Raw genomic sequence first — 72,089 nt, forward strand, 5'->3', positions numbered from 1 at the left:
GGAGGAGAGAGTAGCAGAGATGAGGAATTCTGGGATACGCTGAATTTCAGGTATTTGTGAGATGTTGAGATGGATGTGTTCAGTTAATAGTTGGATAGACAGTTCATTTAGTTGCTCATTCATTCATTCAACAAATGTTTATTCAGTAACTACTGTGTGTAAGACAATGCTTTGGTTTTGGAGAGCTTGCATTCCAGTTGGGGACAAGGACCTGTAGCTCAGAATAGACATAACAGACATCTGGTCTGGAGGCAGACTTTTAGAAGTCAACAACCTGGATATGGTAGAGGTGGAGAAAGACACAAGAAGTGGATGAGATAGATGACCCAGTGCGAGAGTGTCAAATGAGAAGCGTGGCTTATTTTGGACCAAGTTCAGTCAGGATATTTATTTTCTATGGCTTAGAGGATTGAACTGCTTTGGAAAATGTCTGCATACCACTTAAATATGATTACTTTCTGACTGTACCTAATTTCCAGTCTAGCTACCACTTCTGTGAGTGGTGCACAAGTCACTGAATCTTAGATTTGATGGTCTTATCTCTAAACTAGAAATAATATAGCTTTAACCTGCATCAGTATAACTTTCTTGCTTCAGGACCTCTGCAGTCTCTGTTCCTTCTGTCCAGAATGTTCTTCCCCATGAACTTTCCCTGCTGGGCTCCTGCTTCTCATCAGATCTCTGACCCACTAACACTTCTGCAGAGATGTGCCTGACCCTCCAGGATAAAGCAGTATAAATCCTGGCCCTTGCCTGCTATTTCTTTCACTGTGCTTCACTTACTGTTGATTCTCACTCCCTAACAAGAATGTGTTAGGAGAGTGTGAATAAAGTTTGCTTTGTTCTTTGCCATAGTCCTATCTCCTAGAACACACTCTGGCACATAGCAAGCAAGCAGTACTTTTTGAATTTTTTTTTTTTCCCAGTAAAAATGGGTTTATACGGGATCAGCCAAGAATTGCACTCCAGAGTAGCAACCATGGTGAGACTCAGGCAAGTCCCCCTGAATTATTTTGAATTTGAATTATTTGAATAATTTAATTTAGAAAAAATAAAGGATTTTTCAGCTTTATCAGTAAATTAAAAAAAACAACTATTGAACATTTCTATGTGCAAAGACTTTGTTAAAGTCCTGGGGATACATAACTAAACCTTCAGTTCAGTTCACTTCAGTTCAGTCGCTCAGTCACGTCCAACTTTGTGACCTCATGAATCGCAGCATGCCAGGCCTCCCTGTCCATCACCAACTCCCGGAGTTCACCCAGACTCACATCCATTGAGTCAGTGATGCCATCCAGCCATCTCATCCTCTGCGTCCCCTTTTCCTCCTGCCCCCAATCCCTCCCAGCATTAGGATCTTTTCCAATGAGTCAACTCTTCGCATGAGGTGGCCAAAGTATTGGAGTTTCAGCCTCAGCATCAGTCCTTCCTATGAACACCCAGAACTGGTCTCCTTTAGGATGGACTGGTTGGATCTCCTTGCAGTCCAAGGGCCTCTCAAGAGTCTTCTCCAACACCACAGTTCAAAAGCATCAATTCTTCAGCGCTCAGCTTTCTTCACAGTCCAACTGTCACATCCATACATGACCACTGGAAAAACCATAGCCTTGACTAGACAGACCTTTTTGGCAAAGTAATGTCTCTGCTTTTGAATATGCTGTCTAGGTTGGTCATAATTTTCCTTCCAAGAGGTAAGCGTCTTTTAATTTCATGGCTGCAATCACCATCTGTAGTGATTTTGGAGCCCAGAAAAATAAAGTCAGCCACTGTTTTCCCTATCTATCTGCCATGAAGTGATGGGACTGGATGCCATGATCTTTGTTTTCTGAATGTTGAGCTTTAAGCCAACTTTTTCACTCTCCTCTTTCACTTTCATCAAGAGGCTTTTTAGTTCCTCTTCACTTTCTGCCATAAGGGTGGTGTCATCTGCATATCTGAGGTTATTGATATTTCTCCTGGCAATCTTGATTCTAGCTTGTGCTTCATCCAGCCCAGCGTTTCTCATGATGTACTCTGCATATGTTAAATAAGTAGGGTGACAATATACAGCCTTGATGTACTCCTTTTCCTATTTGGAACCAGTCTGTTGTTCCATGTCGAGTTTTAACTGTTGCTTCCTGACCCTGCATATAGGTTTCTCAAGAGGCAGGTACTTGCTTCTTATTTGCAAACAGGTTTATAATCTCATCAGAGATACAGATGCTTACACAGCTATTATAAGGGAGTGAATAAAGATGGGGGCAGAAGTTTGGGTTGGTGTGAGGAAGGGTCTGGAGATGTGCTGTATGTGTGGAGGATGAAACTAGGTGGTCTCAGGGCTCCAAACTGGCATACTGGCATCATGATGCCATCTTGATATTCTGACCCAAAAGCTTGATTGATGGATTAAAAGATGGGACAGGAGACTGAATCCACTTTCATCTACACTAGACTATGAAAGTGAAAATATTAGTCACCTAGTCATTATATCTGTTTGACTCACATGAACAATACATCCAGATGTATATACACATAGTAGGTGCTCAATAAATATTTTTGAATAAACAGAAGTCTCATTTCAATGTGGAATATAATTCACAGTTGGTGAATATGGAATGGAAAATGGAATCTCATTCAGCCTAGCAAGGAAGGAAAGTCCAACACATGCTGCAACATGGATGAATATTGAGGACATTTTGCTAAATGAAATAAGCCAGTCACAAAAAGACAAATATTGAATAACTTCACATATATGAGGTACCTGGAATATTTAAAGAAATAAAAGTAGGAAGTAGAATAGTGGCTGCCAGGGACTACAGGGAGCAGGGAATGAATAGTTGTTTAATGGGTATAGAATTTCAGTTTTGCAAGATGAAAAAGTTCTGGCAATTGGTTACACAAGAATGTGACTATACTTAATGCTAATGAACTGTACACTGGTAGAACTGGTTAGTTAAGATGGTAAATTTTATGTTTTCTGTATTTTACTGCATTAAAAAATAAAAAAAATAGAACAGATAAAAATCAGAGTGTGACTAGTGATTCAGTCACATATGAATCTGTGTTATTCTCCTAAGTTAAAGAATTCATCGAATTCTTTAGGAATGTCGAATGCGTTCCTAGAGAGAGTTCCTCCTGCTTTCAGAATCTGTGGACATGCATGAAAGGCGCAATGGGAAACGGAAGCTCAGAAAGAGCTTATTTATCATTTGTCCCAGGTCACACTGTCAGCAGCGCTGGTCCTGTCATTAGAACCTAAGTCATTGACTCGAGTGCAGTGTTCTCTCCATTCTACTTGTCAGGGTCAGGGGCAGTCTCTGCAGCCACCTCTCACATCCTGATCCTTCCTGGGGCACCCCCATTCTTTCCCAGGACATATGTACCTTGGCATTTCTGCATGAAAGTCTAATAGGCACCATGCAAATAGCTATGTGGAGCTCTGATTTAGTAGTTATCAGATAGTATATTTTTAAAAATATTTTAAAATAGCATTTATTTTTTTGCTGTGCTGGGTCTTCATTGCTGTATGAGGGCTTTTCTCGAGGTACAGTGAGTGGGGGCTACTCACTAGTTGCAGTGCTCGGGCTTCTCATGGCAGTGGCCTCTCTTCTGGTGGAGCACCAGCTCTTGGGCACAGACTTCAGTAGCTGCAGTTCCTGGTGTCTAGAGGATAGGCTCAGTAGTGTGGCTCATGGGCTTAGTTGTTCTGCAGCATGTGGGATCTTCCTGAACCAGGGATCAAGCCTGCATTTTCTGCATTGGCAGGCAGATTCTCCACCACTGAGCCACCGGGGAAGCCCCCTTAAAAATAACTTTTGATGACAGTTCACTATGTGATTTTTGGCATATAACTTAGAAGGAGTTCAAAGAATGAAGTCACATTTCTATAAACAAAACTCTTTTCCAGTGAACTGATTTTTGACACTAATTGCTCTCAGTGCTAACATCTGTAAATAAGAAAAACAGGACTAGAATTGATGCTTAATCCTCTGTCACTGCAGCAATAAATATTATATACCAGTGGATGTTGCATGTTGTTTAGTCGCTAAGTCGTGTCTGACTTTTTTTCAACTCCATGAACTGCAGTCTGCCAGGCTCCTCTGTACGTGGGATTTCCCAGGCAAGAATATTGGAATGAGTTGCCATTTCCTTCTCTAGGGAATCTTTCCAACCCAGAGATCAAACTCATGTCTTTTTACCACTGAGCCACCAGGGAAGCCCATATCAATGGATACATAAACTAATTAAAGAAAAATTTCAGATATCTCATTATGAGATAATTTCCTATAACACTTTATATGTTTAGGAATTATTTCTAAAAAACCATATTTGCTATTTGATCAATTGTGTACTATTAATCATTATAATAACTCAATGCAGATGGAATTTTTAAATGTTTACAACCATATGGTTAGAGGAAAGAAAACATTTTACATTTCTATTTATATACATTTTGTTAGAGATATATGACATGATCAATTAGAGACTCTCAATCTTACAATCTGTGTTAGGTTAAGATTTTAGAGGAGAGGTAAATAGAATGAAAACATGAGTTGAAGAAATAAAAAAAACTAAAATTTCTGATTGTTAAAAGGAGCTCTTTCATATACTAATACTTTTTAAGTAAATGTAAACATCAGAATGCTATGATATTCACATTCAACTATATCTTTTAAAAGAGTGACTTAGTATCTTCATTTCAAATTTTCAGTATTTACAAATTGTCATAAATTACCTCTTTACAATGATTAAACTTACAATGAACATTAAGAAGAGGTGGCAAGAATACACAGAAGAACTGTACAAAAAAGATCTTCATGACCAAGATAATCACAATGGTGTGATCACTCACCTAGAGCCAGACATCCTGGAATGTGAAGTCAAGTGGGCCTTAGGAAGCATCACTACGAAAAAAGCTAGTGGAGGTGATGGAATTCCAGTTAAGCTATTTCAAATCCTGGAAGATGATGCTGTGAAAATGCTGCACTCAATATGCCAGCACATTTGGAAAACTCAGCAGTGGCAACAGGACTGGAAAATGTCAGTTTTCATTCCAATCCCAAAGAAAGGCAATGCCAAAGAATGCTCAAACTACTGCACAATTGCACTCATCTCACACGCTAATAAAGTAATGCTCAAAATTCTCCAAGCCAGGCTTCAGCAATACGTGAACCGTGAACTTCCTGATGTTTAAGCTGGTTTTAGAAAAGGCAGAGGAACCAGAGATCAAATTGCCAACATCCGCTGGATCATGGAAAAAGCAAGAGAGTTCCAGAAAAGCATCTATTTCTGCTTTATTGACTATGCCAAAGCCTTTGACTGTGTGGATCACAATAAACTGTGGGAAATTCTGAAAGAGATGGGAATACCAGACCACCTGACCTGCCTCTTGAGAAACCTATATGCAGATCAGGAAGCAACAGTTAGAACTGGACATGGAACAACAGACTGGTTCCAAATAGGAAAAGGAGTACGTCAAGGCTGTATATTGTCACCCTGCTTATTTAACTTATATGCAGAATACATCATGAGAAACGCTGGGCTGGATGAAACACAAGCTGGAATCAAGATTGCTGGGAGAAATATCAATAACCTCAGATATGCAGATGACACCACCTTTATGGCAGAAAGTGAAGAGGAACTAAAAAGCCTCTTGATGAAAGTGAAAGAGGAGAGTGAAAAAGTTGGCTTAAAGCTCAACATTCAGAAAACGAAGATCATGGCATCCAGTCCCATCACTTCATGGCAGATAGATAGAGAAACAGTGGCTGACTTTAATTTTCTGGGCTCCAAAATCACTGCAGATGGTGATTGCAGCCATGAAATTAAAAGACGCTTACTCCTTGGAAGGAAAGTTTGACCAACCTAGATAGCATATTGAAAAGCAGAGACATTACTTTGCCAACAAAAGTGTCTCTAGTCAAGGCTATGGTTTTTCCAGTAGTCATGTATGGATGTGAGAGTTGGACTGTAAAGAAAGCTGAGTGCTGAAGAATTGATGCTTTTGAACTGTGGTGTTGGAGAAGACTCTTGAGAGTCCCCTGGACTGCAAGGAGATCCAACCAATCAATTCTAAAGGAGATTAGTCCTGGGTGTTCTTTGGAAGGAATGATGCTACAGCTGAAACTCCAGTACTTTGGCCACCTCAGGCAAAGAGCTGACTCATTGGAAAAGACTCTGATGCTGGGAGGGATTGGGGGCAGGAGGAAAAGGGGACGACAGAGGATGAGATGGCTGGATGGCATCACTGACTCGATGGATGTGAGTTTGAGTGAACTCTGGGAGTTGGTGATGGACAGAGAGTCCTGGGTGCTGAGATTCACGGGGTCGCAGAGTCGGACATGACTGAGCGACTGAACTGAACTGAACTGAACAATTTTAGATGTCAGTTTGAAATATGTGTTAGAGTACATATTTTCAAAATTCTTTTGTGGGTATGTAAACCAAACCAGTTTGAAAACCGCTGGCACAGACTGTCCTTGGTAAGCTGTACTGTAAAGGATACTCAGAAATGGGTAGGTAGCCAGAGGAAAAAATTGAACCTAAAGAGACGCTTGATTTCGGTTTGCTCTTGTTTCTAAAGATGAGAGAAAAATGCAGAATGTTTGTGCGAGGAGGAAAATGATTTCGACAGGAAGGAAAAGTGAGGGTGCCGGAAGGTGGTTTGGGGCAATGAAAGAAGTGGGCACGGAGTACCCAAAGAGGTGAGGCCCTTGAAAGAGCAAGGCAGAGGGACAAGGCAGCCTCGTCGCGGGGGCAGAGAGGAAGCGAAGGGCAAGCGTGGATATCCATATGGGCCGGCGGGGAGCGGGTGGTGGCTGGAGGAAGCTCTGCTGGGATGGAGTCTATTTCCTCAATAAAACCGAAGCAAGATTAGCAGCTGTGAGGAAGGGTGGGGGAGGAGGTGTTGGGGATGACAAGAGAGAGACGTCGAATGGTCGTTTAAAGAAGTGGGATGGAATCCACTCGGGAAGTGTATTAGGACTTCGGCTTGGTTTCTGGAATTTGTTGAGAGGAGTCAGCCAGGCGATGTGCGCCGGGTTGTCGCACGTGAAAATTGCATTCAACTGGCTTGGCAGGTGCTCACACTGATGCATGAGAGTGCAAGGGAGCTGAGGCCGAGTCATTAAAATGATGGAGTCTGGACTTGAAGTTGCGGAAGGAGAGAAGGGACGGCATAACGATGGGTGATATTAATTCCCTGTGGGGCGGGGCGGGGGGGGCGGTCAACTGCTGCGTTTGGAGTTAGGACTCTTGAAAATGTCAGCCGTCTTATTTTCTTTTTCCTAAGTGCAATGACTCTCCGATTCTCCTCTTCCTTCCTCAATACTTCTGCCGCCGTTTTCACAGGTGGAATATCTTCTAACATCTTGAAAGAAGTCAGTTGCGGTTTCTTGCAGCTTTACTTCTGCAGCCCGATTGGCCCGCTTTGTGCATTATCTCGGAACTCACTTTTTAGTCTGTTTTGATCCGGGGCTTTCTTCCCGCCGCAGCGCATCGGGGCGGTCCCTTCAGGGTCTGGGAAAGAAGGAAGCGCTGATTGGTTGCCCTGCGAACCGGGGCGGGGCTTGTCGTCGGGGCAGAGAGGGCTGCCTAGAGAAGAGTCAGCCCGGGTGCTTCTTGGGCCGCTGGTCTCTTGTGATCCCAGGGTCACTTGTCAGCGAGACAGACGCCCGGGACGGGACTGCACGGGCCGCCTGGGACCTGATTCCTTGTTTTCTGCCCAGCTGGACGTTTTGGCATGCAATGCAGACACTTTGGTAGCTGGGCATTCATCTGGGAGAGAGTTTGCGATACTCACAGTTAAAGGTTTTTGTTTGGCCGGCACCCTTCTCCGCCAGCTTCTTCGGGTGGGCAGGCACGGTCCCAGTGGGGGCAGCCCAGGGCTTCCTGCCAGTACTCCTTTTGAAGGACGCAGGGTCAGAAGGGCAGTTGAACATTAACTCTTTGTGGCGGCAGTTTATCTATCGGGAGGCCTGGTGGCTAGCCGGTTTGGACTTCCAAGCAGCTCTATACACAGAGTGCCATCCACTAACACTTTATTTCCTGCTTCCCTTGTGCCACACCCTGGGGATGTTTCCAAAGAGAAAGGCAACTTCCAGCTCGTTCCAGTGACTCTCTCTCGTTCTCAAGTCCCAGCTCTTGGTGGTCCCTGCACTGAATTCTGACAGCCTGTAATGTCGACATTAGTCTCCTATTTTTCAGATATGGCAGTTGGGTCTTAAGAGAGTTGAAGTGACTTACCAACATCATTAGATAGGTGGTTGGGACAGAATTTGGTTTGGCCCGGATCTGCCTTTAAAGCCCAAGTGCTATCTATTATTCTGCTGGAGCCATGTCCTCCAGGGCTACTGGGTTTGCTGAGTGGGAGAAAAAAAGAGAAGGAGTAAGTCGGAAGTGCTGAATCCAGGTGACTGTTAAAAGCAGGAAAAAGATGATTTTCATCTTCCCTTCAAACAACACTGGACAATACGACTTTCCCGATCCTTTCACACTAGAGAGTAATCTGGGATGTTGTCAGTATGACACAGTAGAAATAGTAATAGTAGGGGTTAAGAGGGTTTGGGACTAGACCTGCCTTTACCATAACTAAATGTGTTATGAAGGGCAAGATACTTATTGCTATATCTCAGTGCCACCGTGTACAGTGGGGTATGATGGGTTGTGGTACAGAATTAATGGAGATAATAATAAAGTCACTATATAAACATGAGAAAAAAATAAAAGCAGGGAAAGTACTGTGACTTACTTTGATTGTTTGCTTTTTTCTGTGCCTGTCATGGAAGTATGCTCAGAGGAAGTCTGTTTAACCTGGCCCTGCTTGATGAGCAGGGAGTTCCACAGGCGGACAATGGACATTTCAGACCTTGACGAGTTCAAAGGGGCAGAGATTCGGGTACCCACTGAATGTAATGAAGGAAAGCCCTTAGGGAGGCCCCATCCCTTCATTTTACCGGTGTAATAAATGGAGGACCAGAGAGGGTATTTAATTATTTAAGATCAGGAAACAGGAGTGCCCAAACTGGAGCTGAAACCCTGGGTCATTGTTGTTTAGTCGCTCAGTCGTGTCCGACTCTTTGTGACACTACAGACTGTAGCCCGCCAGGCTCCTCTATTCATGGCATTTCCCAGGCAAGAATAGTGGGGTGGGTTGCCATCTCCTCCAGGGAAATCTTCTCAACCCGGAGATCAAACCCATATGTCCTGCATTGGCAGGTGGATTCTTTACCACTGAACTAATCTATGGTTTGTTTTTATTAGTAACTTCCTGGAAAATCCCATGGATGGAGGAGCCTGGTAGGCTGCAGTCCATGGGGTCGCAAAGAGTCGGACACGACTGAGCGACTTCACTTTCACTTTTCACTTTCATGCATTGGAGAAGGAAATGTCAGTCCACTCCAGTGTTCTTGCCTGGAGAATCCCAGGGACAGGGAAGCCTGGTGGGCTGCCGTCTATGGGGTCACACAGAGTCGGACACGACTGAAGTGACTTAGCAGCAGCAGTAGTCAGACATACTGTAAGAGTTATTCACTCGTGTTTCAGTTCAGTTCAGTTCAGTCCCTCAGTCGTGTCCAACTCTTTGCGACCCCATGAATCGCAGCACACCAGACCTCCCTGTCCATCACCAACTCCCGGAGTTCACTCAAACTCGCATCCATCGAGTCAGTGATGCCATCCAGCCATCTCATCCTCTGTTATCCCCTTCTCCTCCTGCCCCCAATCCCTCCCAGCATCAGAGTCTTTCCCAATGAGTCAACTCTTCGCATGAGGTGGCCAAAGTATTGGAGTTTCAGCTGTAGCATCATTCCTTCCAAAGAAATCCCAGGGCTGATCTCCTTCAGAATGGACTGGTTGGATCTCCTTGCAATCCAAGGGACTCTCAAGAGTCTTCTCCAACACCACAGTTCAAAAGCATCAATTCTTCAGCACTCAGCTTTCTTCACAGTCCAATTCTCACATCCATACATGACCACAGGAAAAACCATAGCCTTGACTAGACGGACCTTCATTGGCAAAGTAATGTCTCTGCTTTTGAATATGCTACCTAGGTTGGTCATAACTTTCCTTCCAAGGAGTAAGCGTCTTTTAATTTTATGGCTGCAGTCACACTTGTTTAGCAGTTACTAAATGAGTATATTATATGCATTCCTTTCTTTTAGCCCTTGGGACAACTCTGTGAGGTAGACAGTATTTTACAAGAAAGAAAACTGAGACTGAGAGAAGTAACTTGCCCAGGGTCACACTGAAAGTCTAAGACAGGAGCCCAGGCTCTAGTAATGATAAGCAGATAAAGAAAGGAGGGTGTGACCCAAAAAACCCCTTTCAACGTATATATTTTTATCTTCCTTATTCAGATAAGGAAACCAAGTTTCAGTGACCTGCCCAAGGTCACAGAGCAATAAAGCGGTGGAGTAGGCAGCGGTCTGGATCACATTAAATCCAAAGTCCAAAGTGTAAGACCATTCCTGGGTTCTCTGCTCCTAGCGCAGCCCCCTTCTTGCATAGAGGAGCAGTCAAAGCCCCTTGTCTCTTGCTCACCTTTCAAATCTTCTAGACAGCTCTGCCTTGGGAATGTTGTCCTCGGCAGGCAAAGTGGCTTTAGTCAAATCTCACTTTCCAATGAGGAGTTATTAATATTATCCTAACAGGACGGTGACCCAGTTCTCCCAGCTGCCCATGTGGTGATTTTCTGCATTCCTCCTCACTTTTTCTTGCACAGCTTTGTTATCAGGGGGTCTGGATCACATTATAGCCAAAATACCAGCGTGTGAGATGCTTTTAGCTCCACAACCCTTTGCAGAAGCCACTTGGTCAAGCCCGTTTGGTTTCTGTTTGCAGGATAAGCATCAGGGGCAAAGCCTGGTCAGGACGGTGGTGCTGCAGGCACAGGGCCTACTTGAAGTTCACTAGCACCTCTTAAATCTGCGTGAAGAGTGACGGGTAGACAGAATTATGAATTGGGGGTGGAAAAATGAGTCTTCTCAAATATTTCTGTTCATGAGTAACCCTCACTGAGTGAACAAGCTGCATGCAAGGGTTCAAAATTAATTAGGCTCATCTGGCTTGTCTTCACTGCTAAATAAGGTATCTATCTCTGAGGGCTTGGCTTCCAGAAGTGGTGTTTGGAAGGAGGGTTTCTACTGTGGAAGGAAGCTCTAGACCAGACCCCAGGAGGTCTGGGGGGCTCAAGCCAGCTCTACTAATGGCTGACCATGTCCCCCTGGAAAAGGCAATCCACCTCTCTAGGCCTATCATTATTCATTCACATTTCTAGTAGTGCTCCTGTGGGCCTGGCACATTTGTAACAGTTGAGACAACTTCTAACAAGACAGCTGCTGCAGTGGAAGACCTCATGGCTTCTGTGGCGAAATGAGCAAGGCCAGAGACTGTGGATTCTATGCTGCTCTGGGGTATGGCCAAAGGAGCCCTGGAAGACCTGATATCAATAGGACTCTAGCCTTATGGAAGCTGTGTGATAATTTTAAAAGTTTCCCCTTTTACTGGGTAAATGCAGCCCCTAACCTGGTGGCACAGCTTGATAAGCAGAGCCCAGGCAGATCTTTGTGTCCCCAGTTGCCTCCTGGGCTGATCACTCTTTTATTTTTTAAATTTAATTTAATTTTAATTTTATCTTGGAATGTAGTCACTGTATAATATTGTGTTAGTTTCCAGATCACTCTTGCCTGATGAACAACTTGCTTATCTGAACACAGCAGCCCTGAATGTCGACTGAGATAGAAAGGTCCAGCAGAGGAAAAGTTGGCAGAGGCCATTTCAGGCTGAGGAAAGAGATGCATAAACCCTGCAGGCTGGAGAGAGAGCTGCCTCAGCTTGGGGACCTGCCTGTGGTTCACTGACTGGAAGGCTGAGTGGGTTGTGTCTTATTAGGGGGTGTTGAAGAGAGATGAAGTTGGGAAGATCGGCAGAGGCTGTTTCTTCACTTATGAAGCAAATAGTGGGCATCAGGTCAAGTGTAGTATTTAAACACTAGGGAAAGAGTGGACAAAAATCAACCTAATCCCCTTCCCTGGGGGAATTCACATTCTAGTGAGACCCTGATGGGCCCCCAGTGTCTCTGAAGGTATCAGGAAGCTGTACTGATTTCTGACCCACTTCACCTCTAGCACTGTAAGAACCGCCAACTGAGATAATGTACGTAAAAGGCCTTTGGGAAGTGGAAACTTCTGGATCATTCCAATGAATAATCACTTTTAATGTTGTTGTTGTGCTGCACACCGTATAGGATCTTAATTCTCTGATTCCCTGACCAGGAATTGAACCTAGGCCATAGCAGTGAAAGTGTCAAATCCTAACCACTGGACCACCAGGGAATTTCCAGTCACTTCTCCCCCCACCCCATGTTAAAAGTCTTTATTGAATTTGTTACAATATTGCTTCTATTTCATGTTTTGTGTGGGTTTTTTTTTTTTTTTTCCAAGATGCATTTGAGGTCTTAGCTCCCACCAGGGATTGAATCTGCACCCCTGGATCACCAGAGAAGTCCCCTCAATCACTTTTAATATTAATCTGATTGACCAATACTGGTGCTCAGGGATTTGGGGACCTGTTCCTGGCACCCACCTGATCCTCCCTTCTGGGAAGAAGACATCTTTTGTTGTGGTCATAATGCTACAGGAAATGTGATGCCTTCCTTTGCTCTGCTCTCAAGACCCATTCTGACTAGGAGAGATCCATCCCTCTCTGGGACAGCTGAGCGGGCTGGACAGGATGTGATATCCTGGGGCCAGTATAGGAATTCACTGGCTCGTTCTCAGGCTGTGAGCACCTGCTGTGGTCAAAGGTTCTTTCCCTTCTGGCTGAAGCACCCATGCGAATGAGAGAGTCACTTAAAAATCACAAACAAAAGGGAAACTCTGTCTCTGTGGTTAGAGAGGGATATCCCCGGGCTAGCAGTTGTGTCTATCCTGATCAATAAATAGGTCTGGTTCAGTGAAAGAGGCTGATTCCTAGGCCTGGGAACTTGTCCTCTCCCTCACTGTGTGACTGTAGGCAAGTCAATTCTCCTTTCTGGGTGCTAGTTCTTTCCTCTATTACCAGGAAGTTGGACTTACTCAGGCTTGAGCACAGAATCATTTGAACTTTTTTGGGGAACCTCAATATATAAAGCAGATAAGAGAGATGAAGGTGCAGTAGAGGCAGGTTCCTGGAGATCTGTTGACCTCACCTCATCCAGTCTCATCTTCCCTGGACAGACTTCTCCCACTATTACCCTGCAGTTATAGTGGAATTTGGTTTAAAAATAAATGGATTATATAATTTTCATTCTAACTGGGTCTTCTGGCCTCTAGGCTCAGGGCAGGGGATGAAGATAATTAAAAAAGTCTTGTGATAACTTCTACAATTTTGTGTATACATGGAAATGGTTATCCAACCCTCTTTCTATTCAATCTAAATATAATTTGGATTATCTGGGGGACCCTCTATTTCCATGCATAGACATGAAGTTTCATTGGCGCCATTTGACTTGGTATTTATGACTGTGGCAATACCATGAATGTGTCTAAAATGTTTCCCATTTCACTTTCCATGCAGTATGTTTCCCAAATTGGACAATCTGTGATTTTTTTTTTTTCATAAAAGGGATGTATTTACTAGAGGCCAGCAGCATAAATAAGATAGGAATTTATTTCCCTCTCACATATGAAGTTCAGGTAGATTATCGAGGGATAGAATGATGGCTTCTTTTTTCTCACTTTATTTATTTTTTAATTGAAGGATAATTGCTTTACAGAATTTTGTGGTATTCCATCTGTCATACAGAAACAAGAATCAGCCATAGGTACACCCATATCTCCTCCCTCTGAAACCTCCCTCCCATCTCCCACCCCATCCCACCCTTCTAGATTGTCACAGAGCCCCTGTTGGAGTTCCCTGAGACATACAGCAAATTCCCATTGGCTATCTATTTTGTATATAGTATTGTAAGTTTCCTTGTTACTCTCCCCATACACATACATCTCACCCTCTCCCTCCTCCCCTCCCCCATGACCATGTCCATAGGTCTGTTCTCTATGTTTCTTCACTGCTGCCCTGCAAATTAATTCATCAGTACCACCATTCTAGATTCCATATCGAATGATAGAAGAACCCAAGTTCTTCCCATTGTGCTGCCTTATGGTCCTCATCATGTGCCTTCCATCCTATGATCCAGGATGGCGGTTCCTGCCATCAAGTGTGCATTTCATCCAACAGGAAGAGGAAAAGAGGAATTGGGGAGAGCTTACCATTTCTTTTTCAGGGAAGAAGTTGCACATATCACTTTTTTTCATATTCCACTACCTATAATTTGATCATATGGCCACCCTTACCTTTAAGTAAGGCCAAGAAATCACTTTACCTGGGTAGTCTTGTGACTAGATAAAAATTCTGTCATTATGCAAAAGAAGAGAATAGACAAATGGGCCAAGTGGAAATCTCTACCAAGAGTCTAGCCATTTCTCGGGCATGAACTTTTACACTTTTTTTAGATGTGAAATTCTGTGATGTGAGTAGCATCTAAAAACTTCAACCTGGATGGGTACTCAAGATTTCAGCTAATCCAGTCTCTTTCATCAAATAATGGTGATGTTATGAACCCATTTTACAGATAAGGCAGCAGAGAGATTATGTGACATGCCCAGGGTTAACTTTGTCAGTAGCCTAAGGAGAAATTCATGTTGTAGAGATAATCACAGAAATGGTAGGATTCCCTGAGAACCTAAAAGGGCCCTTTTCTCTGTGCTTTTTATTCCTCTTCCCATGACATCCTGGCTCTTCAGACCATACCTTACCACTGATGCTGTAATTTGGGGATAATGTGGACTCTGATCGGGGGACTGGGATGTCCTGAGGGAGCAGTTACGCATAGCTGGCGTTCAATAGTAGTTCTGTGTTTTATGACCGTTTTGCCGTGGGCAAGGCATTTTCTCTTGACTTTAGTTTCCTCTTGTTTAAAAAGAAGAGAGTATCCATCTCCAAGTTTTCTTCCCACCCTTCCTTCTTCCTTCCACCCTTTCTCACTGCCCCTGTCCCCTTTCCTCCTTTCTTTTTTTCACTCATAAAATGAATATATAAAGGAATCTGGTTTGGGACTTGGTACTGACAAGTGAAAACCAGTGGTAGTTTCCTTCCTTTCTTCCTTCTTCTTTCCTCTTCTCCTTTCATTTTCTTTCTCTTGTTTCAGTTTCATGTAATTTTAGATATTTTTTCCCACCAGGCTAATTAGTCACAGGACCCAGAGGACTTAGATTCTCTGGTGCCCAGAAATAGTTGCCCCTATGGGTGAACTTCTAGTTCCCTTTACCAGTTTTTTTTTTTTTTTTCTTTCTGAATCAGACAAAGAGAACTTCAGTACCTCTTGGGTTTCCCCCTCTGATACCTTATCACTGTACCCTAACTTGGTAATTTCTTCTCTTCTTCTATGAGTAACATTTTTTGAATGCTTGAAAATATCTCATGCTTCTTGTGGGGTTTTCTCTCCCTTGTTTGTAGCTCTGGTTTTCTATAAGCTCCTTGAGGACAGGGAATGACATCTGTGTATTCCCACCTTTACGTGCTACAGAAGTGAAAACAGAAGCCTGATTGGAGATGAACTTCCTCTGAGCGAGGACCCTGTGTTCTACTTCTTCGCATTCATCATTTGTTATGTGAAGAACAAAGGAAGAAAAGAGGAGTGAAGGGAAAGGGAAAGAAGGAGGGCTGGGGGAGAAAGGGAGAAGATTGGAAAGTGAAAATGTTAGTTGCTCAGTTAGTGTCCTACTCTGTGACCCCATGGACTGTAGCCCACCAGGCTCCTCTGACCATGGAATTCTCCAAGCAAGAATACTGGGTTGGGTAGCTTCTTCCTTCTCCAGGGAATCTTCCTGATCTAAGGATTGAACTCAAGTCTCCTGCATTGTAGGCAGATTCTTTTCTGTCTGAACCACCAGGGAAGCCAGAAGGAGGAAGGGAGAAGGTGGGAAATCAGCATTTATTAAGCACAAAAAGTACCAGCTTTTAAAACATGCTGTCTTACTTAATCTTGACAGCACATGTGTGAGACAAATTACGAAGGATAAGATTGAGGCCCAGAAAGGTGCTGTCACTTGTCCAAGTTCCCATAGCACATAGGAAGCAAAATGAGAAGCGGAAACAAGGTTTGTGAAGCTGAGGTCAGGCTCATAAGAGCCTTGAACCTTGAACCAAGAGTCAGAGTTACTGACACAGTCAAGTGTGAGAATTAAATGGACTGTGTAGGAAGCCAGATCTGTCTCAGGGATTCCTTTTAACAATAGTAATAAAAAGTTCTGTGACCTTGATAAAGTCGCTGGCTGTCTTGGAACCTCAGTTTCCCCATCTGTCATGAAGGGGGCCCTCTGTAAGTGTGGGGGTCCCTCTCAGCTCTTGTGTGTGGGTTACAGCCTCTCTCTCTGAATTCCTAACCATCAGGGTGAGCCATTTAAACATGATAGATTCTTCCAGGAGGAACCATGCCTCTTTAGCTAGGTCAGGCCAACGAAACTTATTTGGGATTTTTGATGAGATTTCTCTTAATTGATTGGGGTGAGGAGTTCAGAGCTAAATTGGAAGACTAGCTTTTCAGCTCCAAGATGGAAGAGACTGGGGCCTGACATGACTTGAGATTGTCTGCCCTTTTTGAAGGCTGATGAGAGAGCATTCTGCACCCAGCCACACTCCCTCCTCCCTGGAGAGCACAAGGGGAGCTGATGAAGAATGAATAATAAATAAGCTGTCTTGGTCCTGGAAGAAACGATGTCAAATTTCTGGGGCTTTCCTTTTTGCCTCTCTCCATTGCCTGGACAGTTTTCAATGTTCTTTTGTTTTGTTTTGTCTATCTCTTTTTCTTTTCTTTTCTGCCCCCTCTCCTCCTTCTCTCCTTCCCTCTCTCAACTTTCCTTCTTCCTTCCGAATATTTTCTTATTCTAAGTTTCAAACCATTTAGGAGAATAAGAGATTTGGAATGATAATGCTCTCCAGCGTCTAGTTTACTGTGATTTTTATGTCTTCTGATGTTAGTATTTTCTGTCTCTTCCTTATTCATTAATAGTAGCAATAGTTACAACTGGCAGAACTTAACAATGGATACCAAGCACCATTCTTTCAGGTCCTACAAGGCACTACATTCTTTCACCCAACAAATATTTATGAAGCATCCAACCATTTCCAGGCACCATCATGGAAAAGATTCAGCCACGACCAAGGCAGAGTCTCTTTTCCTAATGGAGCCTACATTGTAGTTGGAAGCAGACAATGAGCAAGTAAGCAAATATTTAATGTATTTTCAGGTTATTTAATTACATCTTCAAAACAACCTCATGGCAGGTATTCTAAGTTCATCTTACACATGCATAAACACTGAGGTGTGGATAATGAAATTATCTGTCCAAAATCAGGTGAGAAGTTTGAATGCGCCCCAGCCCAGTGGTCTTTGTAGGACCCAATGAAGCTTTTTATTGTTGAGTCCAGAGGCAGTAAAACTGTGAGACTATGAAACTGAAGCTCCAGAGCTCTTCACTTGCATGGGCCCTTCCTCAAGTCACTCAGGACCCAAGTTTTAATCCCTTCCTTAGTGCAGGCCCATCACATTTTATAAGCCTTGGGCTTCACAAAACCTGGACCAGTCTTCACTGACATGAGGATTCACAGACTTCTAGTTTTCCTCAAGAACTCAGAAGCCAATGGAGGAGAAAGACATGAAAATAAAACATTGTAATACATAGAGATGAGCGCTATAATGGAGGTGTTATGGACTAAATTGTGCCCTTCAAATTCATATGTTGAGACTCTAACCCTCAATGTGTGATTGTATTTAGAGATAGGGCTTTTAGGGAGGCAATTAAAAGAGGTCATAAGGGTGGGGCTTTTTATAAGGAGAAGAGACAGCAGAGAGCTATCTCTCGGTGTGCACACACAGAGCAAAGCTCGTGTGAACACACAGAGAGAAGGCAGCTGTCTGTAAGCCAGAAAGAGAGCTCTTACCAGAAGCTGAGTTTGCTGACATCTTGGTCATGGATTCTAGCATCCAGAACTCTGAGAAAATACATTTTTGTTGTTTACACAAAAATGGAATTTTGCTGTGGTATCCCTAAGCAGACTTGTATAGGATGGATGTACAAGGGAGATGGATTTGAGAATGGGAAAGCATTCCAGGCAAAGAAAACAGCTGAGTAAAGATGTGGAGACCTGAGATAACACAGCATACCTGTGCCCAAGGCATGCATGTGTGCATGTGTATTCAGTCACTAAGTCATGTCTGACTCTTTGTGATCCCATGAACTGTAGCCCATCAGGCTCCTCTGTCCATGGGATTTCCCAGGCAAGAATATTGGCGTGGGTTGCCATTTCCTCCTCCAGGGGATCTTCCCAACCCAGAGATTGAACTGGCCTCTCCTGTGTCTCCTGTATTGGCAGGTGGAGTCTTTACCAACTGAGCCACCTGGGAAGCTCCAACTTACCTGTAGAATCATAAATAATAATTATGCATACTTATGGAGTACAGAGGCAGAGATAAACAATGACAGGTGGGTGGGGGAAGATCAAAAACATGTAAGATGCCAGGCTCAAGACTGGGTTTTACTGATGGATGTGGGAGTGCCCCTGGTTTGCCCTTGAGCAAGGCAGAGTCAAAACCATCATGGTGGCAGGAGGAGGGAGATGGATGGGAGGGAGGGACACCAGTCAGGTGACTTCTGTAATAGCTCTGGTAAGAAAGGGTATAGCTCTGAAGTAGGTCAGTGGTGTTGGAGACAAGGACATATTTTGGAACTTGGAAGAGGGAATGGGAGAGAGGAGGAGGAGGAGCAAGAATCACACTTGAGTTTCTCACTTGGATGTCTGGTGCTTTTGGCCACATTGAAAGTGACTTGTATATATACCTAGATTTAATTTAATTATGAGGAAAAGGGTTTGGAGTTTTTATATTTCAAAGAAATATCAGGTAGAGGTGTGCTATGGTCCTAGATTTGCAGATTTGGTCAGCTGGATGCTCTGCTGTTTGGAAGCCAGCAGAGTGGGAATAGGGTGTCCAGGAGGCATGTGAGGGGATCTGCAGGCAGCCTTCATTAGCAGCATTATGCTTCTCAGTAGGATGATGGTTCCTTTTTTTTTTTTTTTTTGAATAAACATGAAACAAGCCAAGGAGGTTGCAGTGTCATAGAATTAGTCAGTGTCAAACTTGGTAACTGCTTGGCTTAGGACAAAGAGTCTGATAGAGTTCTGATCTTGACTTAACTTACTATATGCCTTTGGGTGGATCGTATACTGTCTCTAGGTCTCAATCTCATCTTCTCAAAAATGAACCACTTGGGTTAAATGATCTTTAAATTCTGTTTTAGTGCTCACATTCTATATATCACTGTTTAACCAACATTATGTTAAAAAATGTACATAAATCAAGAGTTTGGGGGAAGATTAGGGTTTTATTTCTGAGAACAATACCTAATTCAGTCGCAAAACAACAAGCTTTAACTCCTTTGACATTTCATCTCAGGCTGGACTCATAGAGGACTCTGGGGAGAAGAGATTATCTGGATATCATCTAGTTCAGTTTCTTTGTTCCACACTTGAAAGGAATGAGGAACAGCGAGAGCATCATCCGAGGTCATACAGCTGGTGAATAGCAGAGACAGGAACTGAACCCAAGTCTCCCAAAAAGGGCCACGAGGGGCATATAACCACCAGGTTATGCACTGCATGACTTTGTAGACTCTTATGTGAGTTGTACCCCTGAAATTATGGAGGCAGAGATCCTGCTCTTGACCCCTACTTTGCACTCCTTTCACTCTATGTATCTAGTTGTTTAAAATGCCTCCTCACCGCTCTGGATACCCAGCACCTCTCTTCCCTTTTCCTTGCCAGTTGGAATCCTTTTCATCCTTTAAAACTCAGTACAAATATGACCTCTGTGTCCCCTTTCTTCCCTTTGTACATACCCCTATGGCCATATATGAGATTTCCAGGTGGTTCACTGGCAAAGAATCTGCCTGCTGATGCTGGAGATGCAAGAGACATGGGTTTGATTCCTGGGTCAGGAAGATCCCTTGGAGAAGGAAAAGGCAATCCACTCCAGTGTTCTTTCTTGGAAAATTCCATGGACAGAGGATCCTGGTAGGCTACAGTCCATAGGGTCACAAAGAGTTGGACAAAACTAAGTGACTGAGCACTCATGCATGCAATGGCCATATATACATAACACATTACATGGGAATGGTTTCTTATTTGTCTACAATTAACAACATTCAGAAAACTAAGATCACGGCATCTGGTCCCATCACTTCATGGGAAATAGATGGGGAAACAGTGGAAACAGTGTCAGACTTTATTTTTTGGGGCTCCAAAATCACTGCAGATGATGACTGCAGCCATGAAATTAATAGACGCTTCCTCCTTGGAAGGAAAGTTATGACCAACCTAGATAGCATATTCAAAAGCAGAGATATCACCTTGCCAACAAAGGTCCGTCTAGTCAAGGCTATGGTTTTTCCCGTGGTCATGTATGGATGTGAGAGTAGGACTGTGAAGAAAGCTGAGTGCTGAAGAATTGATGCTTTTGAACTGTGGTGTTGGAGAAGACTCTTGAGAGTCCCTTGGACTGCAAGGAGAGCCAACCAGTCCATCCTAAAGGAGATCAGCCCTGGGATTTCTTTGGAAGGACTGATGTTGAAGCTGAAACTCCAATACTTTGGCCACCCCATGTGAAGAGTTGACTCATTGGAAAAGACTGATGCTGGGAGGGATTGGGGGCAGGAGGAGAAGGGGACGACAGAGGATGAGATGGCTGGATGGCATCACCAACTCGATGGACGTGAATTTGAGTGAACTCCGGGAGTTGGTGATGGACAGGGAGGCCTGGAGTGCTGTGATTCATGGGGTCACAAAGAGTCAGACACCACTGAGAGACTGAACTGAACTGAACCCAAAAGGGTAGGAATTGTGTCTTATTCATCTCTGTACTTCTAACGTCTAGCCCACGTGCTCAATTAATGTCCATGAAATGAATGAATACAAAGGATAAATGATAGGATGAGTGTAAAATGAGGTTTGCTGGAGAATATAGAATCAAACAGAAAAGCTGAGGAAGCCATGTCCCATGAGGTGTAAATGAGACTGTGGTTTTCCTCTCATCTGGCTATTTCTTGGACCCACAGGTCATCACCCTCATTCATGACAGCTCCCCTAAGCTGTAAGCAGGAAATGCTTTGGTATCAGGCCTGATGGCCCATATTGAAGACATAATCCTTTGGCCCGTGACTCACCAATGGATTCCAGAAGGCTCAGTGTGGGTGGCCTTCCTCAATCAATCAATGGTTGGGCGTCCCAGCTTGTGATTGGATCCAAGCCACCCAAGCGTAGAGGTCTCTCAGATGCATCCTGTATGGAGCCCTCTGGCCATCAGGCCTGTGTAAGTTGTAGCCACCCACCAGGAGATGCAGACAAGCATCCATAAAAGCCAGCTTTTATGACCACTGACACCCCCTTGAGCATGGTCATTATGATTATTTAACATTTATGAGACACCCTTGGTGCAGTGGGGCTAAGGGAAAGCCAGTTTGGCAGTCTCAACACAAACGGATGTTTCTATATAACCGTACAGAGGTGATCCCTCCCACCCAGATTAGTTCATTTACAACTACATTCAGGAGCTCATATAGGCCAGAGCAAACCTGAATGTATTCTGTATAGTATCAATCCAGGCATTAACCCAGGGAAACCTCAGTTAATCAAAACCCAGCAAAGGAAAATTCTCAATTAACTCTTTTGATTTTTACAGTGCCATTGATTTGTTCTCTGAGTGATGTTGATGTGCAAAGTCTTTTGTTCACTCTTTCTCATTCAATAAAACATATAAACTGCTGACCATGCCACATCATGTGTCTGCTCTTGACATTGTAGAGATAAATAGACAGCCTGTGCCCTAGACAAGGCAATCTTATGGGGAAGAGAGACATGGAAATAGAAATATAGTCTTGCAGGTGAAGTGTAAGAGCCAAGTTGATAGAAAAGTGGAGGGCTAGAGGAAGGAGTGGTTAACAGGTCAGGCAAGCTTTATAGGAGAAAAAGCTCAAGATGGCATTTGATCGATGATGACAATTTCCAGTGGGTTGTATGGAACCACACAGGAATGTGTGGACCTTACAGGAGAGGAAATGAATGAACAAATGAATAGGAAGGTAGAATGTCACAGAAGATTGAGAGAACCCTAAGATATGCAGAAGGGCTGAAATCTACAGTGTGAGGGGATGAGGTAGAAAATCTGGGCAAGGACTAGATTATAAAGGCCTTGCTCATTGTTTAAGAGGTGACTGCTGGAAGACTTCCTTGGTGGTCCAGTAGTTAAGACTCTGCACCCCAAATGCAGGGAGCCCAGGTTCGATCCCTGGTTGGGGAACTGATCCTACATGCTGCAACTAAGAGTTCCCATACCACAGCTAAGACCCAGCACAGCCAAGTAAATAAATAGAAGAAGTGACTGCTGCATTTGGAAACATGGGTCCCCTTGGAGTGCTCTCATCCCTTGATTTGGGTGGCATCACATTCTGATGCAGCAGCTCCTACCTCTTTGGCCATGTCTCCCCTCTGTTATTTCGGAGAAGGCACTGGCAACCCACTTCAGTACTCTTGCCTGGTAAATCCCATGGAGGGAGGAGCCTGGAAGGCTGCAGTCCATGGGATCGCTAAGAGTCGGACATGACTGAGTGACTTCACTTTCACTTTTCACTTTCATGCATTGGAGAAAAAAATGGCAACCCACTCCAGTGTTCTTGCCTAGAGAATCCCAGGGATGGGGAAGCCTGGTGGGCTGCCGTCTATGGGGTCTCGCAGAGTCAGACACGACTGAAGAGACTTAGCAGCAGTAGGAGCCTCTGTTATTTACATGGAACTATCTTCCTCTGCCCATGCTTTAACGACAGTGTTCCTCAGGGTTCCTGCCCCTGTTTTTCTCACTCTAGATCCTTCTCTGAGCAAGTTTCCTACTGCAGTGATTCCCCAAATGATATCCCTCATCCAGATACAGTCTTTTCTTAACTCCATATAAGTACATAGATCTAACTGCCTATGGGACATCTCTACCCAATTGGGCAGCCATCTGCTCCCTAAACCTTCATTTGTTGTGTGTTTCCAGTCTTACGAAAAGTGTCAATACCTGGAACTCTCCTAGACTCTTTACTTTCCCTCATTTGTTGTTGTTCAGTCACTCAGTTTTGTCTGACTCTTCAAATCAATTCCATCAACCATGCATTCATTCACCCATTAGATATTTATGGAGTTCTTATGTTTTTTACTGTGGGTGTAGCAAGACAGGGCTGTGGGTGCAAGGTGAAGGCCCCTGACCAGCATCTGGGGATGTGGAAATGAGTAAAACAGAGCCCTGACCTTTGAGGAGGAGTCAGGAGAAAGAGACAGGATTAGGTGGCTGTCACTGTGGGTGTAGCAAGACAGGGCTGTGGGTGCAAGGTGAAGGCCCCTGACCAGCATCTGGGGATGTGGAAATGAGTAAAACAGAGCCCTGACCTTTGAGGAGGAGTCAGGAGAAAGAGACAGGATTAGGTGGCTGTCACTGTGGGTGTAGCAAGACAGGGCTGTGGGTGCAAGGTGAAGGCCCCTGTCCCAGGCTGGTGTGAAGGAGATCTGGCAAAGCCTCTTCAGGAGATGATGTCTGTGCTGGGTCTCAAATACTGAGTAGCATTTGGGCAGTGCAATAAGAGGTGGGAGATGGTGAGGGGAGGGAGTTGTTCCAGAAGAAGGGTCACAAGAGGAAGTGAATAGAGATGATACATGGCACAGTGTGGCTGTAACTGCAAGCAGCTGAGAGCTTCTGGGGAGAAAAATGGGTGGTAAGAGATAAGGAGCTGAGGTTGGGTTATACAGAGCCTGATGAAGAATTTGGACATATCTCAAGGGAAATTATTGAGAGTCCCTTGGACACCAAGGAGATCAAACCAGTCAATCCTGAAGGAAATCAACCTTGAATATTCATTGGAAGGACTGATGCTAAAGCTCCAAATACTTGGTCCACCTGATGTGAAGAGCTGACTTATTGGAAAAGACCTTGATGCTGGGAAAGATTGAGGGCAGAAGGAGAAGGGGGCAACAGAAGATGAGATGTTTGGATGGCATCATTGACTCAATGGACATGAGTTTGAGCAAACTCCAGGAGATAATGAAGAACAAGGAAGCCTGGTGTGCTGCAGTCCATGGGGTCACAAAGAGTCAGACATGACTTAGTGACTGAACAACAACAACAACAAGGAAACAGGAAAGGAACCTGGTATTTGGAGCTGGGAACTAACCTGATCAGGTTAATTGTGCAGGAAGAGCATGTCAACAGGTGGAGTAGGTTTTCAGGGGAGGGAGGGTCTGCTACTATAAGAAGGTCATGAAGAGGTGATGAGGTCAGACCTGAGGTAGGTGCTCCAGGAATGGAGAGACAGTGCTGCTGGGGAGACAGCTCTCAAGTAGGGTGAGCTGCCTTGCTCATCATTTGACTGTGGGTATGGCCCCAGGGTAGAAGGAAGGGACTGAGGTTTTTTCCTTGAGTGAGAGGTGAATATTGCTCGTGTTTTTGGAACACAGGAGTGGAAGCAGGCTTTCATCATAAAAACCTTCAACTTTAGACCAGATTTGAGATATTATATGCCAAAAAGTGTTGCATGCTTGATTTTCTCCCTGTTCATGGAATGGGGCAGACTGCAGCTCCTGGATCTGACCTTGACCTCTCTGGGTTGAATCCATAACCTTGAACTGGGCACAGAGATCCAGGACAGAGCAGAGGGCTGCTGGGCCATGTGGATGGTGGGAGTGAAGTCACAGTCACCTTTGCTGTCCCGCAGACTGCTGGCTGTGGTGGGGCTCCTGCTCCGCTCCATTTCCCACTAGGAATGCTGGGTCACTGGAGAAAGGCAGCCATCCCCATCCATACCAGAGAGGGAGAAGCTCCTTGAACCCTGCCTATCCCTGCTGCCATGCCCCTCCGCCTCCACAGTTCAGTTCAGTTCAGTCACTCAGTCATGTCCAACTCTTTGTGACCCCATGAACTGCAGCATGCCAGGCCTTCCTGTCCATCACCAACTCCCGGAGTTTACCCAAACTCATGTCCACTGAGTCGGTGATGCCATCCAACCATCTCATCTTCTGTCGTCCCCTTCTCCTCCTGCCCTCAATCTTTCCCAGAATCAGGGTCTTTTCCAATGAGTCAGCTCTTTCACATCAGGTGGCCAAAGTATTGGAGTTTCAGCTTCAATATCCATCCTTCCAATGGACACCCGGGACTGATCTCCTTTAGGATGGACTGGTTGGATCTCCTTGCAATCCAAGGGACTCTCAAGAGTCTTCTCCAGCACCACAGTTCAAAAGCATCAATTCTTCACATGTTTCTCATTAAAGGGCTAATGGAGGGACTGCTGTGGTTGGCGGATTTGTCATTACTCTGTCCTCCTCTGATTTAATCCTCCAGAAAATCTTATGATCTTAAAGGGAAAGGGGTGCTGAAGAAGAGCTTGCCATTCTCCAGGAAAAATGAGTTTTAGTGTTCTGTCTAGATGATGGTTTCCTTTTCTCTTTCTTTGTTTTGCTTTTTATTCATTTTGTTACAAAGGGCAGGTGTCTCCTGTTGTCTTTGAACAGAGTAGCATCCCTCTGGTACTTTCTTAGAGCAAGTGAAATGGGGGTAAGTCTGAAGGAAGGACGGTGGGCATGCAGCTCTGAGCCTCTCCTTCCTCATCTGTAAGAGGCTGGCCTAGATGAAGTCCAAGTCCTCTTAGCTCTAAGCATCTAAGATATGGTTCCGAGGGTCAGTGAGTTGGGGCAGCAGCACCAACGAATGGGAAAACAGGGAGTCAGGAGTCCTCACTCTGCTTGCTAGCTGTGAGAGCCTGGGCAATTCAGTTCACCTCCCTGAATCAGGATTTTCCTGTCTGTCAAATAAAGACAGTTATCCTGTTTATATATTTTCAGGCTATTGGAAGGAACAAATGGAAATGTCAGAGTGTAATTTGTAAAGGGCTGTGCCCTTCAAGGAACTTGGGTCCAGTGTGTGACTTTGCTCATCTAAGTCCTTCAACAATTTAAGCTGGTTGAATTGTGCCCTAGAACACGGTCAGTATGAATAGTGTGAATAAACCAGATCCCTCCTCAGTGAGACCAAGATTTCCTCATCTGTATCATAAGTACAATAATAACTATCCCACAAGGTTGTAGTTAGGAATAAATAACATAATTCCATTCACTTCTTCTATCCATTCATCTATCAGTCCATCCATCCATCCATCCAACCATATATACAACAAACTTATCACACTTGTTGTTCACCAGATTCTTTGCTGACCTCTGGGGACACAGAAATGACTAGGACATGGTCCTGTCCTCTGTGAAAGCACAATCTAGGTAGAAAGACACAAAACTAACAAAAAATATATAAAACAAGTTGTTGAGGGATACATGTACTCTAGATGTTTGGGAGCCCCATAGAAGGGAAGCATTTAGCTTAGTTTGGGGGTCAGCTAAATTTCTTTGGAAGAGGGGGCATCTAAGCTGAGACTAGAATGAGTCATCCGGTGCTGGGAGGGTTAAGAGAGGGCAAGGGGGACCACCATCCAGACAAAGGGGCCAACATGGAATATTCTATCTTCACAGCTTTGCATGACTTACTCCCTCACTTCTTTCAGGCCTCTATGCAAAATATCCCCTCCTCACAGATACTTTCCCTGAGCACCTCGTTCACTGTCCATCCCTTTATCCTGCTTTAGTCTCCTTCACATCACTTATCATGACCTGAAGTTGTAGTGTAATTAATTTTGTATTCTTAGGGTATTCTCTATTGAGAGGCAAACTCAGTGTGGGCAGGGACCTCATCTGTGTTGCTCAGTGCTGATCCCCATAACTTCATGTCTGATGCTATATTAGTTTGTCAGGGTTGCTGTAGCAAGGTGTTATAGGCTGGGTGACTAAAGCAACAGAAATGTATTTTCTCACATTTCTGGAGGCTAGAGATCTGAGATCAAGGGGTCTGCAGACTTGGTTCCTTCTGAGAGCTGTGAGAAAGAATCTGCTTCATGTCTTTCTCCTGTCTCCTGGTGGTTTGCTGGCAGTCTTTGGTGTTTCTCATCTTGTAGACACATCCCCTTGCTCTCTGCCTTCATCTTCATGTGGTATTACCCCCGGGTGTATGTGTGCAAATTGTCCCTGTTTATAAGGACACAATTCACCCTATTCCAGTGTGACTTCCTCTTAATTAATTACATCTGCAATGACCCTATTTCCAAATCAGGTCAAATTCTGAGATATTGGAGGTTAGGACTTTAAGATGTGGATTTTGGGGAAAGGGACACAATTCCCCCCACCAAAGACCCATAATAGATAGTTAGGATATGTGTTGATTGAAGAAATGCATGGATAAAGGCACAGAGGCAAGAATTAGCATGGTGCCTCTGGGGCACTCTGGGTTGTTTGGGATTCTTGGAGCTTCAAGGGCAAGTCAGGGCCTGGTAAGCATTAACACCCAGGAGGTGTGTGTACCTCCTCTTTAGCACATGAGAAGCCTCCAATCAGAGGTAGCTGCTACCATTCTAATTTCTACTGGTTGTTTAGCGGAATGCATGACCACCTCTGTGGCTATGCATCTCTGCTCTTAGAAGACCCCTTTCACATGATGGCAGAGCTGAGTGTTAGCAGTTTGGGCCAACACCATCCTGTTTGTGGTTGTTGTTCAGTCACTAAGTCATGTCAAACTTCTGCAACCCCATGGACTGAAGCACGGCAGGCTTCCTTGTCCTTCACTATCTTCCAGAGTTTGCTCAAACTCATGTGCATTGAGTTGATGAAGCCATCTCATCCTCTGTCATCCCCTTCTGCTTCTGCCCTCAATCTTTCCTAGCATCAGGGTCTTTTCCAGTATGTTGGCTCTTCACATCAAATGGCCAAAGGATTGGAGTTTCAGCTTCAGCATTGGTCCTTCCAGTGACTATTCAGGGTTGATTTCTTTAGGATTGACTGGTTTGATCTCCTTGCTTTCCAAGGGACTCTCAAGAGTCTTCTACAGCACCCCATTTTGAAAGCATTAATTCTTTGGCACTCAGCCTTCTTCATAGTACAACTCTCACATCCATACCTGACTACTGGAAAAACCATAGCTTTGACTATATGGACCTTTGTCTCAAAGTAATGTCTCTGCTTTTTAATATGCTGCCTAATTTTGTTTTAACTTTTCTTCCAAGGAGCAAGTGTCTTGGTTTGGTGGCTGAAGTCACCATCCACAGTGATTTTGGAGCCCAAGAAAATATCCTGTTTACCAAGAACCATACGCACATCAGCTTACTCAGCAGGTCCCCAAGACCTATGTCTTATATGAGGCCTTCTAACCTGGTCACCTTTTCTTTACATCCCAACAATGGGCTGCCTTCTGCTCTCTGATAAACAGCCTATCATTCATGAGCTGAGATCAGGAATGGTTACAGAGGCTGTAATATATTTCCTTTAGGGTCATAGCCTCTGAGAAACAGTTTCTGATTAATCAACCCTTGTGATAAAGCTTGGGAAAGGTAACAGGACATAAATAGCAAAGGAAACCAAGATTAATGTGGAAATGTCCTTGAGATATCAGGATAGGAAGTTGGGAAGGAGCCAAGGGGGCTCCTTAGAGAATAAGCCGGAGTCAGAGGGAGATAACCTCAGAGCAGAGTGAAAAGGGTGGTGACTGCCTGTCATGAATCCAGCCTCTGCCACCTACTCGCTCTAGAATCAGGGCGTAAGCTATCCTTCCACTTGAACCTCAGTTTCCCTAGCTCCAAGGCAGGGATCCTATGACCGAAGTCATTGTGAAAATGCTAAAGGATGAATAAGAGTTTAACATAGAGCCTGGAATTTAACAAGACTTCAATACATGGTAACAACTATAATATCATGTACAAATTAAGTGCTTATAATGGTCAAGGCATTATTCTAAGTGATTTGACCCCATGAAGTGGGTACAATCATAAAACTCATTTTGCAGTTGAGAAAACTGATGTTCAGAGGGTTTAAGTAAATGCCCAAGGTCACATAGTTACTAAGCAGTGAAACTGAGATTCACACTCAGGCCGTCTGTCCTGGAGCCCATGCTTTTAATGCTTATGCTGTGTAACTCTTGGCCTAATTATAATTGATGTTAGTATCCTTTAGTTATATGATGAGAATTTAGGGCATTTTCAATCAAGAATACTGGAGGTAAGACAAATAACAAAAGTTATTAAATGATTCCTAGGTGCTAGGCAACAAAATACTTATATCACTTAACCCTCACATGCAGTCTGGAAAAAATACATTTATCACCTGTATTTTAGAAATAAGGAAATCATGACTCAGAATTATTGTATAGCTACGATTCAAACCCAAGTCTGTCTCAGTCCAAAGCCCAAGTTCTCTCCACTCCCTCTGCATCCGGGAAACTCACTGGACGTGCAGTGGGGGGTAGCTTGACATCCAGAGCCCCATCTCTAAGGAGAGACTAAAACTGGGAAGGCTCTTCCTCACTTGCGTCAGAGCTGAGTAAGGTAAGGAAGACCATTATCAAGTTCACAAGGCACCAGGTCCAAAATGAGTAACAAGTCAGACTCCCAGGGGAAGTGAAGAGGGCAATAGGAAAAATACTGCTGGGTTATGGTAGTCCATGAAAGCACAGAGGAAAATTCAGCCAGTAAGGAAGATGGATAGGAGAGCTTATAGTTAAAACTGGCTGGAGGTAAGGAAGGAAGTGATTGACCTAATTTTAGAAAGCCTCAGACTCTGAGGCTCCTAAGGTATGAGACAGGGAGTTTGGGTGAGGAATATTTGCCATTTATCATCCCTTGGCCTCTGCAGGAGGGGTAGGGGATGATCCAGCTTGGAGACATCCTCCAATGGGGTAGTAAAAGGATGAGCTTTGAAGTTAGGGAGAACTAGGGTTGAGCAGCAATGGTCAACACTAGAGGTGAGGTGGGAAAGGCTTTCTCAGGGATCATCAGTAGGGTCTCAACCAAAGATCTGATTTATTCAAGAATCTGAAAACATTCTTCAGTGAAAACTATTATTAGATACTGCTTGTACTGTGCTGTGGACCATGCGTATACTGTTTTCAGAAGACTTGAAATGCCAGTGATAGCTTAAAAACTGTACACTTGATGGAGAAGGAAGGCAGTTTAATGTTTTTTCTGGATCCAGAGGTGCATCAACTTAAAGGACAGCTCCAATCAACAAACATGATGATATCCAAGAAGAAATGGTTGGTGATGGACAATTCAGAAACGCTTCCCCAAAAGGTGAATGGTTCTTTCAAAAGTTTCAGGTCCTAACCCTTGTAGAAAACACTGACGCCCAACATGCTAATTCTTAGTCCAAGAAACACGGGTCATCCAGGTATTATAAAAAACACTGGGACTTCCCTGGTGACCCAGTGCTTAAGACTCCACCTGCTGATGCAGGGGACATGGATTGAATCCCTGGTCAGGGAACTAAGATCCCACAAGCAACGGGGCAGCTTAGCCTGTGTACCATAACTACTAAGTCTGCACTGTAGAGCCTGCAAGCCACAGCTACTGAAGTCCATGCACCCTAGATCCCGTGCTCTACAATAGGAGAAGCCACTGCGAGGAGAAGCCCATGCACCACAACTAGAGAAAACTTGAGGCCAAAAAAATTAATAAATGAAAATTTAAAAAGCAAACAAACAAAACCCCTAACTTCTTTCATCTCTCTGAGGCTTGTCTTCCTCATCTATGAAACGGGACAAAAGTATCTGCCTGCTAGAGTTTTTGTGAGTGATTATATGAGAAAGGTTGAAAGAGCCTAATAAATTGCCTGGCTCATGGTGGGCAATGAATTAATGTTCATTGGGTGAATCTCAAGGGGAGATGAAATGTTTGTAAAAGGAAGTCTTCATTGAATCATGATAAAAGTGTCATCAGTAGATTTCTAGTTTCTTTAGATCAGAAAAGAAGTTTTCATGTCTTCTGTGTTTGGCCTTTCTTTTGTTCAATACCTACTATGCTCTCAAAGCTTTAAGACTGCTTAATAATGCATGAGCATAAATACATATACTCAAACCCTGGCATACGGTATTGTTGCCAATACATAATGCTTGCTGAAGTTTGCCTTATAGGACTTTAACATCATTATCTCTTTTTTATTCAAAATTAAGATATATTTATGGTTGCTTTCCTGATTTAAAAAATAATAAATATTGGTTGAAAACAATTTTATTAATTCAGGATGATATAGCTAAGTCACTTCAGTCGTGTCTGACTCTGTGCGACCCCATAGACAGCAGCCCACCAGGCTCCCCCGTCCCTGGAATTCTCCAGGCAAGAACACTGGAGTGGGTTGCCATTTCCTTCTCCAGTGCATGAAAGTGAAAAGTGAAAGTGAAGTCGCTCAGTCGTGTCCGACTCCTAGCGATCCCATGGACTGCAGCCTACCAGGCTCCTCCGCCCATGGGATTTCCCAGCCAAGAGTACTGGAGTGGGGTGCCATTGCCTTCTCTGCAGGATGATATGGAGTAGCAAGTAAAAGAATTCTAATTTGACTTTCAGACATAACCATTTTTTAGTGTGTATATGCTTCTAGAGTTTATTTTATATGCTTATAAACCTATATGTTGCATTCTACACACACACACACACACACACACACACACCCCTAGTGCAGAATTTTTATCTCTAGCTGGGCACACTTCCACCCAGAATAAAGACCACATTGCCCAGCTTTTGTTCTAGCAAGATGTATGCAGGGAATTAAGTTCTACACAATAGCATATAAGCAGACAGGTTGTACAGCACCTAGAAGGTTGCTTAAGACAGGCTGATGCAGGTGGGAGGCATGTCTTTTCAGCCTTTTCTCTGACTCCTTCTTCAGTTCAGTTCAGTTGCTCAGTTGTGTCTGACTCTTTGCGAACCCATGGACTGCAGCATGCCAGGCTTCCCTGTCCATCACCAACTCCCAGAGCCTACCCAAACTCATGTCCATCATGATGGTGATTCCATCCAACCATCTCATGATCTGTTCTCTGTTCTCCTCCCACCTTCAATCTTTCCCAGCATCGTCTTTTCTAGTGAGTTGGTTCTTTGCATCAGGTGGTCAAAGGATTGGAGTTTCAGCTTCAGTATCAGTCCTTCCAATGAATATTCAGGACTGATTTCCTTTAGGATGGATTGGTTGGATCTCTTTGTAGTCCAAGGGACTCTCAAGAGTCTTCTCCAACACCCCAGTTCTAAAGCATCAATCCTTTGGCACTCAGCTTTCTTTATAGTCCAACTCTCACATCCATACATGACTACTGGAAAAACCATAGCTTTGACTAGATGGACCTTTGTTGGCAAAGTAATGTCTCTGCTTTTTAATCTGCTGTCTAGGTTGGTCACAGCTTTTCTTCCAAGGAGCAAGTGTCTTTTAATTTCATGGCTGCAGTCACCATCTGCAGTGATTTTGGAGCCCAAGAAAATAAAGTCTCTCACTGTTTCCATTGTTTCTCCATCTATTTAGCATGAAGTGATGGGACTGGATGCCATGATCTTAGTTTTCTAAATGTTGAGTTTGAAGCCAACTTTTTCACTCTCTTCTTTCAACTTTCTTCAAGAGGCTCTTTAGTTCTTCTTCGCTTTCTGCCATAAATGTGGTGTCATCAGCATACCTGAAGTTATTGATATTTCCCCCGGCAATCTTGATTCCAACTTGTGGTTCACCCAGCCTGGCATTTTGCATGATGTACTCTGCATGTAAGTTAAATAAGCAAGGTGACAATACACAGCCTTGATGTACTTCTTTCCCGATTTGGAACCAGTCTGTTGTTCTATGTCCGGTTCTAACTGTTGCTTCTTGACCTGCATGCCTGACTCCTTCTTAGCTACAAACAGATAGGAAGGCAGAGTTTCATAGGCATCTTAGGCCATGAAGGGACTCTGAGGATGGAAGTCACACACTGGGGACCAGAAGAGAAGAGCTGAGACATCAATAACTTAAATGAATAGCCATGCCACTCCCCATCGTCCTGCTCCAGGCTTCTTTAACATCGGAGAACAACTCCCTGTGATTTTAAGCCACTGTGATGAGGTCTTCTATGACTGGTGCCTGGACACAATTTCTAAATGATACACCCTTCCACTTAATATTATTATATACATGTTTATTTTTTCCCTGTCAATGCATAAAAAATCCACTGTATTCTTTTTCCTGACTATATAACTATTCCATTGTAAGAATATACCATAATTTCCTCAATTCCTTATTGATGAAACTTAAATTCTTTCCATTTTTGGAAATGATACACAGTGTAGAACATAAATCTTTGTGTAGATTTTAATATTTTCTTAGGATAAGGAAAGGAATTTTAGGGGTCTTCCCTGGTGGTCCAGTGGTTAAAACTCTGTGCTTCCACTGCAGGAGGCATGGGTTCCATCCCTGGTCAGGGAACTAAGATTCCGCACACTGTGAGGTGTGGCCAAAAAAAGAAGAGGAATTTTAGGGCTAAAAGATATGTGCATTTTCAATTGGTAATTTAATTAATGAAATTGATTAATGGCTTTGTGTATTGTAATTGATATGTATTGCCAAACTGTCTCTAGAAAAGAGACTGGTAGATTTAAATAAAATTTTGTTTTCCGAGATTTTTCATACATGCAAAGCACAGAGAAGAGCATAAAAAATCCACATACATAACTATTAAGCTTAAGAAGTAGAACATTTCCACAATGGCCTGATGCGCCCTGTGTATCTCATTCCAATGAGACCATCCAACTCATATCACCCAGCATGCATCCCTAATCTTTCAACAACCCTGTGGCCAGTGGGCAAATCCATAGCATTCTTTTACTTGCAAGCCATAGACACTCTTCCCCACCCAAAAAGAATGCATTGGTGCATACAATTTAAATGTGCGGGGTAGAGCTTGCTGGAGAGAGGGTCAAAAGATGTCATCAGGACCCCATCTCCCTTCTCCTCTCAGGCCTCCTTTCCTCCACACTGGCTTCATTTTCAGTTTCCTCCAGGCCTTCATCCTTTAGGTTTATATCCTGAACCTACTGGAAAAAATAGTACCTCTTCTCAGTACCTCCCACATAAGGCCTGGTTTCACTGATTAGATTAACCAAGCTGAGGTACCCATTCTGACTGTATCTATTAATGGCTCCCATTATGAATTTCTCATCTGGAATTTCTCAAACCCTTCTGATGCTCATGAATATTTTTTGCCTGAGATGGGATAACAAGCCCCAGGGTTAAATACCTTTTTGGGAATGTGGCCCTTGGCAGAGGATCCAAGGATAAGCAATGCTAACAGTTACTGAGTGCTATGAAGTGCTGGGCCTTTATCTCATTCATCTGCAAAGTGGGTATAACATCTGTTTTGTAAATGAGGAAAGCAGAGGCTTAGAGAAGATGAATGGCTGCCCTGAGCTCACACAGCTTGTGTGTGTTGGGACCGGGGTTCGGCCCTAGAATTCTCTCACTCCAGTGTTCAGTGGAAACACAGCCAGGGCACGCTGTCTCTCTCACAATAGGTATGCATTCACCTCACAAGGCTGTTGCAAAGTGTAACATGAAAACACTGTGTAAACTGAAGCGCTTCACAAACATTAGCACATTGACCTCATTGTGATATCCTAAATTTACCTCCTTCAGGCCCTCTGGGGGAGGGAAGGAGACAGCTTGGTAATTGGCCTGGTAATCCTGAGTAAACAGATTAAGTAAGCGCTGAGAGAGACAAGTTATTCCCTAAACTATTCTTTTTTTCTTTATTTCTACAAATATATTTCAAAAGTATATCTACAACTTTTTGAGATTTTGAGAATCATTAAACACTTATAATAAAGATTTATTCTGGGTGTGCCGGGAGGACCCTACAAGCTATGATGGAAAGAAGTAGGGTTCAGGATAGACTGGTTGGGGGTATCTAGCCTGCCTCTGATCGTTGTTGGCCCTGCTGTGTAACATGGAGCTGGTATCATCTCCTTGATGACCTCAATTTCCCCATTGGTTCCAATGTGAGCTTAGGATAAAGACATTCCCATGCTAAAGCTTTTCATCCATAGAATAATTATGGGGTGAGGGTGATTAGGAGGTGTTGGTGACCCCCAGCTAGGCCAGTGTCATCCATGAGAGTCTTAGAAAGAAAAGGAAATTATCTTCCATTGGTTGCAGAGCAACCTTCTTGTGGGCCGAGGAGGAGCTGAGGAGTGGGACCCTAGGGGTTTTCCTGCTTCTGGAAATATTTGGCATTGGTTATTCCCCAGCCAAAAGCTTCATGACCCCTGCAAGGAGTCATTGGAGAACCTGGCCAAGCTCCAGTTTGAATGTGAGGAATATAGGTCATTAGCAAGAGACTTTAATGTCCCGTAAACTGGCTTCCTGGAGGGGAGAGCTCACCCCGGCATAATCAAGCTTTTAGCAAGAAGCTCAGCCAGTTTCCAGCCTGGGGCACACAGAGCTTCTGGAGGACAGGCAGTGCCAGGAGGTGGGAAGAGCCCTGGATTAGGGGTGAGTGGGTCTAGTCCAGGCTCTGCCACTGACCTGGGAAGTTGCTCCCTGTCTCTGGGGCTCCTTTTCTTCATTTTCAGAATAAGGGGTGATTTTGGATGTGCTCTGGGGCTTTCCAGCTCAGACAAAAGCCACACAAGGAGATGAAGTGAACAGACTGTGGAGCCACCTCGCCTATGTTCTGACACAGCCTTGCTGCTCGCTGTCTCTGGGTCCTTAGTTCACTTACTTAAACTCTCTGCGTCTCAGTTTTCTCATCTGTAAACTGGAAATACTCAGTTTACACACTTCATTGGGTTTTGTAACATTTCAAGTTAAATCCCTTCAGATAGAGTCTAGATCAAGTAAACACCCTCTACCTATAAAACGTTACTGAGCGAGTGTGCTAAGTCTCTTCAGTCACGTCTAGCTCTTTGTGACCCTATGGACTATAAGGCGCCTCTGTCCATGGGATTCTCCAGGCAAGAATACTGGAGTGGGTTGCCATGCCCTCTTCCAGGGGATCTTCCTGACCCAGAAATTGAACCCACGTCTCTTATGTCTCCTGCATTGGCAGGCGGGTTCTTTACCACTAGCACCACCTGGGAAGCCAAACCCTCACTGTAATCATCACCCAATCCACAGCAGCCGGTGCCCTCTGTCTAGGAGGGTGGGGTGAGCAGACCTTCTGAGATTGGAGCCTCAGGCCTGCAAGGCTCTGGGAACACATGAGGCTTCCTGTGGTCTTGGGAAGATGCCTTTATGCCCAACTCATTTTTCTGGGGACTCTGTAGGAATGAACTTCCTTCAGCAAGGAAACCCCTGAGAGGGTGGGAGTCAACATGTAAGGCTTAGAGGTGTCCTGCTGGGAAGAGGGGAGGGCAAGAGGAAGAAGGGAGAGAAGAGGTGGAAAGACAGGACCAGGCTGACTTGGGTTCAAGTCCTGGCTATGCTGCATCCTTGCTGTGGGAACCTTGAACAAGTCTCTGGATTCCTCTGAACTTCATGTCGCTCTTCTTTAAGTTAAGAGCATGGTGCCCAGATGGCGGGTTTGTTCAGCATGTGAATCAAACAGTGGAGTGAGAACACGTGGCCTGGTGTTCTAGGGTGTTCTGGTGTTCACCTGGCCCTACACTAGGGATGCTCATCAACAGATGCGAGCTGAACGTGAATCAGAGGCCTGAAGGATGCAGCCTGTGATGGCAGAGTGGTGGCGGTAGTGTGTGCGCATGTGTACCCGTGCCAGTGTGTCACAGTGGGGGCTTGGAAGAGGAGGGAGGGGCGAGATCTGCCTCTTACCTAACGACTGTCCAAGTCTCTCTATTTGAAACACCACTGCCATGGTTCCTGCCCACACCTCTCCCATCGGACGTTGCCCTCCTACCGGACATCTGCCGCAGCCTTGACCAGCCACCCTGCCTCCGGTTCTCACACACTGCTCATTTTCTTTCACCTGTAACCAGAACCTTCCTTCCAAAATAAAGATCTAGTGTCACTCCATGACTCTTTGCTGTCCCCAGGATAAGGTAACAAAGCCCTGGCCAAGGATGTCTTCTGATTGCCCCCAGCAGGGCCCCCATCTTCCCTTCTTCTTCCTGGGTCCTGATCTCTGACAGGCCCACCACATTCATGTTCCCAGCTTGGTTCAGCCAATAAAGCCCCGGGAGATGGGGAGGGAAGAGGAGAGCGATCAGAGCACTGAGCTCCCACTTGCCTCCTGCAGGTTCCTGGGGAGGGTCGTGTCCGTCTGCCAAAGACCACAGCTCCCGTCACAGTTTTCCCCGTACCCCGCCTGCTCAGGTCCCTTCAGGCTTCACGGTGGACCAGCTACTAGCCTGCGAATGCTGCAGCATCCGTCATCACTTCTCCTGTCCCCGTCTACACTTTGCGTCAAGTTTCTTACACTTTTCTTAAATCACTCAGGTAAGCGTGCCATCTTTGTCCTGCTGGGACCCTGCCTGATAAATAAACACTGCTTACAAGGCCCCATATGATCCTCCCTAGCTGGTCTGGCCCCTGCACCCTACGTGCCCACTTCTCCCCATTAGTCACACCAATCAGCCTTTTTCTCACCCCAAGACTTTCCCACAATTGGAGCTTCTGTCAAGATCACATTGTTAGTCTGCACTTTCTTCTACCAAGAAGCCCTCCTCCTTGATACCTGCAGGCTTGGTTGGAGCCCCTCCGCTAGCTCAATGGTCCCTTTGTACTACCCCCTTTATCCCAGCATGAATCTTGATAGTGCAGTTGTCTGCTTGCCTGTCTTTCTTTCCTACCAGACAGTGGACCCCATATCTCACTGATGGAGAGTGAGGTACAGGTTAAGGGTGCAGACGCTGGAGCTGTACCTCCCGGGTTCATTTCTAGCTTTGCACTTCTCAGCTGTGTCTGTGGAGCCTTAAACAAGTCACTTAACCTCTGAACAGTTACCCTGTAGGTAAGATGGGGATATAGAAAATATCTACTTTTAGGGTTGTTCTGAAGATTATATTAGTTAATATATGTAAAACTAAGTATTTTTGTGATTCCATATGTTAACTAAGTTTGAATATGCTGCTAAGTCACTTCAGTCGTGTCCGACTCTGTGCGACCCCATAGACGGAAGCCCACCAGGCTCCCCCATCCCTGGGATTCTCCAGGCAAGAACACTGGAGTGGGTTGCCATTTCCTTCTCCAATGCATGAAAGTGAAAAGTGAAAGTGAAGTCGCTTAGTCGTATCCGACTCTTAGCGACCCCATGGACTGCAGCCTACCAGGCTCCTCCGTCCATAGGATTTTCCAGGCAAGAGTACTGGAGTGGGGTGCCATTACCTACTCCGAAGTTTGAATATATGTAACTGTTAATATTAACTCATATCTCTAATACTTAGTTTTACACATATTAACTTAGTTAAAATATGGAACTTAATATATGGAGTTATTAACTAATTTGGTTATAGTTGGTATCCAGAAAACATTAGGTATATTTTAAAAAATTTTGGCCATGCTGTGTGGCATACGAGATCTTAGTTCCCTGACCAGGGCTCAAATCTGCACCCCCTGCAGTGGAAGCACAGAATGTTAACCACTGGACAGCCGGAAAAGTCCCAGTATTAGGTATTATGGTCAGTTGGTGAAGCAAAGGGTATGCTCACTGGAGAATGAATGGCTTCTCTGTGACAGGTGTGTCATTGCACAACACTGTACTTTCCCTTTTAGTTTTTACAACAAGCTTGGGAGGAAGAGAGGCTAGAAATTCTGTCCCCACTTGACAAATGAGGACACTGAACTTGGACAGACCTGCCCGGGGACCTACACCTGACACAGAGCCGAGGGAACCCGGAGCCTGGCTGTGGAGGCCCCTGGCTGGGTGCCTTTGCCTCCGGCTGCCGCAGAGAGCGAGGTCTGTGTACTTCAGCTCTGGCCCGGTCTGCCTGGGGAAGAGGCAGCTGCAGAGTGGGTGGAATCCAGGGGCTTTAGAGGCCTCAACTTTGGTCACTTTCCGTGGAAGTCTCTGAGTCACCTTTGGGATTTTCCAGGCTAGAAGATCCTGGAGGCTTAAAAAGAAAAAGCCCAACGTGTTGCAAGTTCTGAAACCAACTGCCAGTACAAATTCTGCTGGCCCAGGCTTCTCATCTGAGGAATACGGATGTAGAGGGAGAGCCCCAGGCAGAGACAAGAGGGGAAATGAGCCTTCAATGTGCCAATAATTCTCCTAAGTTTCATAAAAACATTAACCCAGTGCATCTGGGCAGCAAACAGTTCTCTAATAATGCTCAACATGCTGCCTTCTGATTGGCTGCATCTATCTTTTATCCTTGACATTGAACATTCTCATTCATCCCCCAGGCCCCAGACCCCAGCTCAGACACACCAAAGGAGCCCCGGCAGTGGCTGTGGATTGACCAACCGAATATGGGGATGGATCTAGTTTCTTCCTCCCCACACAACTCTGTTTTACAGATAAGGAAACTGAGGTTCAGAAGGGTTAAATGCTTTGACCAAGGTGACACTGTTAATAAAGGGAAAGACTGAAGAGTGGAAACATTTCCTCTAGGAGGTGTAAATGCGGCCAAAGCGTTCAGGTCCAACAGACCAGGGTTCATAGTTCCAATCTGCCAGCTACCTGCTGTGTGATTTGTATAAATGACTCAACCTCTTTGAGCCTCAGGGGGCTGTGTTGATGAAATGGATTCAGTAAAAGTGATGAAATGGATTCAGTAAAAGTAAATATTTTTTCGAGTTGTTATGAGGATTAACACAATGTATGCAAATGGACTGGCACATTGGCACAAAGAAAGAACTCCCAAAGTGTCCTTGTTCTTATTGTCCTTATTCTCCTTTTTAAAATGCTATTATTACTATTATGTAAAAAAAAAAACAAAAAACAAAAAACAAACTTCAGAATTGGTTACTTCTGTCATTGAATATATGCCTGGTATACAGATGAGCTGAAAAAAATTAGTTTCTTCCCTTTCTGGGGGTTAGTCTATGGTAGCGTCTACTATGACTGGTGGTCTCAGGACTGAACGTTTGCCAGGGGTTCATGATGTCCAACTCAGGCACATTTTGGGGATATGGACAAGAGATTGGAGGTGATGACCTCCAAGTACATTTGCTATAGGCAGGTGGATATATCCCCTCCTTCTAAGCAAGTGCAGAATCACTTCACACAAGCCCTAGCTCACCCACGCTGTTCCTGCTCTGCTTGCGTGAAGTGGCTTGGAGAGCTCTCGCAGGGACTTTCCAAGGATTTCTCTAAGCTTCTTGCTTCTCTCAAACACTCCGGCACCCCAGTCCCCCTCCTAGCCTATCCCTCTTGGCTGGCATAAACTTGGTGCCTTCTGAGGTATTTTCCCTCTACAAAGACAGCTCAAGGACCTGCTACTTAAACAATACCCATTTATAATCCAGCCAGCAGCCAGGTCATCTCTCCAACACACAGAATCTGTTCTGAGGGGTCTCCATTGTCTCAATTTGCAAACCTGAGAGGCACTGGAGGTCTTTTCACAATTCAGAAAAGGAAACAGATTGAGAGAAGCAAGTAGTTTTCTCCAAATCACACACTGGTTAGTGGCAGGGCTGGGAAGAGACGCAGACTTTGAGGCTCATTGTCATCGAGGAGCGTAAGCAGATGGGAATTGAGCCTGGACTGTGGCCTGGTTCTGCTACTTGCTGCCTGTGTGGCCTTGGCAAACAGTCCCATACCCAGAACCTCTATTTTCTTACCTCTGAAATGGGCATAATGATGCCTTCCTCACAGGAGTGGTAGAAGGAGTAGAGAAGACCCTGAAGAGGAGGTTGCTCAGCATAGCGCTTGGCATAAAATAAGTCCCCTTCCCCTCCTACCTGCCTCTTCCTTCTGGGCATGAACAAGGGCTTTGGAGTCAGACAGTCTTGCTTAACTGACGTGTGGACTTGAAGAAAGCATTCACTTTGGGGGTCTTGGTTTTTTCCTTATTTATCAAATGGCAACAGGAATGACCATATTGAGGGGCCTTTGAGGAATTCAGAGTATGAAAACTGAGGAATTCAAAGAGATGATAAACGTAATATAGGAGTCTTTCTAGACAAAGCTGCACTTTTTTCTTTTTCCCTCCACAGACTTACAGATTCGGGGCCCCAGTCCTAAGTTACAGGCACAGGAGAGTGAGTGAATTTTTGGTTCTTCCTCTGGACACAGAGCAGGGCAGCTCTGGGCTCAAGCAGGCACCTGGTTCAGCCAGCAGAGCAATGGCTCCGGGGACAGAAATGCTCCCTCTTGCCCAGTCTTCTGGCCACTTCAGGACAGGGATCCCTTGTGGGAGGGGGTGTCAAACCAAACAGGGTCACTGCAGTGGCCTCCAAAGGGGGTGTTGGAGACGGGGACACATAAATAACCCTGAGGAGACAGCCCCTTGGCACCCCTTCCTGATCAGGAGTAAACATTACGTTATTCAGAGAGACACTTAAGTTTCAAACCACTTCATATTTAATCAGCAATCACGCTCCCTTCCAAAAGCCATTCCAGGAAAAACATCAGTCGAGTTTTTGACAAGAAACAAAGCTTTCTGAAAACTTATGCACACATCCCAGGCCTCAAGGGACAAACTTGTGGCCCCATTTTGATCAGTGGTGGCGCCGACCTAGGACACTGGGGCCTGGGTAGTGCGTAGCTGTCTAGTATTCCTGCTGTCCTGAGGAGTCGAGGTGGTTCAGGAACAGAGAGGCAGACGTGGGTTGTGGAGATGACAGGCCTGCATTTGAATCCCGTGTCTTCCTTCCATGCCTGTGTGCCCATCAGCAAGACTCGTCACCCCCAGGAGCCTTGTGTTCTTAAAGGTAAATCAGGAATAATTATACCCACCTGGAACATTGTGCTGAGGTTTACATCACCTACACCCATGGATTAGGTTGAACCGTATGAACCTGCCACTTCTGAAGGTCAATAAGTGTTGCCTGTTGGCTTCAGGCTATCTTGTAAAGTGCATGGCACATTTGAATAGACCCTAAGTTGGGTTAAACATTTGCAAGTGCATCTCAAAACTTAGTAAGCATAGGAAGTGGAGAGGGGGCATGAGGCGTGTGAAAGCAATGTCTGATTCAGAAGCTCCACCTGGGACCTGGGAATCTGCATTGAACAGGCTTGCAAACCCCCACTTCATGTGAAATGATTGAGGTGGTGCTTAGTGCTCAGCTGAACTAAGCTTTGAACAGAGGAAAAAACAAGAGATGGGGAAGAAGACAGTAGAGAAAATGACAATTCCCTCCCCAAACCCTTGTCATCTTTTTTTTTTTCGTCCAAGTAGATAACAGGATTACCTTGGTGTGCATATGTGTGTGTGTGTGTGTTTGTGTGTGTGTATGTAAAAGAGAGTGGGAGAGAGGTTGAGACCTTTCTGATTACATTAAAGCCCCAAATGTCAGACCAGGAGCTTGTCTTCTTTTTTAGATTCAGTTCAGTTCAGTTCAGTCACTCAGTCGTGTCCAACTCTCTGCGACCCCATGAATCGCAGCACGCCAGGCCTCCCTGTCCATCACCAACTCCTGGAGTTCACTGAGACTCACGTCCATCAAGTCAGTGATGCCATCCAGCCATCTCATCCTCTGTCGTCCCCTTCTCCTCCTGCCCCCAATCCCTCCCAGCATCAGAGTCTTTTCCAACGAGTCAACTCTTCTCATGAGGTGGCCAAAGTACTGGAGTTTCAGCTTTAGCATCATTCCTTCAATATCCTAAATCTTTGCACCATTCTGAGGTGATGGGTTGGTTGATATGAGTTTTATCCCCAGTAGCTGCCTCTAAAATTCTGCATATTGTTTCAGCTATTTTCAAAATATCCTTAAAAGTTGGAGTAAGAGGAGTTAGCCAGTGGAGACATGTGAACATCAGACTTGAAAGTGTGTTGTGAGCTCTCCTAATCCCCCCTCTTCCCATGTTGGTTGAGGAAGAGGGCATCTCCCAAGATCATGTGATATGAATTGGGGCAGAGATGGAACTTGAACTTGAGTCCTTGAGGGCTAAACATTTGCTCTCCTGGGATTTTGTAACTAAGCTTTTCTTTAGTCTGCTTATTGCTGTTGTGACTTAAATCCCAGGCAGCAGATTCTGAGTCGCATTAACTTGTCGTTAAGTGCTTCTTCCTGGTTCAGCTGACACCCTACACATACTGCTGCCGGGGAAAGCAGCCTATTCATTCATCTGTTCATCCAGTACCTAGAGATCAACCACGCCAAGGATGCAGTGCTGAGCACATTGGACACATATCCTGCCCTCGTGAACTCCTCGGCCTCGGTGTTCCCACTATGTATAATTATAGGAACTATAAGGCAAATGCTGTGTCACTTAGAGGACATGTAACAAGGAGGCCAGCTTTAGCTGGGGCCAGTGGGACTTGCCTGCCCCTTGCTTTCACCAGGATCTTTCATTGTAGCACACAGACCCTAGTTGTATCTTTCAGGCATAGTGGTTGTGGCGTGCTGGCTTAGTTGCTTGGACACATGTGGGATCTTAGTTCCCCGATCAGGGATTGAAAACCTGCATCCTCTGCATTGCGAGGCAGATTCTTAACCATTGGACCACTAGGGAAGTCCCTGCCCCTTACTTTCATAAAGGGGAAATTGGAAGTCCCTGCCCCTTACTTTCTGATGGAAACCTAGTGTTGAGTCCAGGCTCCAAAAACCATGCACAAGTTTCATTGAAATCCTTACTAGTTCCAGACACCATGCTGGTCTTTATGACTTTAGCTACAGATCTAGAAGAAAGGATGATGAAACCAGAAAGAGTACTGATGCTCAAGCTGAGGTGATGTTGGCAACAGCCAACACCTCAGGGTATTTGGGGGAGTCCTCCTTCTTCCATGGGGAGGCATTCCTTACTCCCCATTTCACCCATGAGGCAAGGGGCTCAGAGACTCTGCCTATGTTGTTTGATCTTGGGCTCTCTCCCCACAACTGCAAAACAGAGACAGTAAGAATCTCTAGCTCACAGGGGTTATGAAAATTAACTGGAATAACAGCACCAAGTCTCATCTTGTAGTACCTGAGGAATATTTCCTTTTTTCTTCCAGGAACTTTGGTCCATGTGGCATGGGCTGAGTTTCAGCTAGATGTGTGTGACTCCTAGAGGCTGGAGTACCCCTTAACCTCCTGCCCTCCTGTTCCATGAGCTCTCCTTGGAATCAGTAGTGAGAAATCCTAGAAGACCTTAACTTTATGAACTTCATTCAAGACCCTGAATTTGAACTTCATTTGGGAGATATTAGGGATCCACTCAAGTTCTTTGAGCTAGGAGTCATATGACAAAACTGCTTTTAGGTGATGAGAGACCAGGGTAGGGACATGGTGCTTGAAGATGGGGTGAGAGCTAGAGGTCAACAGTCTATTTCATCTTGGCTCCTCTGTGAATTCAGTTCTAAAGGGATGCTCTACTCTTGAACGGGGCAGGGAGAGGCTGGGAAGGACAGGTGGGAGAGTGGTCATCTCTCACCCCAAGGCATTTAGTGGCTACCATGTAATTTGAGCCTGGTTCTGATTTAACCTATGTGGCCCATCTGTTGCCCCCAAAGCGTCTGCCTCAGTGTCTGCTTGCTTCAGTGTTGGCTGGTGATTACACCGTTCCATTCTTTGAAGAAGGCAGTGGCTTTAGATGCTAAATTTAAATTGCTATCATTCAAAATTAAAGTGGTAATCGTGCTGCCAGTCACCCATCAGGAATAATGCCATAGTTGCTCTTCATGCTAGGAATTTTCCAGATATTATTTCTGATTCTCTCAGCAACCTTGAAAAATGGGTGTTATTATTTGTCCTTTATAGAAAAGGAAGCTGAAGCTCCAAGTTTCCTCTAAACAACATACCAAGGAAACACAATTTACTAAGTTGAAAAAGTAGCCTGCTCTGAGTGTGCAATTTATTGCTTTCTTCTTAATCACTTTTTTTTAATAGATGATCCATTTTTCCAGATGAGAGACTGAAGCTCAAAAGAGTTCGTGAATTGACCAAGAACATGCAGCTCTGACAGTAGCTAAGGAACTGCTAATTACAGGATACTTGCTATGGTCTTCCCTTGGAGCTCAGATGGTAAAGAATCTGCCTGCAATGCAGGAGATCTGGTATTGTACCTGGGTCAGGAAGATCCCCTGGGGAAGGAAAAGGCAAATCATGCCAGTATTCTTGCCTGGATAATCCCATGGACAGAGGAACCTGTCAGGCTACAGTCCATGGGGTTGTAAGAGATGGACATGACTTAGAGACTAAATCACCACCATTATGGTCTAGTGGTGGGCTAAGGGTCTAATATACAGTATCTCATTTAATCTACATAACAGCTTGCCTTTTGTCACAAACAAATGTCAGAACTAATATTTGTAATCATGTCTAGCTGTCTTCAGAGCTTTCAACTGCCCAATTTTGCTGTAAGGATGGGGGTGATATAAATCTCAAGACTTCAATGGAGGAAAGGTAACATTGGCTAAGAAAATATGTAACAGAATTTATGGGATGAAGTTGCTACAAGTCACGTTTTTCTCAGTGCAATTCCTGTTCATTCTTGAGTGATGGATAGAAAATCTGAGCACTGAGGATCAGGAATGTCTGGCATTTGAGTGAAGGGTGCCAGTCACTTGCTGTGATCAAAGGAAACGTAAAACCCCAAAGACAACCAGAATGGCTGAGATCAGATGGATGAATGCAGGCTGCCTATCTGGGAAATTAATGGAATATACGTCAGGCCTAGCTCACAGCATTCCAGCCCAAAGGATCAGCTGTCCATGCTCTGTAAGTGTCCTGCACCCAGAGGTGAGGGAGCTAGGGCAAGGTCCTGAGAGCCTCTGACCTAGTCCTGTCTGCTCTGTAAATACCATAGACATTCCTGGTGGATGAAAGGCATTTCCACAGGCAGCATTGTAAGCCCCTCCAAACTCCAGATCTGCGCTGGTTGTCCTGGCTGGCTCCCTCTTCAAACAACATTGGCTAATACAGGTATGACTGGGAAGGGTGTGGGGACTAGAAGCCAGCAGTTTCATCAGAAGCACAATTTATTTTCTCTGTGCAGCCTCAGGAGAGTCACTGCATTGTGGAGCTGGAATGCTAATCAAAATGAATGGACTTTGGTGGAAATTTTTGGATTATATGAGTGCTTGCATATCAACAGTCTCTGGTCTCTCTCCCAATAGCCCAGTGAAGAGTGCATTGTTGTTATTCCAGTTTTATGAACGAGGTGACTGAGGCCCAGAAAAAGTAAGTCATTTGTCCTTATGTCTCATCTAATAAGTTAATGGAACAAGGGCTCCTAACTCTGGCTCACATTTTTCCAACTATGGGACTTAGAAATCACCTGATTTAACCTCTGGCTGCCTCCACCATCCAATGGACAGAAGGCCATCCCAACTTTGCTTGAAGATCCAACATGGCCCCTTCCAGGGTTAAACAGCCATAACCTAGTGTTAAAAAGAGTAGTGACCATTTATTGAGCTCCTGCTATGGATCAAACTTGATACCAAATGCGCATTACCCCTAACCCTCAGATCAACCTCATACAGTTTAAATTTGTGGGATCTGAGTTTCACAGAACACAAGTGACTTGTCCAAAGTCACGCAACTGGTGAGTAAGGGAGCAAGGATTCAAACTCAAGTCTGTCTTATGTCAGACTCAAGGCACCATCCATTTTTTTCTTATATTGAGTGAAAATCATCTCAAATCCCCATACAGATGTCTTAGTTCTGCCCCCTGTGGCTGCATGGATAAGCTTGCTTGCTTTTTTTTTTTTTTTACCAATAGGCCTTCCTGGCTGATACTGGGTGACATCTTTGCTTTCTAAGCCTTGACTCCTCCAGGTATAGAGTTCCTGGATCATCTAACTCTTTCTGATGGGATGTGGCTGTCAGATGGTTTATTCATCTGTTGTTCACCCTGTAACATGAAGCATAGGGTGGAAGAAAGAGCATCAGGCTTGAGATCTAAAGAAGTGGGTTGTCTTTCAGTTCTGGATTTACTGGTTATGCTTCATCACTGCCCTCATCTATTCCATGAAAATACCACCTAATTCTCAGGGTTGTTATAAGAACACAGGTGTGAACTAAGGATGTGATATGTCCTTAGTAGAGGGTAGATTAAGTATTTGGATGTTCAAGGTGGCAGCATTATTTATAATAGCACAACCAATAAGAGAAAAGCCATTCATAATAAAACAGACAATAGCACTAACTTAAACATTCACAACAGGAGAACGGATAAATAATGGTGGCACATCAATTTAATGGAATGTTATCTCGTCCAAGGTTAGGAGCATTGGCTGCGCTTTGCTGGAGCAGCCGTGAAGAGATACCCCACGCCCAAGGTAAGAGAAACCCAAGTAAGACGGTAGGTGTTGCAAGAGGGCATCAGAGGGCAAACACACTGAAACGATACTCACAGAAAACTAGTCAATCTAATCACACTAGGACCACAGCCTTGTCTAACTCAATGAAATTAAGCCATGCCCGTGGGGCAACCCAAGATGGGCAGGTCATGGTGGAGAGATCTGACAGAATGTGGTCCACTGGAGAAGGGAATGGCAAACCACTTCAGTATTCTTGCCTTGAGAACCCCATGAACAGTATGAAAAGGCAAAATTATAGGATACTGAAAGAGAAACTCCCCAGGTCAGTAGGTGCCCAATATACTACTGGAGATCAGTGGAGAAATAACTCCAGAAAGAATGAAGGGATGGAGCCAAAGCAAAAAGAATACCCAGCTGTAGATGTGACTGGTGATAGAAGCAAGGTCTGATGCTGTAAAGAGCAATATTGCATAGGAACCTGGAATGTCAGGTCCATGAATCAAGGCAAATTGGAAGTGGTCAAACAAGAGATGGCAAGAGTAAATGTTGACATTCTAGGAATCAGCAAACTGAAATGGACTGGAATGGGTGAATTTAACTCAGATGACCATTACATCTACTACTGTGGGAAGGAATCCCTCAGAAGAAATGGAGTAGCCATCATGGTCAACAAAAGAGTCCAAAATGCAGTACTTGGATGCAATCTCAAAAACGACAGAATGATCTCGGTTTGTTTCCAAGGCAAACCATTCAATATCACAGTAATCCAAGCCTATGCCCCAACCAGTAACGCTGAAGAAGCTGAAGTTGAACGGTTCTAAGAAGACCTACAAGACCTTTTAGAACTAACACCCAAAAAAGATGTCCTTTTCATTATAGGTGACTGGAATGCAAAAGTAGGAAGTCAAGAAACACCTGGAATAACAGGCAAATTTGGCCTTGGAATATGGAATGAAGCAGGGCAAAGACTAATAGAGTTTTGCCAAGAAAATGTACTGATCATAACAAACACCCTCTTCCAACAACACAAGAGAAGACTCTATACATGGACAGCACCAGATGGTCAACACCGAAATCAGATTGATTCTATTCTTTGCAGCCAAAGATGGAGAAGCTCTATACAGTCAGCAAAAACAAGACCAGGAGCTGACTGTGGCTCAGACCATGAACTCCTTATTGCCAAATTCAGACTGAAATTGAAGAAAGTAGGGAAAACCACTAGACCATTCAGGTATGACCTAAATCAAACCCCTTATGATTATACAGTGGAAGTGAGAAATAGATTTAAGGGCCTAGATCTGATAGATAGAGTGCCTGATGAACTATGGAGTGAGGTTCATGACATTGTACAGGAGACAGGGATCAAGACCATCCCCATGGAAAAGAAATGCAAAAAAGCAAAATGGCTGTCTGGGGAGGCCTTACAAATAGCTGTGAAAAGAAGAGAAGTGAAAAGCAAAGGAGAAAAGGAAAGATATAAACATCTGAATGCAGAGTTCCAAAGAATAGCAAGAAGAGATAAGAAAGCCTTCTTCAGCGATCAATGCAAAGAAATAGGGGAAAACAACAGAATGGGAAAGACTAGAGATCTCGTCAAGAAAATCAGAGATACCAAAGGAACATTTCATGCAAAGATGGGCTCGATAAAGGTCAGAAATGGTGTGGACCTAACAGAAGCAGAAGATATCAAGAATAGATGGCAAGAATACACAGAAGAACTGTACAAAAAAGATCCTCATGACCCAGATAATCACGATGGTGTGATCACTGACCTAGAGCCAGACATCCTGGAATGTGAAGTCAAGTGGGCCTTAGAAAGCATCACTACGAACAAAGCTTGTGGAGGTGATAGAATTCCAGTTGAGCTATTCCAAATCCTGAAAGATGATGCTGTGAAAGTGCTGCACTCAATACGCCAGCACATTTGGAAAACTCAGCAGTGGCCACAGGACTGGAAAAGGTCAGTTTTCATTCCAATCCCAAAGGAAGGCAATGCCAAAGAATGCTCAAACTACCACACAATTGCACTCATCTCACACGCTAGTAAAGTAATGCTCAAAATTCTCCAAGCCAGGCTTTAGTAATATGTAAACCGTGAACTTCCAGGTGTTCAAGCTGGTTTTAGAAAAGGCAGAGGAACCAGAGATCAAATTGCCAACATCCACTGGATCATCGAAAAAGCAAGAGAATTCCAGAAAAACATCGATTTCTGCTTTATTGACTATGCCAAAGCCTTTGACTGTATGGATCACAATAAACTGTGGAAAATTCTTCAATAGATGGGAATACCAGACCACCTGATCTGCCTCTTGAGAAACTTGTATGCAGATCAGGAAGCAACAGTTAGAACTGGACATGGAACAACAGACTGGTTCCAAATAGGAAAAGGAGTATGTCAAGGCTGTATATTGTCACCCTGCTTATTTAACTTATATTTAGAGTACATCATGAGAAACGCTGGACTTGAAGAAGCACAAGCTGGAATCAAGATTGCCGGGAGGAATGTCAGGAACCTCAGATATGCAGATGACACCACCATCTTTCAGATAGGCAGAAAGTGAAGAAGAACTCAAAAGCCTCTTAATGAAAGTGAAAGTGGAGAGTGAAAAGGTTGGCTTAAAGCTCAACATTCAGAAAACGAAGATCATGGCATCCGGTCCCATCACATGGGAAATAGATGGGGAAACAGTGGAAACAGTGTCAGACTTTATTTTTCTGGGCTCCAAAATCACTACAGATGGTGACTGCAGCCATGAAATTAAAAGACGCTTACTCCTTGGAAGGAAAGTTATGATCAACCTAGATAGCATATACAAAAGCAGAGACATTACTTTGCCAAAAAAGGTTCGTCTAGTCAAGGCTATGGTTTTTCCTGTGCTCATGTAAGGATGTAAGGGTTGGACTGTGAAGAAGGCTGAGCGCCAAAGAATTGATGCTTTTGAACTGTGGTGTTGGAGAAGACTCTTGAGAGTCCCTTGGACTGCAAGGAGATCCAACCAGTCCATTCTGAAGGAGATCAGCCCTGGGATGTCTTTGGAAGGAATGATGTTAAAGTTGAAACTCCAGTACTTTGGCCACCTCATGGGAAGAGTTGACTCATTGGAAAAGACTTGATGCTGGGAGGGATTGGGGACAAGAGGAGAAGGGGACGACAGAGGATGAGATGGCTGGATGGCATCACTGACTGGATGGACGTGAGTCTGGGTGAACTCCGGGAGTTGGTGATGGACAGGGAGGCCTGGCGTGCTGTGATTCATGGAGTCGCAGAGAGTCAGACATGACTGAGCGACTGATCTGATCTGATCTATCAGACATTAAATTTTTCTTGAAAAAAATGCCTATGATAAGATGTTAAGCAAAACAGGCAAGATATGCCAATTATACATCAATACAGCTGAAAAAAACAAGCAAGACATAAAATTTTAGTATGATCTCAACCCTACGGGAAGCATGGTTAGAGTAAAATACATCCAAACACTAAGAACAACTATCTCAACAATTATCTTAAAGTGATGGGCTTATAGTTTGTGTGTGTGTGCTTCTTTGCATTGTCTGTTTTCCACGTTTTCTGTAATGAGCCTAAGTCACTTGAAAATCAATACATGATATGGAGCTCAGAATGGAGCACAAAAAGCTACCCCCAAATAGAGCCTCACCAGCCTAAAGATCAATTAGCACCTTTTCAAAACTCATTGTTTTTATTTTTTTCCCTGCTGTGCCAAAGTGCCATTTCAGCGTCTCTGCTCTGCTCACTCATCTCTTTTGGCGTCACTATCTTGATATGACTGGACTCAAAGAGGAAGCAAATACAATAGACTAAAGCCAGTCTGTAGGAACTGCCTGGGCTCATGTTGCAAATAGGATGTGCTGAGATAGTCTTTACAGAAAACACCCAAACCAACAACCTCTTTAGTGTCTCACTGAACAAATGGGACGATGGGGAAGCTACTTCAAAGGTGAGATTCTGGCCATAGCATCTGCTCCTGGAGGTGTCCCAGGCATGGTGGGGCCAGACAGGGCAGGAGAGGGTGCCAGATGAAGCATCTGGGCTCAGATACCTTCGGGTAACCTGGGCACCACTGAGTCTTATCAGGACAGCTCCCTAAGTTATGTCTCCTGGGCCTGATAATATTATAATGGATGGCCTCTAGGAAAAATGCTGTCTCTTGCTTGCTGAGGAAGGCAATGGGGAAAAGGTAAGGCAGAGAAGGTTTTTTGAAGTTGCTTCAACTACATGTTCAGCAGCAGGAAGCTAAGTCCTCTGTGAGCACTGGTGTGTCTGGTTCTGAAAAATGGCAGAAGCTTAGCCTCTTTCTTGTCCTGCTGCTGGAGTAGCCAGTGCTGGGAACTTCATTTTTCTCTGTTTATTCACTAGGATTATGTGAGAAGGAAAGGGATGTAGACTTTAGGGGATGCATCCTCTATGTTAAGTTTTGCCTCTGTGTTAAGGTCTTGCCAAAGTTAGCAAGGCACAATTAAAACCTAATGTGCCTCATGGCCTACTTTTGTCCATTAAGGCACATGAGAAAGAATTGGTGGTCTTTTACCCCATAATTTCTCCCTGTGACACCCCCACCCAAGATTCAGTTATGTGCCGGGCATCATGCAGACATTTTCTGTCATGGTCTGAATTGTATTCCTCCCAAATTTATATTTTGATGTTCTACCCTCCAGGACCTCAGAATATGGCTGTAATTGGAGATGGGGACTTTAAAGAGATAATTATTAAAGTGATCTCATTAGGGAGGGCCTTAATCTCATAGAGCTGGTGTCCTTATAAGAAGAGATCCTCTCCCTGTGAGGACACAGGGAGAAGACAGCCAGCTACAAGCCAAGGAGAGAGGCCTCAGAAGAAATCAATTCTGTTGACACCTTAACCTCAGACATCTAGCTCCCAGAACTTTGAGAAAATGTTTCTGTTGTTTAAGCCAGCCAGTCTTTGGTGCTTTGTCATGGCAGCCTGAGCTGACTAATAATAACGACACCATCCTAATCATAATCTCCCATTAGGGAGCCTTGGTTCCACGTGATAAATGAGGAAATTCAAGCTTAGAGTACAGAATTAACTTGCCCAAGGTCACAGTTAATAAGACTTGATTAGAACCCAGTCTAAATGAAATCTAGGGCTTGACTATTGCTCTTAAAAGAAATGGGGCCATTTTGGGGACAGCGCATTGCTAACTGTACATGGTTCTTGAACACAGCATCATGAGGCACTGTTATTACTTTTGCTATGGTAAGTGGCAGTCCCTTTATAGAAAATTCCAGGCTGAGCCTGGTCCTCAAGGAAGGCACCTCCTGGGAATGCTTTGCCCTTTAATGCCAGGGCCTCATCTGTGGGCTGGAGAGGGCTCTCTCCAGTCTGTTTCACAGGTCCAGGGCATTGTGACACAGCAGTCTTGGAGCTGGGGTCCCAGGTCTCCTTGTCTCTTCCTTGCTAGAGTCCTGGTGGTGACCTTGGGCAAAGTACAGTCTCTCTCAGCATTTTGAGACTGACCATCACACACTCTGATTGCTCTGCCGATTTTTGCTATCAAATTTCCTGTGGGTATCTTAGAGTGGAGGTGTTGACATCTTCCCACAGGCAATCCCAGCCCCTTGCCAATCATGGCAAATTTCTAGTCTTTTTACCTCCTGGCTTTTGCCTCCTAATGCTGGCTCATCCCTTAGATCTTGGCTCAGCTCTTACTTCCTCAGAGAAGCCTTCCCAGCCTGGACCAGCTTCCCCTGTTATTAGCTAGGCTATCTCCATACTGAACACATAGTTCTCTGATGCATCCCTCCCAGAGCTGAGACCTCTGCTGGGCATATAGACAGACACAGATGCATAATGTGTCCTGTGCTTTCACTTCCTAGTACTTATTATAATTTTAAATTGCGCAGTTGATTAATGTCTGTCTCCCTGTTCCTGGTTATAGTCTGAAACTCCACAAGGGTAAGGACTTTGCTTTGTTGTTCAGTTCAGTTCAGTTCAGTCGTTCAGTCATGTCCAACTCTATGTGACCTCATGGACTGCAGCATGCCAGGCTTCCCTGTCCATCACCAGCTCCCAGCTTACTCAAACTCATGTCTATTGAGTCGGTGACACCATCCAATCATCTCATCCTCTGTTGTCCCCTTCTCCTCCTGCCTTCAATCCCTCCCAGCATCAGCATCTTTTGCAATGAGTCAGATCTTCGCATCAGGTGGTCAAAGTATTGAAGTTGCAGCTTCAGCATCAGTCTTTCCAGTGAATATTCAGGACTGATTTCCTCTAGGATTGACGGTTGGATCTCCTTGCAGTCCAAGGGACTCTCAAGAGTCTTCTCCAACACCACAGTTCAAAAGCACCAATTATTCTGTGCTCAGCTTTCTCTATAGTCCCACTCTCACATCCATACATGACTACTGGAAAAACCATAGCTTTGACTAGATGGGCCTTTGTCAGCAAAATAATGTCTTTGCCTTTTAATCTGCTGTCTAGATTGGTCATAGCTTTTCTTCCAAGGAGCAAGTGTCTTTTAATTTCATGGCTGCAGTCACCATCTGCAGTGATTTTGGAGCCCAAGAAAATAAAATCTCTCACTGTTTCCATTGCTTCCCCATCTATTTGGCATGAAGTGATGGGACTGGATGCCATGATCTTAGTTTTCTGAATGTTGAGTTTGAAGCCAACTTTTTCACTCTCCTCTTTCACTTCCATCAAGAGGCTCATTAGTTCTTCACTTTCTGTCATAAGGATGGTGTCATCTGCATATCTGAAGTTATTGATATTTCTCCCGGCAATCTTGATTCCAGCCTATGCTTCATCCAGCCCAGCGTTTCTCATGATGTACTCCGTGTATGTTAAATAAGCAGGGTGACAATATACATCCTTGACATACTCCTTTCCTGATTTGGAACTAGTCTATTGTTCCATATCCAGTTCTAACTGTTGCTTCTTGACCTGCATATAGATTTCTCAGGAGGCAGGTCAGGTGGTCTGGTATTCCCATCTCTTGAAGAATTTTCCAGTTTATTGTGATCCACATAGTCAAAGGCTTTGGCATAGTTAATAAAGCAGAAGTAGATTTTCTGGAACTCTCTTGCTTTTCCGATGATCCAGCAGATGTTGGCAACTTGATCTCTGGTTCCTCTGCCTTCTCTAAATCCAGCTTGAACATCTGGAAGTTCACGGTTCAAATACTGTTGAAGTCTGGCTTGGAGAATTTTGAGCATTATTTTGCTAGTGTGTGAGATGAGTGCAATTGTGTGGTAGTTTGAACATTCTTTGGTGTTGCCTTGCTTTGGGATTAGAATGAGTTTTCATTCTAAAAGGTGAAAACTCACCTTTTCCACTCCCCCCCCCCCCAGTTTTGACTTTTTTTTGACCATTCAACAAAAAATAAAAAAATGAATTCTTAACACCCAGCCATATCCCAAATAGAGGAAGCACTTTAAGAATATTGATAAATCATTTCAGCCATGTCTGACTCTTTCTGACCCTATGGACTGTAGCCTGCCAGTCTCCTCTGCCCATGGATTTTCTAGGCAAGAATACTGGGGTGGGTTGCCATGCCCTCTTCTACGGGATCTTCCTGACCCAGGGATCGAACCTGTATCTCTTAAGTCTCTTGCATTGGCAGGTGAGCTCTTTGCCACCAGTGCCACCTGGGAAGCCCTTTAAGAATGTTAGTTGCACAAAATCCGGTGAAAGAGGTCGAAAGGGCAGAGACATTTTTGCTTTATTCAAACGACAAGGTCCCCAGGTGAATTTTCAGGCCTTGGGAGAGCTCACTCTATACCATTCATTGCTTTATTCATTCAACTAATGTTTACCCATCTGCCTCATATTGTGCTAGGCCATGCATTCGCAAAAGCATTAAGAAATTGTCTTAGCCTCCATGTGGTCACAGTCTGCTGTGGGAGGGAGGCATCTGTTGACACTGGTCATAATAATTCCATGTGAGCAGTGCTGGAACTGGATTGGAGCAAGCACACAGCAGGGTGCGATGGACCCAGGCCTCAAAGAGTGGAGGGCAGAGAGGAGGCAGCTTGTGAGCTGAAATGCTGAAGCCTGAGTCAGTGCGCTTATGGGGAAAGGAGAAAAGCATGTTAGATAGAGGAAAAACATGAATGAAGGCCTAGAATGGAAAAGAACATGGCTGGTAGGGGAGAGCAATTAAGCTGCATTCCTGGAGCTGTGTGGGGTGAGGAGGGGCAGGGAGTTGGGGGATGAAGCTGGAAGATGGGGTGGGCCTCAGAGGACCTGCACATATGCTTGCCGGTGCCCCCACCCCTAGACCTTTGTAACACAAGGAGGAGGAGGGCAGGTTGTCATTCGTATCAAGCTGGGGCTCAGCTTTTGTCCCCAGCCTGGGCCCAGCTCTCTTTGATCCTAGCAAGGCCATTGTTTCCCCAGTGCTGGCCTCTCTGCCTTGCAGGGGAAAATGTGGTCTTTGTTCTTCTGAGACTTTTTTATCCAAGTTCTGCCCTGGTGGGGAAAAGCCGGGAGGGGCTCCATGTGAGGATCCAGTCCCCGCAGCTGAGGGACAAGGGCCGCCCCTGTCTCCTGGCCTCTGCCTTGCGTGGGTTGCTCAGAACCTTCTGGCTTGCACAAGTCATGCTGTGTTGGGGGTGGAGAGGGAACACTGGGCAGTTTCAGCTTCTTTATTTTTAAAAATTGCCTTTGTTAACATTTCCAGCGTGACCTTAATATAAATCAAATGCAGCAAACACTTGGCGAAAACCTGCATTTGAATCTTAGTGCAGCTATTTACTGGCTGGGTCAACGTGAGTTAGACATTTCACTGATTGGGGTCTCAGTTGCCTTCTCTACACAATCGGGAAAATGAAAATATTTATGCTACAGTATTATCAGGAGGTTTTATTCATCCATTGAATATCTGTTAAGCATCAACTCTTCGTCAAGCACTGTGGTCTGTGCTGTAGAAGCAGTGGAGAATGAGATAGACTTGATCAAATGCCTCCTGAAGCTTACCAGAGAAGGACATTCAACTGACATGTTTGTGAGTCCTGCAAGAAGAAGTGCCGATTGTCAGGGCAGCGTGTACCAGCGCTTCACCGAGTCTTGGTGGTCAAGAGGGAATTTTGCAAAAATTCAACATGCATCAAAGGAAGCTGGGACTTAGGAGCTGATGGAACACATTGGTCCCTCCCGCCCCCAAACCCCTGCCCAGGATCAGATCCTTTACCAACACCTGCTGGGTTTGAGCAGGTTTAAGAAACTCCTGGCCCCTCTAGGGAACATACTCAGCTGAAAAGGAGTAGAGGCTGGGAACAGCTCCAGGGGCCTGGAAACTGATGAAGATGCATGCAAGGTATGAAGATGGGGCTGGCTGTGACATTTTCTGTGTTCCTTAGTGAGAAATACTGGGCCTGTGCTACTCGGAGATGAACTCTTGGCCCAGCTCCCCTGGCTGGAGCAGAAGGGGGAGAAGCTGGCAGACTACAGTGCTTTGTGCGGGGAAAACAAATGGGTCTGTAACTTGATCGAGGCGGTCAGGGGAGGCTGCAGGAGCTGCGATGAAGAATGGCTTCTCAGAGGAGTGTCAGGGGGAGGGGGCAGCCTCCTCCCCTCCAGTGAGGGCCTGTGCAGAGCAGGGCCAACTCCTGGAATAGCCTCAAATCCCAGTGGGTGGGGCGGAGGTGGTGGTGCCCCTTTGGGCATCCTTGGGCTTCAGTGCTACCTATATGGAGCACCTTCTATAGGGTAGGGATATTTACAAGAAAAAAAATGAGGCAGTCCTTGCAGCAACTCCATCTGGTCAGGAGTATTTTTACCCCCATTTGCAGATGAGACAGCTGAGACTCAGAGAAGTGAGGTAACTTGCCTGAAGCCACACAGCTAGTAAGTACTGAAGTGGGGTTTATATTCTGTTCTGTATGTTTTTAAATACTTATTTCTCCCACTGTATCATGCTCTCAGACAATTTTTTTGGACAATCTCTTTCTGAATTTTCTGTATCTAATAATAATATTTGTTGTTGTTTAGTCACTAAGTCATGTCCAACTCTTTGCAACCCAATGGACTATAGCCCCCCAGACCCCTCTGTCCATGTGATTTCTCGGGCAAGAATACTGGAGTGGGTTGCCGTTTCCTCCTCTAGGGGATCTTCCCAACCCCAGAGATCGAACCTGCGTCTCCTGCATTGGCAGGCAGATTCCTCACCACTGAGCCACCAGGGAAGCTCAAAAATGATAGTAAGAACCCCTTTATGTAATATATTTTACAAAGAGCACTCTTGCAAACACCATTTCACAGAGTCTTTATAGTGCCTCCCCTTCATGGTGACATGTTATTATCCACTTATTAGAAATGGGGATGTTGACCCACAGCCAGGCAGGTGTCTCCCCTAAATGCTACTCAGAAAGGCAGCCAGGGAGTCGAACCAGGAGGTGCCAAATCTCACGTGCTTTCCACCATTGTGTTGAGACCCAGGTGAGCTCCTCAGGTATCTGCTGATATCCAGACCATCTCCTAATCCTTCAAATGAAAAGCCAAAGCACAAACAGTTTGCTTTTCTAACAAGCTCAGAGCCTTTGCTTTGTTTCTAACTCTTGATAAATCCAGCAGTGAAAAATCCCCTTTCCTGGGCCCCCTCCTGCTGAGCAAGTGATGGTTGGCCATGTGTATTTTTCACTGGGGCTCCCACAAAGAATGCTGTGTATAATAGGAAACATGTGTCACCGATGTTTGCTGGAGTGCCCCACCCCGGGCCCTTTCCCGCACGGTGGGAGCCCCCTCTTGCATGGAGTCAGTGCAGGGTGATTGGCAGGGAGACAGAAGCTTGTACACCTAGAGAGGTTCCCCCCCAAAGAACTGCCCCCTCCTGCAGGCAGAGCCAGAACCGAGCTCCATCAGCTCTCCTGTCTCACTTCCCCATGGGATTCCGTATCCCACCGTGTTTCCATTCCTGGCAATGCATGGTGAGCTCAAACTCAGAGATATCTTAGTGCAAGCCGGAGACATATATGGTGTGTGTGTTCGTGTGTAGTCACTTTAGTCGTGTTCAACTCTTTGCGACTCCATGGCTGTAGCCTGCTGGGCTCCTCTGTCCATGGGATTCTTCAGATAAGAATACTGGAGTGGGTTGCCATGTCCTCCTCCAGAGGATCTCCCTGACCCAGGGATTGAACCCACATCTCTTAAATCTCCTGCATTGGCAGGTGAGTTCTTTACCACTGGTGTCACCTAGGAAGCCCAAACATACATGGTACATGCTCTATAAACCTGTGGGGTAAATTACAAAGTTAACAGGGGAAGAAAAAGTCTGCCTTCCATCTCCGTGCATTTTGGGTGCTGGAGTGTTGCTGAAGGAAAGAATAGTGCTCTGTTATGGGACTTTCACATTGATGTGTTTCTAGAGAACTCTGAAGCCAAAGGAAGAAAACTGCTATTTCATCTAACAGGATTATTGGGTGTACTGGTTTTTGAGTGTGTGTTAGTATCACCGGGAGTCCTATTACAGATTGCTAGCCCCGTCCCCAAGATGAGCAAGTTCCCAGTTGATGTGATGATGCTGATTCAGAGAATTAGGAGCCCAGGTAGTCCTCATTCAAGTGGGGTGAAGATAAAGCCTAGTAGGAAAAAACAAGAAACATAGTGACTATCTCTCAGTGTGGTTGTCTGAAGACACCTTGAGGGCACAGGATCAGTGTGGACTAGAGCCATCAGGGTGGGCTTCCTGGACGCATGGCTGTGAAGGGTTCAGAAGGTACAAGGAAGAAGGGAAAGCTGTGAGTGAAAGCAGCCACATAGATGGCACTGATCAAACAGCGTGGAGGTGAGGAGGCTAGCCTGCCGAGGTACCTAGACAAAAACAATCTTCCTCATCAGGGTTGCCTGCAGTTTACACTCCACAAAGCCCCTGCACACAGCCCATGCACACAGCGCAAGCAGCTTGGCAGGACAGCAGTCCCATCCCCAGGGAGAAAATCAGTGCGGGGGGTCATGGGAATTGTAGGGGAGAGGGTCCAGGGCCACAGGGTTGGGCAGTCCATTCCTTTGTGAAAGGTTGACCTTTCCCCTGCTTTAAAGGGTCTTTGCAGCTGCTTTACCAAGAGGTGAACAATGCAGTCTATTCCTTGGCAGGCAACATGGTTTCTCTCACCTGATTTTTTCTTGTTTCAGTTTGCACTTAAAAACATCACCGCAGAAACTACTCTTGTCCTTCTTAAGCCCTTGGCCAGTGACTGTCTCTTCTTCCTGGTTCCCTGAAACCAATGAGGTTCTTCCCAAAGCCCTGGGGAAGAGAGGGGGAGGAAAAAATCTGGGCTGAGAACTCACCATGTGTCGGGACCACACTGTACCCATTTATACATGAAATCTCACTCAGTCCATGACACTGAGGGCATGTGTAGACAAAGCTGCTGAAGCTCGTGCTGGGGTGAAGGTCAAGTTCAAGATGAAGCCCCTGCCCTGAGGTCTTGCTGTTAGATAGTGGAGCCAGGACCCAACTCCCAATCTTTCTGAATTCAAATGAGCTAAATAAACAACACTAGCTGAAATTAAAAGACATTTACTCCTTGGAAGGAAAACTTAGACAAACCTAAAAAACAGAGACATTACTGACAAAAGTCCGTCTAGTCAAAGCTATGGTTTTTCCAGTAGTCATGTAAGAATGTGATAGTTGGACCATAAAGGCTGAGCAGCAAAGAATTGTTGCTTTCAAATTGTGGTGCTAAAGAAAACTCTCCAGAGTCCCTTGGACAACAAGGAGATCAACCAAGTCAATCCTAAAGGAAATCACCCCCAACTATTCATTGGAGGGTCTGTTGTTGAAGCTGAAGCTCCAGTCCTTTGGCCACCTGATAGAAAGAGCTGACTCACTAGAAAAGACCCTGATGGTGGGAAAGATTGAAGGCAGGAGGAGAACAGGGTGACAGAGGATGAGATGGTTAGATAGCATCACTGACTCAGTTGAGGTGGGTTTGAGCAAACTCTGTGAGACAGAGGAGGACAGAGTAGCCTGGAGTACTATAGTCAATGGGGTTGCAAAAGAGTCAGATACTACTTAGCAACTGAACAACAACAACAGCTGGTTAAAAAAGCTCAGAAACTGGAGCCCTACCTGAGAATGAGCGTGCAGTGGGAACATATTGGCAGAACATCGTGCATTCTTTTGCAGGTTCATACCTAGCACACACTGGCCTCCTTCCTGTACTTTTCAATCTCCTCTGCCCACAAGCTCCTGTTCATCCCTGAAGCATCCCCATTATGCCTTTGAGGTCCCCTACCTAAAATAGGCACCACTCCTCCAACCTCCCCTGACTTTGCATTTATACTTAACATGGAATTTAGCACCATCTATCATAATGGATGCTTTCCTGGGCTTTTTTCAACTGACTATAAACTCCCAGAAGCAGGCTTTTTATGAATCTCCAAACCCTCCCTGCTTAGCACAGTACTTGGCACATAGAAGATGTGTCAGGAGATTCTTGATGACTAAATGGATGAACAAATCAAAGAATAAATCTTGTCCTCAGAATCATTTCACCACAGTTGATCTGGTAGTCCCACCTCCATCTTAGAGCAGAAGAGTTTCAGAGAGATGAAGTGACATGCCCAGAGTCCCATAGGTAGCAGGATGGAAGGCCTAAAAAGCTAAACAAAGGGATGACCAACCAAAGTGCCCCATCCTCCAACACTTTGCAATGATCACTTGCCCAGACTTTTTACTCAGAACTCATGTTACTCCATCATGATATCCATTGTCTTCATCTTGCTTACTAATTTAAATAAATTGAGGGTCGCAAGATGCCCAGTTAAAAAGGACATTTCCTAGCTTCCTTAGCCACAAAATTTGGCCCTGTGACCAAGTTCCATACAAGGAGATATAAGAAGTTTTTTTGGGGAAAGCTCCTTAAAAAGGCAAGGAGGTGTGGCAGATCTGTGTTTTTGTTTTGTTTTTAGTTTTCCCTTTTGCTTTTAGCTTAGGGGTTGCCCGATAGCTCGGTTGGTAAAGAATCCGCCTGCAATGCAGGAGACCCTGGTTTGATTCCTGGGTTGGAAAGATTCGCTGGAGAAGGGATAGGCTGCCCACTCCAGTATTCCCTTGTAGTTCAGCTGGTAAAGAATTTACCTACAATGTGGGAGACCTGGGTTCAATCCCTGGGTTGGGAAGATCACCTGGAGAAGGGAAAGGCTACCCACTCCAGTATTCTGGCCTGGAGAATTCCATGGACTGTATAGTCCATGGGGTCACAAAGAGTTGGACACGACTGAGCAGCTTTCACTTTTCCCTATAAAATGTGACACGATGATAATAAAATTGCAGAAGCAGTCTTGGACTGTGAAATCACACTGAGGGTGGATGTTTGGTGAGGATGGAGGAGCAGAAAGATGGAAGGGCCTTGGGTTCCTAAAGGCCATGGAATCCGGAGTTGTTTGCTTCTAGACCGACTACCTGAGGTCAAAATAGACTTCTGTTTTGTTTCAGTTTCTCGTATCAGTTTCTGTTTATTTATGGGAAGATGCAGGAAGGAAAGTAAGGGGTCACCTGTTCTGGGCTTGGTGGCCTGGAGTTCCGAAAGCTGCCAGATACCACCTGGCTGAATGGGTGGCGTGCAGGCCAGAGGGTGGTTCCCGGCTGTGGGGTCCTGCCTCTCTCAACACCGCCTCCCACCCAGCTCTACCCAGAAGGAACAGGGTAGGACTTGGAGGCTGGGAAGGGGGCTCTCAGTGACCTTGGTCTGATCTTAGCATTGCACTTGGGGCCTTTCATGTCCTTCAGAAACCCAGAGCCTGTGTCAGACCTGAGGATTGTCTGCCTGGCAGACAGTTCCTTGATGGTTTTGTTATTAGAACATGGGTTTTGTTGCTTGACATGATAATTCCTTTCCTTTTTCCTGACTTGTTTAGATAAGAGACATGCGATCACCCTCCTTCCACTGTCTCCCCTTCTGAAATACAAGGGACAGGTCTGGGAAAGTTCTCTATGTTCTTTTCTTAAGAAGAAGTCCAAGGCAAACATTACTCTTCTCTTGCCTTTGGGCATTATTGCGTTGGGGTATGAAGTTTCCAGCTGTAGGATCATCTTGATACCATTAAAAAATCACATGGAAACTGGTTTGTGGCCCTGACACCTTTGAGACATTGTAATACCCAACCTGCTGCTGCTGCTGCTGCTAAGTCGCTTCAGTCGTGTCCGACTCTGTGTGACCCCATAGACGGCAGCCCACCAGGCTCCCCCCTCCCTGGGATTCTCTAGACAAGAATACTGGAGTGGGTTGCCATTTCCTTCTCCAATGCATGAAAGTGAAAAGTGAAAGTGAAGTCGCTCAGTCGTGTCCGACACTTAACGACCCCATGGACTGCAGCCTACCAGGCTCCTCTGTCCATGGGATTTTCCAGGCAATAGTACTGGAGTGGGGTGCCATTGCCTTCTCCATACCCAACCTGGGATGCCCATATCTGAACTTCTTGCTATTGTGAGATAATAGATAATGTTACTGATTATCACTTGTTTCCCTTGTAGCCATATGTATCCTAACTAAAATGGAATCCAACCTCTTTATGGGACAAACAGGGAAGATGAGGCTTAGAGAGAGAAAGCAACTTGACCAAAAGTACACCGGAGGTACTGGACTCTCTGGATGGCTCAGCAGTTAAGGAATCCACTTGCAATGCAGGAGACATGGGAGACATGGGTTTGATCCCTGGGTTGGGAAGATCCCCTGGAGGAGGAAACAGCAACCTGCTCTAGCATCCTTGCCTGAAAAATCCCTTGGACCGAGGGGCCTGGTGGCCTACACGCACACTGTAGGCAGAAGAATGACCAAGTAGAATCCTTTTCTCCCATCTTCCTCTCTAATGACAGAAAAAAATTTTTTCCTGCACAGCACATGGGGTTATCTCAAGAACAAAGTGAGATTCCACACGTGCTTGGAATACCTGGAGACCATCTCCCTGGATCTGTTCTTTCTATTTTTCTAGATAGGGAGGAACAGACACAGGATCAAGTCTAATTCTACTACAATGTGCATAAATCCCTCATGATATCAAAAAGAAAAATTGTTCCTCAAATTTACAGAGCACTTTATCCTTTATACAGCATGTCGACATTTGGCAAAGTTTTTCACATCTGTGATTGTATCAGATTCTCATAACACTAGGGTTTGGGCCAGAAAGGATTATTCCCATTTTACAGATGAGACTCTGAGGGTCAGAGAGGCTACTTGATCCAGTTGGGCAAAACCAGGTGTCAAAATTGAGATGTAAGGGGATGAAGTACAGGCTTACCAGAGAGTTACAAGGACAGTGCTCTTTGCTGTCTGCAGAGTACTGCTTCCTCCTGTGGTCCAGGTTAAGACCCGCAGGCACTCTGCAAGGTGGGCCAAGTCAGTATGTATCCCCATTATACAGATGAGGAAATAAAGCTTAGAGAGGCGGACAATGCCACAAAGCCAAGTTGTTTGCCTGTAAGCCGCTGTCTTTCCACAACTCCACAGCCTTTGCTATGATCATTCCCAATACATATATTTGACCCTGTGGTGAAGAGGGCAGATATGGCCGCCCTGTGTAAGTAACACATCATGAGCCGAGAGAAGCTGAGTGACTTGGCTGAGATAACAGTGCTCGTAGCAAAGATCTGAATCAGGGTTTCCTGGCTCCCTGTCCATGGCTCCTTCTTCCCTTCCTACTTCCACAGCCTTACTAAGGTGATAATGGCTTATATCACCTCTCCAAGGAATCATATTGTTGGGAATATGCCCATCCTAACCCTTGCTCTACCCTAATGCCTGGAACAATGTCTGACTCAATAAATATTTGCTGAATGAACAAATGAATCTATGAATAATTCCAAGCAAACATTTACTGATGGTTGACTGCTGGGTGGGCCTTGGGAGGAGATGAGAGGGGCAAACTCAGCAGTAACAAAGCACCTGTTGGAGTTCACCTTTTATTTTTTATTATTTTATTTTAAATTATTTATTTACTTTGGTTGCACTGGGTCTTCATTGCTGTGTCCAGGTTTTCTCTACTTGTGGTGAGCAGGGACCTCTCTTGTTGCGGAGCACAGACTCTAGGGGCATGAGTTTGAGTAGTTGCAGCTCACAGGCTCAGTACCTATGGTGCATGGGCTTAGTTGCTCTGAGGCATGTGGAATCTTCCTGGACCAGGGATCAAACCCACAAACCCTGCACTGGCAGGTGGACGCTTATCTATTGTACCACTAGGGGAGTCTGGAGTCCATCTTTTAGTTCTTACTCTCCCCACTGCTCTATGTCTTCATATACTGGCCCCATGTGACATCCCAGGGATGGTTCAGACCTGAGATACTCCATGCAGCTCTAGCTCCAGCCCTCATGGGTTTTAGAAAAGGCATGGTTGTCAAGGTAGCCAACAGGTCTACTAATTCAGTTTATATATTCACTCATTCATTCATTCCATCCATTTATTCACTTTTGAATCAAACCAACCTGGTCTTGGGTCCAGGGGATGCTAAGAGTTTTGGCCCAAGAGTTGATTACCATCTAGTAGGGCCACAAGTAGTGAATAGATATCAAAACAATGAGCTAAATGGAAGCTACAGATATAAGCACAGGGTGCCCTAGGAAAACAGAGGAAGGGCTGTTAATCCAGGCTGGGGTCCATGGAATACATGACTACAGCTGCCCTTCATGGGAGCTTTCCACATGCCAAGTTCCATGCCAGGCTCTTTACTTTCATTAACCAACTTACTTCTCAGAACAACTCTGTGAAGAAAGTGTTCACATTCCCAATTTACAGATGAGCAAACTGAAGCCCAGAGATGGGAGGTCACGTTCCCAATGTCACACAGCTCATATGTGCTAGCGCTGAGATTCAGCTCTAAGGTCCGGGCTGCTAACCATTCTTCCGCATGCCTGCTGGGTAGAATGTCTCCTCCTAGCGAGGTTACACTTGAGTCAGATTTTGAAAGATAAGTGTGAGTCAGCGGGGCAAATTGGCTGTGGCAAAGCTGGTGGTTGTAGGAATTGCAGAGTGTGAGGGGTGGTTTGGAGGAGAGGCAAAGGCATTTCAGACAAAAGGGAACAGCACAGCCAAGACACAGAGGTTGAAAACAGCAGGTTGCGTCTCAGTGGGGAAAACAAATGGGAGGTGGGTTGTCCCTGCGGATCTTTTTCAAGAGTTTACATGGGGCATCTTCCTGCCTGTTGAAGTTAGGGAAAGGTTATCCCATGACCCTGATGATTCCATAGTAATTGTGACCTATTGGTGACGGGTTGAGACATTTAACATCACCCAGAAAGTCCTGCTGGAAAGGAAAAAGCCATATTTGAGCTTTGTAAATTTTGTAGAGTTTTTCTCCAGGAGGACTAAGATAATATCCGGCCCTTGCTTTCAGAGGGAGAGCAAGAATGCGGGCCTGCCTGGCGCTGAGTGGGCAGGAGGACTTGCTGGGTAAGCTGCTGTTGTTGGGGAGAGGCATCTATTTCTTTCTCTCCTTTTCTCATTTGTCTTCTTGCTTTTCACATGTATCCCCTGAGCATCCATTGTGTGTCTGTCTTGATGCTGTGGAAGCTACAAGGAAGGATGAATCACACACCTGGTCACTGCCCTCAGAGTATCCAGTCCAGGAGGCGGGTATGAAGTATTGATAGACATACTAGTGAGTGATGCCAGGCAGGGCATCTGTTACAAAGTGTTTTTAGTTTGCTATACATTTGCAGAAGCCCATGTGTGGCCAGGTGTGGGAAGGCGAAGATAAATAACCACAGAACCCTTGTTTCTGAGAAGCCACAGTTAGGAGAGAAACGGAAAAGACTGAGTGTTAAGATGGAAGCAGGTGCAAAGTGCCATGAAGCACAGAAGAAGGGGGCAGAGTGAGGGAACCACAGATGTGGGGCGACATCGGAGCCAGGCCTCCACCCCAGCCAGGAGTGGTCACATGCATGTTTCCTGCACGTACTCTTTGGGGAGATATGTGTGTGATGCTACCTCAGCATCCTTCAAGACTCTGTGAAATCCCGCCCACCAGTTCTGCGTTTCTATTGAGGGGCCTGCGTCTCAGAGACGTGAAGTAACCCACCCAAGGTCACACAGCTGGAAGGTGGCAGAACTGGGGGCACAGCTAGGCCTTTCGACGCATGATTTTTTTCAAGAAACTCTGCTGCCACTACAAATAACACAAGGGAGAGAGTGGCAAGTGCCATGTGCCCATGCGCCGTCTGCATTTAGCTGCTTCATTGGACCAAGGCCCAGAAAGTGTCCCATTGTGTCACATCTGTTCAAGACTGCGGTTGATCTGTGGGCTCGGGCTTAATCCAGCAGGAGGATTTAGTAACAGGTTGCCTGGCCTCGCAGTGGGAGAGCTGGTTAATCCTCCAAACTCCCTGTTCCAGCTCCATCCTTCTGTCACGCTGAGCAGGAGGGGCTCAGAGCCCCATGCTGGAATCTTTGAAATGTCAGTGGTGGCAGTCACCCTGAAGCATTCTCTGAAGATGCCTGGAGGCTCAGGGTACAAGTGGGGCATGGGGCACAGCTGCCTTATCCTAGGCAGTGAGGTAGGCAAAAGTGAACGGGGGCTCTTTTTAAAGCTGTTGTAAGACAAGGAGAAAAATGTCTAAGCTAGCACAGTGGACTGACTGTTTTACATACATCTGAGAGGAAGCGGTCACTACCCAAAGGGCTGAAATTTCTTGCAGCAAACTTCATTCTTTTTTTTTAAATTGGAATATAATTGCTTTACAATGTTGTGTTAGTTTCTACTGTACAATGAAGTGTGTGTGTGTGTGCTCAGTCGTGTCTGACTCTGCAGTCCCATGACTGTAGCCCACCAGGCTCCTCTGTCCATGAGATTTCCCAGGCAAGAATATTGGAGTGGGTTGCTATTTACCTCTCCAGAGGATCGTCTCTATCCAGGGATCGAACCCACCTCTCCTGCATTGGCAGGAGGATTCTTTACCACCTGGGAAGCCCCAGACAACAAAGTGAATCAGCTGTGTGCATATGTATATCGCCTCCCTCCCTCATTCCATCCCTCTAGGTCATTACAGAGCACTGAGCTGAGCTTCCGGTGTAATACAGCAAGTTCCCACTGGCTGTTTATTTTACACATGGTAGTATAAACATCGGAGAAAGCAATGGCACCCCACTCCAGTACTCTTGCCTGGAAAATCCCATGGACGGAGGAGCCTGGTGGGCTGCAGTCCATGGGGTCGCTAGAGTCGGACACGACTGAGGGACTTCACTTTCACTTTTCATGCATTGGAGAAGGAAATGGCAACCCACTCCAGTGTTCTTGCCTGGAGAATCCCAGGGACGGGGGAACCTGGTGGGCTGCCGTCTATGGGGTTGCACAGAGTCAGACACGACTGAAGTGACGCAGCAGCAGCAGCAGCAGCAGCAGTATATACATATCAGTCTCCCAACTCATCCCACCCTCCCCTTTCCCCTCTGTGTCAACGGGTCTGTTCTCTACATCTGCATCTCTAATCCTGTCCTGGAAATAGGTTCATCTGTTCCATTTTTCTAGGTTCCGCACATAGGCATTAATACTTGATATCTGAAGACCAGTGTGGATGATGTAGTCCCTGCCTGGTCATTTCACCTGCTAGGGTAGCAATCACTTTCAAATAACACAGGAGAAAGCGTCCCACTCGGCCCCACCTAGAGGCCTGTGTCTCCAGTTTTGCAGATGACAGGAAAGTGACCCAGAGAGGTCAAGCAGGGTCACGAAATTTGTCATTGGTACAGCTGAGGCTTAAATTTTGGTCTTGGACTCCAGAACAGCAGGTGGAGAAAGGGGAACACTTCTGGGGAGGTTTAGGACCACTGAACCCTGAGGAGGAAGGTGGAGTTGGGGGCCCACGCCTATCCATGGTAATGTTTGCTGAATGCGTAAAATCCAGATGAGACGGGCGGAGAGGAAAGAGGCTTGTGTGCCGGGTCTTGGGCTCTGAAAGCAAGCTCTCACAGACAAATGCTTGCAGCTCCGCTCTTTCCAGAGGAGCTAGTCAGATCCCAGCTCGGGAGGGCAAAGGCCATTCCTCTGAGAGAATGACCGCTTTCTCTCCCAAAGCTGCTTCTTTCAGAGCTGTGGCTCCCCCAGCCCCAGCCACTGAATGCAGCTACACCAAGAAATCAATGGTTCTCACGGCCAGAGAGACGCTTCCACACAGTTTAATTTGGCATAATTATAAGTTTCTTCAATACATTGTATGATGTGCATTGTTGTTTCAGCAAAAATTGTTTGGCCACAGAGAGTTTTTTATTGTTGAAAAAAAGGTAATTTTTTTCCCATGTTCTTTATCATCCCTTCAGGCTGGTTCTCCCCCACATTCACACGCTTCCATGATAGACACCGTCTGGGGTTGCTTTCTCCCTTTCCTCTAGTTTATGCTTTGGAGGGAGAGGGAAGCCTAAATTATATGGTATGATTTTAGAGGCTGTGGAGGCCAAGGGAAGACCAGGTCAATGGGGAATGGGAGGGGGGAGGGTGCCTCCTGGAAATGGAGATGACCTCAGGCTCCCTGAGTCAGGCTGTCTGTGGCCAAGGACCCTGACACATAGACTGGATCCCACGAGCTCCCATGATCCCTGGCTCAGGATTCTGCTCATTTAGGACTCAAAGCCTGGGTCTGTCACTTGCTAGCTGTATGACATCAGACAAGTTGCTTAACCTCGCTCTTTTTTCAGTCCAGTTTGCTTCCCAAACTGAAGTTCAAATATTCCTGGAAGGAGTATGTCACTGTACAGCGGGGGAGGAGGGGGGCAAAGTCAACCATCAAGGAATTTTTCATGATGCACCAGTTTTATCAGAACAGCAGTGTGTGTGTGTGTGTGTGTGTGTGTGTGTATGTGTGTGCAGCAACAGTAATATAATATTTATATGAAAACAAATCCTGCGAGGTAGTGGAGGGGATATTCACATGCTCGTGAATTTTTAAGGCTGAACAGGCAACTTTGAAGATTTTTAATGTTTGTCTTGGCCAATTTTTATCTACACATTCTCTCTTAGTTCTTACTCATTCTCTTTTCTGGCCTGTTTAAAGATACTTCAGAGAAAAGTGTGACAGACGACCATTTCTGTAAAATAAATGTTATGCTCCTTGCCTAAGAGCACTGGTGTCATGCTTACCTAAGAGAACGTATTTAAAGTCATTTGAGGCTCAGCACTGAGTTTCTAGTGCTGGGAACAAGGGCATGGCCCATGAAAGAAGAAGCTAGTAACTTGGACTTGACTAAAATTAAAAATTTCTGCTCCATGAAAGACACTATTAAGATAGTCAGAAGATCAGCCACAGAATGCGAGAAAATATTTGCCAAACACACATCTGATGAAAGATATATTCAAAATATACAAGAGACTTCCTTGGTGGTCCAGTGGCTAAAACTCCATGCTCGAATGCAGGGGGCCTGGGTTCGGTCACTTGTTAGGGTACTATATTCCTCATGCCACAACTAAGAGTTCCCACAGTGAAGACTGAAGATAAGATCCCAAGTGCCACAGCTAAGACCTGGCACAGTCAAATAAATAAATATAAATTTAAAAACTCAAAATATAGAAGGACATTTAAGACTCAACAATAAGAAAATGTGCAAAAGATCTAAACAGACTTCTCACCAAAGAAGATCTATAGAAGGTATGTGTGCATGTGTGCTAAGTTGCTTCAGACATGTCTGACTCTGCAACCCTATGGACTGTAGCCTGCCAGGCTCCTCTGTCCATGAGATTCTCCAGGCAAGAATACTGGAGTGGATTGACATGCCCTCCTCCAGAGGATCTTCCTAATCCAGGGATAGAACCTGCATCTCCTGGGTCTCCTGCATTGGCAGGTGGGTTTTTCTGTGGCAGAAGCCCACAGAAGCTAATCACATAAAAAACAATGCACATCATTTGCCGCTGGGAAAGTGAAAGTTAAGACAACAATAAGTGTGTATCACTACACACCTATAAGAATGGCCCAAATTCGAACCACTGACTGCACCAAATACTGGTGAGGATATGGAGCAAGAGGAAGTCTCATTGATTGCTGGGGGATGTAAAACGGCATGACCTCCCTAGGAGACAGTCGGGCAATTTCTAACAAAGCTAACTCTGGTCTCACTATATGATTCAGCAATTGTACTGCTAGATATTTCTCCAACTGATTTGAAAACTCATGTCCAAACAAAACCCTGCACACTGGTGTTTATAGAAGCTTTATTCATAATTGCCAGAAAAACCCTTCTGCTGCTAAGTTGCTTCAGTCGTGCCTAACTCTGTGTGATCCCATAGACAGCAGCCTACCAGGCTCCTCGTCCCTGGGATTCTCCAGGCAAGAACACTGGAGTGGGTTGCCATTTCCTTCTCCAGTGCATGAAAGTGAAAAGTCAAAGTGAAGTCGCTCAGCTGTGTCCAACTCTTCGCGACCCCATGGACTACAGCCTACCAGGCTTCTCCGTCCATGGGATTTTCCAGGCAAGAGTACTGGAGTGGGGTGCCATTGCCTTCTCCAAGAAAAACACTAGCCCTCACAAATACCCAAAATGTCCTTTGATAGATGGACAAACTGTGGTACATATATGTACCACATATTGTAGCACAATATTATTATTATTGGAATGGAATATTATTCTATTATAAAATATAAAGAACTATTAAGCCATAGAAAGACATGAATGAATCTTAAATGCTTATTGCTAAGTGAAGGAAAGTAGTCTGAAGAGACTGCATACTCTATGATTCTAATTATATTCCATTTTAGAAAAGGTAAAACCATAATGAAGGTAAAAGAGGCAGTAGTTACCTGAGGATTTGTGGGAGAGTTGAATAGGTAAAGCACAGGGGATTTTTTTAGGGTGGTGAAACTATGGCACTGTAACTGTGGATACGTGACATTATGCATTTATCAAAACACATAGACGTTTACACCAGTATGTAATGTATGCAAATTAAATTAATGTATGCAAATTAAAAACTCATGTAGGAGTTCAAGGAGTCCCAGGATGGGATGCAGAATGTGACAAAATGATATAATTGTATTACAAATGTATGAGACACTTTAAGTGATGTGAGTGGAGGAAAAGGTTGCTAACCTAAGTAACTTTGGAAATGGGTAGAGTTTGTAAAACTAAAGGTAAAAGAAACTATACTCGAGCACCGTACTCTAGTTAAAAGTTGTTTTTCCATGGGAATATGAGCTAACAGTTCTGATACTGTTATACAAATATGCTGGAATTGAGCAGTTAAATAAGTGGATGGTGGGAGCCTGCTTTCTTAGTATTGGAGTGAGTATGCATGGGTGAGCAAGAGGAAAAAGCTAGAATGATCTAGGAGGCAATGGATCAGAATTGGAGACATCAGTATGAACTATATTTGGCTTAATATAGATATATATGGTTAGATCCAGAAATATTTATGGATATATAAAAATTCCCTATTTCCCTGGTGGCTCAGACAGTAGAGTCTGCCTGCAATATGGGAGACCCAGGTTTGATCCCTGGGTTGAGAAGATTTCCTAGAGAAGAAAATGGCAACTTATTCCTATATTCTTGCCTGGAAAATCCCATGGATGGAGGAGCCTGGCAGGTTACAGTCCATGGGGCTGCAAAAAGTTGGACATGACTGAGTGACTAACACTAATAGTGCTATGCTAAGTCACTTCAGTCGTGTCCGACTCTGTGCGACCCCATAGACGGCAGCCCACCAGGCTCCCCCACCCCTGGGACTCTCCAGGCAAGAACACTGGAGTGGGTTGCCATTTCCTTGTCCAATGCATGAAAGTGAAAAGTGAAAGTGAAGTCGCTCAGTCATGTCCAACTCTTCACAACCCCATGGACTGCAGCCTACCAGGCTCCTCCGTCTGTGGGATTTTCCAGGCAAGAGTACTGGAGTGGGGTGCCATTGCCTTCTCCAAGAACACCTCATAGTACCAGAAAATGAGGAAGTGCTCAAAAAGAAAATAAAACAAGGCATGACAATGATGGGGTCT

General features: G+C 45.0%; 2 non-coding genes across 2 annotated transcripts; one reads left to right on the plus strand and one right to left on the minus strand.

Moving 5' to 3' along the window:
* Positions 1 to 12,239: 12,239 nt before the first annotated feature.
* TRNAE-UUC (transfer RNA glutamic acid (anticodon UUC)) lies at positions 12,240 to 12,311 on the minus strand. Its single transcript has one exon. It is a non-coding gene; the product is annotated as a tRNA-Glu (tRNA).
* Positions 12,312 to 22,293: 9,982 nt separating this feature from the next.
* On the plus strand, positions 22,294 to 22,366 carry TRNAW-CCA (transfer RNA tryptophan (anticodon CCA)). The gene has a single exon. It is a non-coding gene; the product is annotated as a tRNA-Trp (tRNA).
* The last annotated feature ends 49,723 nt before the right edge of the window (positions 22,367 to 72,089 follow it).

The sequence above is a fragment of the Bubalus kerabau genome, chromosome 6 (genome assembly GCF_029407905.1).
Source record: "Bubalus kerabau isolate K-KA32 ecotype Philippines breed swamp buffalo chromosome 6, PCC_UOA_SB_1v2, whole genome shotgun sequence".
NCBI classification, from domain to species: domain Eukaryota; kingdom Metazoa; phylum Chordata; class Mammalia; order Artiodactyla; family Bovidae; genus Bubalus; species Bubalus kerabau.